Source organism: Clinocottus analis, unplaced genomic scaffold (assembly GCF_023055335.1).
Source record: "Clinocottus analis isolate CAN_PGR_092001 unplaced genomic scaffold, fCliAna1.0.p SCAF_15, whole genome shotgun sequence".
In the NCBI taxonomy this organism is placed as follows: Eukaryota; Metazoa; Chordata; class Actinopteri; order Perciformes; family Cottidae; genus Clinocottus; species Clinocottus analis.
Window position 1 is genome coordinate 4,549,706 of NW_027175876.1, and position 60,948 is coordinate 4,610,653.

General features: G+C 41.2%; 2 protein-coding genes across 3 annotated transcripts in view; one reads left to right on the forward strand and one right to left on the reverse strand.

Annotated features, from left to right (window-relative positions):
• fndc4a (fibronectin type III domain containing 4a) overlaps positions 1-17,727 on the forward strand; it is an 18,434-nt gene extending 707 nt beyond the window's left edge. The window contains exons 2-6 of the mRNA XM_068577110.1: positions 6,401-6,516; positions 7,894-8,098; positions 13,098-13,187; positions 14,995-15,128; positions 16,712-17,727. Coding sequence (XP_068433211.1) covers positions 6,401-6,516; positions 7,894-8,098; positions 13,098-13,187; positions 14,995-15,128; positions 16,712-16,753 — 587 coding nt within the window. The 3' untranslated portion in view covers positions 16,754-17,727. The remainder of the gene's footprint in view (positions 1-6,400; positions 6,517-7,893; positions 8,099-13,097; positions 13,188-14,994; positions 15,129-16,711) is intronic.
• A 3,312-nt stretch (positions 17,728-21,039) lies between these two features.
• On the reverse strand, positions 21,040-59,974 carry si:dkey-71h2.2 (low density lipoprotein receptor adapter protein 1). Of its 2 annotated transcripts, XM_068577417.1 has the most exons (10): positions 59,580-59,974; positions 41,583-41,725; positions 39,421-39,533; positions 32,972-33,086; positions 32,452-32,524; positions 31,758-31,844; positions 29,466-29,593; positions 28,149-28,183; positions 25,186-25,208; positions 21,040-24,905 (listed from the first exon to the last, which is right to left on the reverse strand). In XM_068577417.1, exons 1-10 carry the CDS (start codon positions 59,662-59,664, stop codon positions 24,859-24,861), a joined length of 849 nt encoding a protein of 282 aa, XP_068433518.1. In that variant the 5' UTR covers positions 59,665-59,974; the 3' UTR covers positions 21,040-24,858. The 2 variants fall into 2 exon arrangements, with proteins under 2 accessions (XP_068433518.1, XP_068433517.1); XM_068577416.1 differs by lacking the exon at positions 25,186-25,208.
• Positions 59,975-60,948: the final 974 nt, after the last annotated feature.

The following is a 60,948-nucleotide window of genomic DNA, read 5'->3' on the forward strand; positions in this document are numbered from 1 at the left end:
GTCAAAAAGCTGTTACTGGTTGATAGTCAAACGAGGCTTTTTGTTGGATTTTAACATGCATCTGATGATGCACTTAAACCTTTCGTTTTTTTAAACATCAAACAATACATATAGTATGTTGTTGTTTTTTTTGGTGCTCATCTCACCTAATATCACTCATCTAGTAACACCTGCATACAATGCATTGCAATCATGTTTCGGTTAAAGATGGGCTGTTCATGTCTATTTGATATTACCCTGTATGCTTTACATTTAGATTCATAGCTATACTGCTTGAGTAACCTCGGCAGTTTGCCAAAATCAAACTGGTTTGACTAAAGGGAGAATATTTCATTCTTAAATCATGACACCACTGAATGATGTGAACATATGTAAACCGTCTTGCAAGTGCCCAAAATATATGGGCTATTCACTTTTCTTTTCGATATGATGTACTATCAAAAAGTAATTTGCAGAACCAACGCCGTTTTCAAACATGAGAGAGTGTATGTGTATGTGCTCCCATAATAATTTGTCTTTCTTTCCATTGCCTGCTCAGCTTCAGGCTCAACGTGAATGAAGCTTCCCTATTTCTGTCGCAGAAATGCTTCTGCACCTGTGCATCTCCAGTATCTCTGTCTTTTTTATCAACCTGTCTCTATCACTTCCCCTCGCCTCTCCAGGGAACCAAGTCTTACATGTGATAGCGCCTTGTGAAAATCAGATTGGCCCTTCACTGTGGGTGTCTGCAGCGTCTGCCTGATACACATATCCAGAGCTTTTATCATGTGTTGCGCTGACATGTGAAACGCGAAGGCATCTTTGATCTCAGCGGAGTTCTCTGCATGGGGCTGGCAAGACCGGGAAAAGAATCAAATAATTAACATGACACTCATCAATATAAAATGTGGCTGTTGCGATGAGCTTCAAAGTAACAGGAAATAAATGTGTGTGTGTTCATTACTGCCAGCTTCATGCTACGAGACTATGGGATGCAGCTCTAAACTTAATAGGACGCTTCTTTGGTGGATCAAGAATGCTCGAAAAAGAAATCCCAACAACCAGAGAGAGCACAGGCACACGTGAATTATAATTTATTGGATTCATTTGGATGGCCAGGCTCATATCATTCTTCAAATTGGCAATCTGCTTTTCATAAATCTTGTGACACATTCTTGACAAATAGACGTTCTGCGCCGGGGGCCAATGTTTGCTCATGTTGTCATTATTGTATCTGTCACACAGAAGACACTTTACACACCAAGAGAAAATACAGACTATAGTGTGTGTGTGTGTGGGGGGGGGGGGATGCAGTGCATATAGCCAACAAAATGAATGGTACAAACTATAAATAAATGGTTCATAGATGTGCCCCTGCATGGCCTTTACAGTTTTGGTATGAAGTAAAGCTTGCTGCTGCAAAGCATTGGGGTTTGGCCAGTGATTATATTAACCTCAGAGTGCCACCAGGTCCCATCTTGTCCCGCTGCCGGTTCACAGCCTCTGAGTCAATGAGAAAAAAGACAGAGTGTCCCGAAGGGAAGGGACAGCAGTGCCTCGACTGTCGAGAGGCTCTGAAATGTAAGAACAAGCACCGGCCTTTGCCACAACTGGCTGGACAAGTCCGTCCATCTTTATCCATCCAGAAAGCTGTACTTCATACTGCGGTTGCTGCACTGGATAGATAATAAAGTACAGTAAGATATTTAACTAAAGATCACATGAAGTCACTCCGCCCACACATGAATATTGATGTGAAAGAAAGACAGGACCTCAGAAGCGAAAAGGAGTTAAAAAATGGTCTTAAAAAAAGTTAATATGGGGGCAGGGAGTGCCGCGGGTGTGATAAAACCAGCACGGCATTGCTTAAGAACTCTGCTACGAGACAATTTGCAACACTTGGGCCTGTGAGGAGCTGTGCGACAACCTCCCGGTGTGCAGAGCAGAACATTTAGACTTCCCACGGCGTGGTTTGAAACGCATCCAGATGAAGCCGTTTGAAGATTCACTGGGCAACACATCAAAGTTCACGACACCTGATATGAGTTATTGCCTTTATTTATAAAATGTCACTGAATATATTATCTCTTAATGGACTAAGTAGCATACCTTTTAGAAAAGGATGACATTACAAGCAGCTCTTCAACATGCCGCCAGCTTGGAGGTAATTTAGCCTGAAACATGATCATTACATTCTGCAACGTTGGTAAACTATAGTGTTTTCCATTTTAAACATGTTTGAAGCAATATTAATTATGCACTTTTGTGAGTTTATTGCGCGGTCAATCATGTGGAACACTTATTGTGGAATAATGAGCTGAGCACTCATTTGTGTCATTGGCATTGTTTGTGAAATTACGAAGTAACAGCTTCTTCTCTTTGTCTGGAATATCTGCAGTCACAGGACAAATTGTCACAATTTTAACAGTAAATTAGTTTTTTGAGTAGAGAAACTGTTTGGAAAATCCTTCAAAAGAAAGAATTGTGTCTAATGAGTTGAACATTAGTGTTTCACAGACAAATGTTAAGGCTGTCACCTGCCCATCAGATGCCTTATGCAAGACGGGGAGGTCTCACTTCCCTTGACTTATGACACCAGATCTCTGATTCAACAGAATACAAACAAGACCACCAAGTTGTCTGTGCTGTTCCGTAGTGTATAATTTATAATTCTATTGTGATTTGACACTATTAAATAAGATTGTATGGACTGCAGAAGATTTCTGATAGAGATTGGAGAATAGTTCAGGTAAAGCTGTGCTATATATGTGCCGGTGTGTATGCTTAGCATCCAGATACAAAACAGAAAGTTGAACCTCCCTAAGTGTAAATGTGCATTTGGTCCCACGTGCATTTATTTAATAACCCACATGAGACGCATATAGAAGACACAAAGAGGCAGATTTATTGCTTTCTGCATCGGCCCTGCATTTTCACCGCAACGCTTTTTCTTCAGGCGGAATTAAAGCGACGTCATGTCATCTGTCAAATTTGGCTCCTGGTAAATCTGGCAGGTGATTTTCAATTTTTCTACTCGCATCAAATATTTTTCCGTCTCATCAATGCGTCATCGTTACGCAACGTAACGTTTGATCAAAAGTTGCACAAGTTGTCTTCAACGTATCGTGCGTACTGTAAATCAGGATATATCGAGCAATTGTGCCTCGCAAGCAAATACAGAGGGCAAAATATGAGATACCTCGCTCTAACTGATCAAACTGGGCTCCTTTCCACGTGGCTCGTCAGCCGTTCAGAGATTCAGCAGCACTTTCACTATCTCGCTGTGCGCTCCGGATAGACGCGGAGTGGCTAATGCGCTGGGCTTTGGCTACACGCTATGATTCATCCTGGCAGCGCGCCCACATCCAAAGAGGGTCTTACCATTTGTTTGCACAGACGCACGCCTCGGCTGTTGTGACCTATTGCTGTTTGATCTCAGATTTTACGTGGCGCAGTGTGAAGTGGGGCTTACTCGGGACACGCGGCCGACAACACATATTGAATTAGCCACAATGACACTTATCACTGCAGAAGGGGACATCAAACATGCTAGAGGGGAACATGGGGAAGACGATTGGACTATTGGACTTAAAATCAATACAAATATTTCCATCACGCCATCTGTTTTCTGCTCTTTTCCTTTTGGAGAGCTTCCTTTTTTTATTCTAAAATAGAAAATTGGTAAATACAACAATGCTAGTTTGTATAAATGATAATGTTCAAACATTTGCCTCACCCAAATATACTTGTCCTGCTCAACTGCCTGCAATGGCAACAACCCCATATAAGAAGGAGGCACTTATACATTAGTGATGATTCATAGCCTGCTTTAACTGAACCATCACTTCCTCCATCACCAGTAAATGAGCCGCTGACATGGCTTTATGGCCACTGGCTGCTTGATTTTTGCCCATGCTTGGCTGTCTTTTACCCTCATTACTGAAACAGGCTTCAGGAGAAATGAATGTGTCCTGTCTTAGATCAATGTTGAACCTGATGATAAATAGCCTCGTTATTTTGAGTAATGTGTGTATTGGGTAGTTACAAAAATAAAAAAAAAAGCTTCTTTTTGGCTTTTACAAATGCAATTGTCCATTGTGGCCATTTTGAAATGAGATGTGTAGACAAAAATGTAATCCTAGTGAGTCAAAGCCATATGCAACATCTCAGGGCGGATTTGTTGATTATCTTTTTTAGAATTCAGCAAGTTAATGTCCCAGCATGTTGTGATGTAAACGTACAAATAATAGATTCAATTATAAGATAATTAGCATGATCTTCACATGTTCATGACACACAATATGAAGTCATTTAGGAACAAGGACAGAGAAGCCATTACTGTAAATGGATGTATGACTCATTCCCATAGCTCTCCAAAGATCAAGGACAATGCATATCATATGTGACTGTCCCTCTTAACCTTCTGTACGTCTATGCTAACACATTACGACCAGCTTTCATAAATAACCTTCTCATTAAATGGACAAAATGAGACAGAGGTGACCTCTTAACCTATTGATACCAGTCTTCCCATCAGATAAGCCCTCTTCTCTCCCCACTCTCTCTACAGTAGTGACATTAATTTCCTCTTGTCAGGCTAAGCCATACTCATGGCCTTTTGTTCATCACTCCCATCCACAAACCAATCACTGAGCGTGTCATGAGCAGCAGGAACTGAGCTTCAGGCTTCTGTGTTTGGCCTCGACCTCCTCCCCCTGCGGTTCATAATGCCACGAGGGCCGAGGCAGGGAGACGGATAGCCTCGTCTGACCGGAGGGTCTTAAGATCGTCCTCAATGTCACCTCTTGCACCGAACACAGAGGCCTTCATTGATTGTCTCCGAGATAAAAACAGACACAAGTGCAAGAAGGGTAAGAGAGAGCGAGGGAGAGATAAAAAGGGGAGACATTGGGAGATAAGAACAGAGGGATGTGAGAGGGTCCTGGAGCTAGGAAATGGGAAATCATTTGAAATGGCGCTCAATTTCTTCATTTGGCGTTTCATCTTTCTTTCTCAAGTGCACTTTTTGGATGACATATGGTGTACAGCACATGCCTCTGGCTGTTATCTCAAGATAACTGTGTTATGGGTTATTTCACTCATGTTATACTGGTTGATGAAAGCGATTACACATTGACTGGACAATTGCTTTGTCGTAAAATTGAAGAGAAAGCTGTGACAAGGAATCGTACCACTGATGAGCAGCTGTGATAATGTAGTTACATCTCATTAGGAAAAGCATCTAAGTGTGTATTATGTATTGTGTTCTCTGATGCCATCCCCATATGAAACAATTCTTTTTGTCATTATTTCTCACATGATAGCTTAAGATATTTGCACACACTTGACCGCCTCAACATTGCTTCAGTTACTGTTTGCGCCGACACGTAAAGTCCATTACACCCGCGTTAACAAATTCCCTGGGTATGGCCTCTCGGTCCCCATCTACCCGGCAAATCCCATCTTCTCCGAGCGATTGCTTGGAGACTGATGCCGTACCATGCCCTCTATTAGATCTATCACAATCTGTTTCTCCTGCCCTTTGCTTCTCAGGCTTTTGTCCCATTTTGCAATCAACGCTTCCACCGGCATCCAAATCATGATAGATGGCCGCAAAGTGGCAGGGTGAAGAAATGTGAACCTGTTTGAGCGAGCGGGACGGGAAATAGAGACTGTGGTTACTGTGCGGTCGGGTTGACAGACCAGGCTGTTAGGAGGCGAGGAGGAAAAATGTATACATACTTGGTGTACATGTCTATTGTTACATATGATTTTTTTTTTACTAATTGGGCAGGTTTACAATAACATGCAAGCATGCAGTTTATTTAAACATGTGACTATAACTTACCTGCATTGCTACTGTCGATATACTCTTGTGTAACTGACCTTTCATTAAAATACACGTACATGTTCACTAAGACCGTTGTGATTATGACCGTACGAATGTCTGTTTGTTTAAATGTCAAAGCTAGCCAGATTACGCATCGGCTAAGAAAGTAATAGGAGTGACTCTCCTGCATGATGCAGCTGAGGTGGCAAACCTAACGGTTTATTGGTCTGAGGACGGTGGATCAGAACACATTGGCAGTGGTATCTGGAGATAAAAAGAAATAACAGGACTGTACTTGAAGTGAAATTCACCCTTGAACGCATGAGCCCCTTCAGTTTATTGAACCAAGATTACACAACCGGGCCGGTTTCCCAGAGTTCTGCTGCATTTCCTGTTTCCTAATTCATCTCCAAACATGAGATCCGGAGATTTAATACTTCCCTTGTAATTAAAAAGAGACACCTGCGGTGAGCTCAGAGGGCCAACACAATAGTTGAGACTTTGCAGATGCAGCGTGGACACATATGGATAGTTTAATATCGAGTGGATGGATTAACAGACCTCTCCATTTCTGTTTTTCCGTTCCTTCAGACCGGCCACCAGCTCCCGTCAATGTGTCCGTCATGCACCTGCGGGCTGACTCGGCAACTGTTTCCTGGGAGGTTCCAGAGGGAGATATAATAATTGGTTTCTCTATCTCTCAACAGGTAAGCCATGAACTGGCCCCCCATGTATAACATACATGGGGGGCCATACTATAATGAAAAAAGCATTATGAGTGTAGTTATTATAGACATGGGTCTTAAGCGAAGTGTTTCAGAAAAGGGCATTCGTTTTATTTTTGGCTTTTCCCATTTGTGGTTTGGCATTGAGCCGTCGTCGTGTCTGTTGACATTTTGCTGGCGCGCCATGAAGCCATTATCAAGAAGTGCACCTGGAATCCATTTTCCACCGTGTGACACGGTTGCAATGGCCTGTCGAGCACGTTCAGATAAAATGGGGGTGAATGGCAGAATTTTGAAATAATGAAAAGATAATATATTCACAGACAGAAGTCCATTGAGGGTTTTTGTGTGTTCAGCAAACATGAGTATCATACGTTTGTCCAACACCCTGAGTAAGTACTGTGTGCACACGTTCCCGGGTGAATAAAGATGTATTTTTGTCTGGATGCACATTCTTGGGAAACCCTCAAAGCTTTGCTTAGCGTGCAGAAAGGCTGACTAAATATCGCCTTCAAGCCTGGAGTCAGAATAAAACAAATTGTCAAGAGAAAACAAGGGGTGCAGCGGGACTAGGTGAAGCTGCCAAACGGCTTTGAATTTTTTTAGGGAAACACGGCTTAAAATAGGAAAACCGATGAAGGCTAATCCTGAACGGCTCAATGGCATATGGTGCCAAAATCGTGTTTCTGCTTTATACAACTCAAAACATCATGGAGCCATTTAACTCTGCTATTTACTCAGTAACTGAAGGACTATTTACAACACCTCAACACCTCTTGATATGCAGCAGAATCTCAACACGTTTGGTATGGTGGTTTAAGAATTACATCATTCAATGTTCACGGAGAATAACAAGTTGTTTTGTCAGATCTTTCAGTCAAACAGGGCCATAAAACACAGACTTCTGGCCTAAAGCCACTGCAAGGAGCCCTGCATACAAGCAGGAGGGATCATTTTCACAGCTTTGGGTCTTTATTGCTCCAATAATGTTCTCAGAGGTCGAAGACAAAGTCTGAGGCTGTGAAAGCATGTGGTTCAAGGCACTTGCGGTCTAAATTATTCAAAATATTGACTCCACAGTCAAGACTCCATATGGTGAGACAAAATAGCCAACTGTTAATATGATGAAGTACCCAGCATGTCGTTCTCCACCACCTTGGAAATGTTCTGGTTGGTCTCATATTACCACGGCCCAAAAAAATAGGTTAATTGTTTTTAGCTTTTTGTGTAATGCGATAAAGATGACATTTATACTACGAGACTCTTTACTGAGGAGACGGTCTACCTTGGGGGCACATTGGAGGGCGATCACCCCATAGACTAATGTATTGATTATTACATCCCTCTTCCAATCCCCAGAGGCAGGAAGGACACATGCAGCGATTCATCCGGGAAGTCAACACCACCAGTCGCTCTTGTGTCCTTTGGGACCTTGAGGAGGAGACGGACTACGTCATACAGGTGCAGTCAATCGGCCTCTATGGGGAAAGCCAAGCCAGCAAGAAGGTCCATTTCCGCACCCTCAAGAAGACAGACATCTTCCCCTCCAACAGCTCCAACCAAGGTAAGCTGCTCTGAGACACAGATAATGAAAATCACCTGGGGTGAAGTCTATTCAAAAAAAAAAGTCTCTGTGTGTTCAAGGACAAAAACAAAGCCTGATTTAAAGGGTAAGAGCTCCTGTTTCCTCAAATACTACTACTCTAATAAACGTTCAATGATATTATCCTGTCCTTTAACAACACTAAGCCAACAATGAATCTATCCTGCTGACATTGTTTGTGCACTCAGAGATGCAGTTTATAGCTCTTTGCCATGGTACTCAGCAGGGCTTTGAGCTACATAAGCTCTGCGTGCCACCATGCTAACAGTGACAATTATAACATGCTAATGTTCGGTAGGTAATATTTACTGGCTTCTGCATCCATTTGTTAATTTGCTCTAAACACAAAACAGCTAACGCTGATGGGAATGTCACATGTTAATATAAAAAAAATATTAAGCAAATTACCACGAGAATGGCGCCACGTGTATGAAAAGTCAAGAGGTCACCGAGGCTGTTAGGATTCATACACTGGTGACTATGAATATCAGGAGCCAGATTCCTGGTGATCCATAGCTGGCGATCGTTAGAACTTAAAAATGCAATGTGGAGTTGTTACAGATGAAATGTTCATTTGAATGAAGAAATACATGACCGACTGTAGTGGTGTGGCTCTGTTACGTGTTTTTAATAGTTTATTTAATGATGATGTATATGTAAAGCTACATCAGGCTTTAAATACGCACTTCTTAGTAGGATACAAATAAGTGTGTGTTTTGATGTCTTTCTGGGATTTGTACATATTTAAAAAAAAAGGTCATTTAACTGCCAGATATTGTTTTAGTTTGTTAGTTTTTGGTTTAAAGTCTCGCGTCAAGTGTCAACTAGATGCTATGAAGTTCGTCTGAACGCCGTATAATTGATGGGGTCACAAACTGGTCACCGCAGCATCTGTTTACAGGGTTACATCTCACTGTGTTATGTAAGGCAATGGGTTGCTGTTCATTCTGCAGTGCATGGTGCAGCCTTAGGCCTCTCACCCCCCCCCCCCCCCCCTCACCCCCAGGGCACAGACGGGAGCAGCCAATTACAGATGACTTTCTGCTGTTGCTCAAAAGCCTCTTCTGGCTGTTGAATGCGTTTAAGCACACGGACATTAATAATGAGGTACAGTGAAGGCGCAGGCAAGTAACCTGAAGCCTCCTCTCACGGCGTCTCTCTGAGGGGGCTTTATGTAGGTTTATTTTTTTCTTAGAAACCAATTCATTATTGACGGAGTCTTCAAGCATGGCTGCAGGCAAGCTCCTCCGAATTTATGCAACTCTATATCACTCTGGGTGCCGGATCAGGAATCCGGAGCCACTTTGAGGCACTTTGGATTCAGTGTATATGCTCATGTACTTGAGGAAATATGACCATCACCTATAGAGCATAGGTTCAGTCGCTGTTAATTTCTTACGGCACAGATGAGGAAGGAGTGAGAAAAGGCTCTTTGTTTCGTATCGTCAGCAGTTGGTACGAGTCAGAATTCCTTTGTACATCTTCTCTGCGTCCGCCATGTTGATGGGATGGGACAAATACTTCAACTCTTACAATAATGACAGCTTACGTTTGACATTGGTCTAGAAACAGGCGTGCACACTGTCCATTAGGCTAAGACATACTCTGACATTACACTCTTCTCCTGTTGCTGCACATGAAATACTATGGAAATGTTTCTGTACTTATATTTGAAGTTAAAAACAATGGACTTTAGAAACCTAAATAACCATCAACATCAATTGAAATCCTGATAAATGTTGCACAATGTCATTTTTTAACTTATGGCCATTGCAAAGACTCTTGGAAAGGACTCAATGTGCAACATTGATGAGGAATGGACCAAGTTGTCAGAGAAACAGCCCACAAAATGGATTAGCGTTATTTGTAGGTGTTTGATTGTTTCTACTTACAAAAACAGTGTCAGCTTTCCATAAATCTAAGGACAGCACTGCTGACCTCTAAAGCCTCGGTTTAAAACTCTAATCCCATTTTCTTCCCGCAACTCTTGTCAAGTTTAGTGCTCAACTTCTCTTTTCATGTTTGACAGTGTGCCGTCGTAAATTTGGACTCGGATGCTGTCTGCCAAAGTGACCTAATTAATTATGTAAAATCACCCCACGAGTGCAATCAGTAAAAGAACATAAAGAAGTAACATGCAGTGAGTAGATCACAACAACATACACACACATAACATGTTCTAAAAAGCAGCTGATATACTTTTGGAAATCTACTTTTACTCCATCAATTACAAAGAATAAATTCTCCTTCATCCAGGTTTTGAAAAACGTTTTTTTTTGAAAATATTGATTCACAACCCTTAAAAACAAATTCCTGGTGTTTTATGAAAATGTCATTTGTTTTCCACTTTCTGAAAGGATGTTTTCAAAATGTCCCCCTAAAATAGCAATATATGTATTCATCACCCAACGAAATGCGCCTTAATGTAATATGGAACTTTTGTTTAGGATCTTGCTGTCGGCCATCGTTCCAAAGTCTTTTTAATCTCGTTGGCTGCGGCCTCACGGAGCCGTTTTAGAGCTCCTTTGTCACAGCCAAGTGCCTCCAATTGAAACTAAATTGATTTGCAGTATATCCCAGGTATTCCCAAGAGATAGAGCTATGATACCCATGAATCAATATTGCTTTTATTTTTGCCCACAATGCAATTCTCTTTCATAATGTGATTAAATATTAGTGCCCCAATCTATTTCATATGAAGTATTTCCTGGCAAGACAAATGCCGCATGTTGCTGGGGAATTTGAATTAAAATAGGTTTTTATTTTCCCAGGATCAATATGTCTCACTGTCTACTTCAATTTCATTAGTTCCATGGAAAGCTTTTAATCAGAGTATATATTTGCGTGCCCTTCAAAAGTGAGGCATGTCGTCAGAGGAGCAGTTTATTTAAGATCAATTTCTGTTGTATGTCAGCAGTTTATTAGTATTCCACTAATTCAAGCAATGGCTTTGTATTGCATTTGCAAGCTAAACATATTTTGAAGAACTCAAATACAATTTCATTGAGGCATGATTCCCGCAGAATTAAGGAAACTTCCTCAAATATAAGCGAGTTACAATGTAAGATGAATTACACTGAAAGTGGTTCCCTTTTGCTTACAGACGGAGATCTGTGATGAAAGCTGTACTCATTAGCATGAACCGTGATGACATATCCAGATACGTTATATAAATGACTCCCAAATAAAAGACACGAAGGCGGTAAAAATGCTTCCTGCTGTCACTGAGCAGTCAAAGGGGTTCACACCGAAAGAGAGCGAAGAAGAAAAAACAATGCTTTCAAAGGATGGATGCCTTGAGCAGTCAAATCTAACGAGGTAGGAGGTCCCCTTAGACACAATTACTGTGTGATACATCAAAGAGATGCCGACTGTCTTTGCTGACTCAGAAGCTACACCTAGCCTCCCCCATTAATGGAAAAAAGATACGCGACACGCAAAATATTCTTTTGACTTTGAGCAACACTCACACTTTTCCATCTGTTGTTCATGTCTTATATGCACAGACAACACAACGGCACTGGTTTCAAGTGTAGTTCAAATCACATTGTTAAATTGCTCAGCTTGTGGGACACATAATGCAAGAGGAAATCCCATGTTGCATCTTTATGACATCAGGGCGGCACCCCTGGTGTGTTGTTACAGGGTTTCCACACACAGTTCACAGCCACAAACAACACCGTGGGACTTTGGGAGGAGCAGAAAGAAGGCCAAGTCATTATCTTTAAACAAACTCTGCGATGAACCGACAGCACCACAATCTGCTTCTACTACAGCACAGAATCACACGGCATATTCGAGCGTTGCACCGCAACATAAAATATGTATGACACAGCAGCAGGACATTCTGTTCACTCACTCTGTGGTATGAAATACTGCATGTCAGCGTGCTACACACATGTACATGAGCATTTATTTCCAACATGAAGTAGGTTCATTAGAAAATGGTAAACAAGAACAATACACCCCAAAGAGTAAATGACTTACTCAAACAGCCTTTCACCAGTAGTTTCTCTATGCATACTCTTTTTTTTTCTTCTTCATACATGTAGAATTAGTTTATTTTTCAGTCGGTTAGGTTCTGACAGTGAGAATTAGGAGCAACTCGGAGGAGGTGGCACCCGACCAGAGTCCTGGCCGGGCATTTGAGTCTGACTTTAGAGATCACGATCAATACATTTTCAGTTCCGACCTAAAAATGAACGTTTGTCAAGTGAAATAATTAATGTAAAACAATTTGTTGAAAGTTGTGCGACCCTTGCGCTGCTCGCCTGATGGACGTTGGTTTGCTGATTGGCCTCAATTAGGAATTTCATTTTTACGTATAAATATCAAGGACGTTTCTGTAATTTTAAGCTATTTTCCACTGTACTGTTCTTCTTCCCTCTCTTCACTCACATTCCCATACACACAACTGCCGAGACTTAGGAAAACACAAGAGTATTGACCCCAATCTAATCGTGTGAAGAGAGCTGAGAGTCTGGCATTCGGGGCCAGCTTCTTGACAACTTGATTCACTAAAAGAGGCAATTGGGAAGAGTGGCGCTCTGGAAGAGTTCCATACAGAAGAGATATTAAGAGATAGTTAGTCAATCCACTTAGGATTAATGCTACAGGACTTATTTGTGGTAATGTCCAACACATTTAGGCACATTTCTTGTTAAATGGCATAACAATCATGCGAGAGAAAGGAAGTGTCCACTTTTGCAAGTCATTACCGACAGAATGAGGGTTTAAGATCTGACATTATTAGGAAATCCAATAAAGACATCTGTGACTAATACTTTTGTGAAGGTCAATGTTGAGTTTTTACTGACAGTATGTCGGAGTGATGTTTCAATGGTGCTGGACTGCATGTCAATGCATCTCATATGTTATCTGTTCAATGTAAAAAAGGTTTGGGCAACATGTTCTCATTCATGAGTCTGTGTTGACTGTACCTGTCTGTGCTCTCTCACAGATGACCCCACTGTGCAGGGGCTGGACAAGTCCCGTCACCTACAAACAGGAGAGATGATCATAATCGTGGTGGTCTTGGTCATGTGGGCAGGTAGGTTTGCAGTGTGCTTATTAATGAGTTGTAAAAAAATCTAAGAGAAAAATGGGAAAGAAAACTCATGCATACATAATTACAGTACAATACATACTTAAAGTGCATACAGTACATACATACATACATACATACTATACATACAGTATGTACAGGACACACAATACATACATACATACTGTACATACAATACGTACAGTACATACAATACATACATACATTACACACAATACATACAGTACACACACACACACATTCAATACATACAATACTTACATACACACATACAGTACATTCAATACTTACAGACATACATGCATATATATACATAGAGTACACAATACTTACATACACACAGTACATACAGCACACACATAGTATGATAAACTAAGTTTTGTATTTATTGTCAGCCTCAATGATATAGATTATTGGTGCTCACCTGACTGAGCTTTTGCATTGTATATTATCTTGTAAATACATCGTCACACCAATCAATAAGACGCCAATCATTGCACAGTGATCCAGAACAAAAGCTAAAGGAGCCCCTGTGAAGGGGAAATCTCTGTGTGTCTGGTCCCTTGAAGGCTTTCTTTTCTTTCGTTTCTTTTTGCAACGTTGATGTCAAAACACCATCACGCTTTTCTGAGCATTCTCCGTCCATGCCTGAGCTTCTACTCCTTTGAGAGAAGTGTGCTGCTTAATGAAGTGTTGAGGTACGATGAGAAGTGGCATATCTGACAGGCTGCCAGCAGCGGGGTTTCCCGCCCCCGAGCACCAGAGAGATGTTAAGTAATACTAATGAGAGTAACCAAAGTAACATGGAGGCTGTGACGAGTGGGAGTACATGAATAGAAGCACCTCATGTGGCACATTCATCATGGACTGCTCGTTTGCAGCCAGTCCAGTTTAAAGTCAGCTTATTCCCTGCGAGTTCTAATGATAATAATAATAGTTTCAACTTATATAGTGCTTTTTACGATACACACAGACGCTTATGAGGTGTGAAGCACCTAAAAACTTTCACAATCTACAAAAAATAGTTGTTTACATATTCTTGTGTTTGTTCATTCCTTTTCTTATTTGATTTATTTGTCTCATCTGTGTCCTTTGTTTCTTTTATTTGTGTTACCTTTCACTAAGCTGGGTCTGAAAGAAGTGAAGGAATGAAAAAGTAGAACGCAAATTGCGTCTCATCTGCTATATTGTATGCATAGTGTGTCTGAGTGGCGATGTTCTGTTGGTTTCTAAAATTGCTTCAAATGTTGCAAAGACGTTATAAAACATCCACGAAATTGGCAGAGCAGCCGGTGTTTTTGGCTGAAATTTTGACAAAAGTGTCACATTAAAACAACATTACAATAAACGGCAATGTAAACTTCACAAATTACACAAAGGCCGCTGTAATCAAAGCACCAAACAAACCAGTGGAAATGTGACGATGCCAACCATGAATCTCTCACAATGACATAGAGCTGCAATATTGCACAGTGCTTAAATGATGCCTGAATAAATAATGAAATGAATAACTTTTATTTAGTTTTCATTACAGGAACCCCTTGCAGTTTCTGAAGATATATTATATACATATTGTAGCAAAGCAAACTCCACAAAGAAATACTGTCTTCCAAGCTTTCCGATAAAGACCCTGCCATCAGCCTCCCTAGGGAGCAAAACGCTCTTATCAACACAGCCTCAGTTCGAAGAGGTGGTGACATGTCTGTGAGTGACAGTTGCCGCCACACCACTGAATTCCCATCCTCATTTGTGTGCGTGTGTGTGTGTGTGTGTGTCCCTCATCTCCCCATAGCCGTTATTGCCCTGTTCTGCCGGCAGTATGACATCATCAAGGATAACGACTCCAGCAACAGTAAGGAGAAAGCCAAGCCGTCGTCAGAAAGGAGCACGCCGGAGCACCACAGCGGAGGGCTGCTGAGGAGCAAGGTGAGCGCGACTCCTCTGAATGCAGGCCCACATAAAGGCTCCTTCAAGCAGCTGTATATGTAAGCGCTCTCTGAGTGACAGGGAGCCAGCATGCATGAACGCCTCAACTCTGACATTAAAGCAGCTCCATGGTAATGATGGGTTTCGTTAAAAAAAAAAATTGCGTCTGAGGAATAAATAGCAATTTATCATTTACTTTTTACTGTTAAAATGACTTGTGTTGTGCACATTTCTGCAGAAACTATTTATTCCAGTGAATAACATGTCATCTAATGCCCACCTGCTGTTAAGTGCCCACCTCTTTGGCACTTTACGTGTTAACATTATGACTGTAAATGTGTAGGAAACAGGTACATCTAGTTCTACTGTACCGGCTGGAACCCAAAGAGCTCAACTATGCCATGATTCATGGTGGATTTATCAGGAGATGATGCTTGATCAATAACTAAAATATGGCTCGCTGTATGGAGCAGTAGACTTCTACGAGAAGTTGACACATTCTCACATAAAATGGATTAACAGCAAGCAGCCAGCTGTTCCCCGGATTAAAATGCAAGACATGAATTGGCATTTGATTAAAAAAATGTGATTTGCATGTGGAGAATACGCGTGTATGTTTAATTAGAAAAGAGGTTTTCCTTTAAAGTCAAACCAAATCTTACATCAAACCCAGGACGATAAATGGTTATCGTTTTCATGGGTAATACGTTTACTTTATAGTTTCCTTTTTTTATTCAAAATATAATTCTAATTTCATTCAGGGACATAAGTCAGTTCCAGATATGTAAATGTGTATTACTTTATGGTATATAACTAGTACAGTAAACATTACAATCAACAGTTGAAACGTCACCTTGAGTGTACTTTACTGTGTGCATGAACACAACGCAACCACACTTTATCTTATTTGTTAAGCTTGACCTTTTAGACTGTAAAGCAATTCATTGTATCCATTTCAAAAGGAGAACTACTGTATATCCTACGAAATGCAACCTTCCTCTTCAAATGATATTCCTCTCGGGAACAAAAATACATCTAGAATTCAAAACAGCAACCTAATGGAAAACAGTATATTTACGACAGATGTAATCACAGTAATCTCCAAACCACAGCATGTCCGCCGCTATCCGCTAACCGTTATCTCCTGCAGTCGCGGCTCGGTAATGAGGCCGCCGCTGATCGATAATCAAGGTCATTTGCTTTGCGAGTGTTGACCTCTGGCTGGGATTTAATGTCGACACATGTTGAGTTCAAGTGTAAATTAGCTGAGGAAGTTCTGGGGAGGAGTCCAGGAACTTTCTCGTATCAGTCAACAGTGAACACGGCTCAGCAAAAAGTCCTGAAGGTGTTCAGTCTGCGGCAGAGTGGATGTACGGAGGCCGATTGGGGAAATTATAATGCAAAAAAACAGTTAAGGGGAGTCTCGATTTCAGATTTACACGTCAATATTATCGTGGCAAAAAGAATGCGCGATAATAATATTCCCGCGTTATCTACAGAAAATGTGTAAAAAAGTATGTTTTTAAGGTAGAAGAGAAAGTAAAATAGTAATTCTATTTTTTCATTCATCTTCTCTGTTGCAGTTTCATGCTTCTGTGCCGTCTATCAACATCATCGAAGTTTAAGAAGAAGGAAGCCGAATGCCTTTCTCTCCTCTCCCATCAATGCATTTAACACTTTTCTCGCTGATGAGGAAAACAAGCTGGAAAGAATGCGTCGTGTCTGTGGGTCGTCATCAGTGAGTGAGCTTGGCTGCAGCTGTCTTACATGCATGTACATAGCATTTGTAGGAAAACTCTAAAGTACAGGTACCCACCGATCCACATGAGCCAACACACACACACACACACACACCCTAGTACACGTGCACACACACTACAGTAGCTAACAGAAACCTATTCCTGCAGGTTGATAGAACATAAACTAATGTTAACCCATGGTGCAGTTAACTTCCCATTGATGACTTTGCCAGGTGCTTGGTATGTTATTGCAATACAAAACACGCAATCATCTCTGGGAGGCCGATCGTCATGACTTTACATTCACAGTGTATTTTTGATATCGGCGTGTGACATGACCACGTTCACCTGTCGAAGGCGACTCCGCTTGAAATAAACAAAAACAGTTTTATTTTTCCGAATAGTGTTAATATATTACCTCATCACAAATGATATGACTCCCGTGGGCAGATTGGTATTAATAAGGGAAGAAAGCAAATTTGAACGACATGTCTTGTTTTTTTTTCTAATAATATTAAAGTACCATTTTCTGGATGACATTGTATTTTTTCATAGTTCATAAAAAACCAACATGTCTGTACATGAATCATTCATTTAATAAAGTTGCATGCAGGTCCTTTGCCTGTAGAATAGCAATAGATGTGCATTCTAAGTTAGAAATAAACACGACTGCAGTCCCGTGAACTTCATACTCGGCCTGCTTTTAGAACAGGGCATTGTCTTTTATCATCCTGCGTTTAATATCAGATCTTGCACATTTCCTGACAATTGTATTTCTTGAAGTGTAAAATAAACCTTCTTTAGAATTACCCATAATGAAGTTGCAGCTGTAATGTAATGGAGTGTCCGTGTATGTCTCATTTCCACTGCGCACAAAAAAGCACTTTCACACACAAACTGTCACAAAGATGCATTCGTTGCATTAAATGCCGGCCTGAGACACACAGTACAAGAGAATTGCATTTTGTGAACAAAAAGCTGGCCAAGTAGAGTCACAAAAAAATGCTGGTAACACTTCAAAGTGGTCCCAATATAATTTGGTAATCATATGGGGGTTAAAATTATCATCACTCCTTTCGTTCTGAGGAAAAAAGATGCATACAGTGGCTAAAAGTGACACATTAAGTCCGGTGTTACCTTAAATAACTTTTGTTTAGTGTAGACACATATACTGTACTTATCTATATGTTTACGCCCCTCTATATTTATTATAATACAACTAAAAATACAAAGATTTAAATTTGTTGCACAGCTGCCAGTCATCAAGCAGTTATCTCACCAAGAATCGCTCCACTTATCCACGATGAAGCAAACTTTACAAGACAGGGCTGTGTGCTGCATTACAAAGTCAAATAAGCCATTTCACATTTAACCTGGCCTTTAAACGAGCACGTTGCTAATCAAAAATGCAATTATGCGTGCCTAAGAATACGGCTCATCCTAAAATAGAAAGTGAATGCAGACTCCTGGGGATTAATAGGTAACGCTGTACAACATCTTTTTTTCCCCCAGGTTTCACTTTACTGCTGCAGACTTGTTTCTATTAGTTGTTCAGGTGATTTATGGGCTGTTGTTATGGCTGAGATAAGCTTTGGTTCGGAAGAATTCAGAGAAGTAAGTGCTGCATCTCCAAATAAATGGATTTATGAATATAGGGTTTGCATTGGAGTCCATACTTTCATTATTGTACTAGTCCCAAGTGTCCATGTGCAGCAATATGAGCAGCTTCCTCTGTTCTCCACTTGATTTCATCTGGAGCAGAAATGTAATAACAAGAAGTTAACATTAACCTTATAATACATTTTCTCAACCAAAACAAACTGTTAATGGATAGTGAGTTTTAAAGGTAAAAGGTTTGTTTAGGTTGAAAACTGCTAAAACGTTCATGTACATCGCACTTTTACACTGAAAATACATCATACAAATAGCAGAAACTGGACGGATGCGTCACTGCTATGCAATAAATAAGCTGCTGATATCTTTGTAATGGGAAAACCTGAAACAATATGGAATTATTTCATCTCAGATTAAATAGTTCAGACTTGAATTCATCTGACCTCCACAAGCCAGTCTCAATAGACTCTTAATATAAACGGTTCAACCATTGCCAACACAACATTAAGTCATTGAAGCAGAGGGGAACACGTCATCAGCGCTGACTGAGCCTTTTTAAAATAGGAGAAAAATTAAGAATTAGCAATTAATTACAGTTATGAATACAAAATGAGCTGTTCATTCTCCGACCCTAAGACACGGACAAATTCAATTAGTTCAAAGATTGCCCCAAAGTTAAACAAAAAATCCTAAGATAGAATCAAATAAATGATGAATCAGTTGTATTGTGAGAGTAGTTATGAATAATCGTGTAACACGGTCACAGGTAGTTTAAAGTCACTGCTCATGAGGCCAAACAGTGACAGATGTCACAGATAAAAACGAGTAGTCATCCTATACATTATTCTTCATCATTACTGCAGTATTAAGTAAATTACACAACAATTTGTCCATGAAGACCGGATTTGACTGGTCACGTTAGAGTCTGATGACATGACACGAGTATTGTGTTTGCAGTGAGCTCAGATCTGCAAAATATCAACAAAAAGAGCTGGAAGGAAGGAAGCAGACGGACTCATCATTGACTCGCCATCTCCTCACATGTCTGTGTACCGAACACAACAAAGCAACAACAACAAAAAAATGTGAATCGCGAACAGAAGCAGCAAACAAGCCGCAGCGATGCTGTGGTTGCCAATGAAGAAACACCAAGTGGCTTCTCAGTCTCCAGTGAGTTGTGTGAAAATATCAAAGTGTCCTTTTTCTTCAGCTTTTCTTTGGTGCTCACTGCAGACTGAAGTCCCTCCGCAGAGCCTTTGTGCAAACCACAAGACATGAGGGTGCTCACATTGAGCTTTCAGTCAGCCTTTATAATGTACGCTTAAACACATTGTTATTTCATTCGTCATTTGTACCACACGTGATCCCACGGATACAGATTGCAGGCTGATGCTTTTCAAACCCGTCTGTTGGTGCAGCGGAGCCGGGCGATGAGATTGAAGGCACGCCATGATGCAGCTGCCGTGTCTTTATTAAACACTAATATTTGCCTTCCTCTCCAAACACTCATCAGACTAAACAAACACTCTAAGAGCACTGCCGTCTCACAGGACACGCACACAAGTTTGAGTTGGGAAGAAAAGCCCTCATCTGAAGCAGATGTAAATTCTGATTCTGATTCTTAAATCCCAGATTATGACGAGTGAAGCCAATGCAGACGTCTCAAACTTGTATTTTCGACCAGCAAGGAGGACTCCTCTAGTTGCAAAAAAGAAGGAGTCTATACGAGGAAAATGACTTGATTTAATACGTCAGTATACACCATATTCAGACCTTAAACATGAGTTTATGGTCTGAATCGCTATGTGCATTCACTACATTTTGGTCCCATTTAAAGTAAAATAGACCATCCACCTGGGTATCATTTAGGGAGGGGTTACTGTGATTGACAGGTCGCTGCCACTACCAGAGCCATATGATGCGTCTCTCTCTCTCTACACAACTCCTCCGCAGTCCAAATATGGTACATTTCCATTCACTGGCTGCACATATTTGTACTTGATATTTCATTTGCTGTGTTCATATGAAAGTTGTTGTTTTTTTTTTTCTGATTGAGAGAACAGAAGAGATATTGTTGCTTTGCAGCTGCTCTGCATTATTTGAGTTTTCAATCAGGAGCAGTGGGCGAAATGAAAACCCATCGATGCGATCGTGTCAGTCAGACGGCCAAACAAGAGGCTGCCTTTGCTCTGCATCGATCACAGAGCGCTGTGGAGTGTTTGGGAGAAAAACAATATGGATTCAAACTCTATTTTTAAACTAAAATGTTCGGGATTGATCAGCGATCACGATAAAGAGAGCGCTCGTCTGGTTTGATTGGTTCTTTTTCGAGCTGAGTAGTTGAAACTCCTTATTGATCAAATTGGAGAGCAATTCTGGAATCAACTTGATTCGCAACAAAACAATCATATTGTCCGACATTGCTGAAGGACAAACTACTTTGTCAAATATATAGATGCTTTTTGACAAAAGACCAGCTTCTGTAAATGGTATTCTAGGGTCAAAAAATCACAGTTGAGTGTAGTTAAATATTTGTACAAAGTATTTTATTATGCATAAGTATGTAACAAACCATGACAGTTTCTTTTTTCTTTTTTTTTCTTCCACAGTTTAGGACAACTGCTCGTGGTTTATAGACAAATCGCTGTTATCATAATAACACAACACTATTGAAAACCCACTAATTGCATAGATAGAGATTAAGCACCTTCTTTGAAAAGTAAACCAACACTGTAAACATCAGTGGTTATGTTTGGGCAAGGATAACTTTTCGGAAATGTCTGAAAGCCTCAAATGTGTTCTGGCCTCAAGCCTCCAGTCTGATTTGTATTCAGTGCACTCCGTACTCAAATTGGCACGTTATACCTCCAAGAGCAGGTCGGTCTGTCACCCCCACACCCTCCCGCATGGGAAACAACATCCATTCAAGACTTGCTGGGTATCAGTGGGCTGTGCACAGAATACAGGATACATGAAAGAAAACTATTTAGTCCAGCAGATCAATTCACCCCATGATACGACGTATACAGGGATTGATCGATTCTACATTATATCCCGGAGGGGTTTGGCCGCACTTATAATCACGTCACACTGATATTTTTCCATGAAAATCAATTAAAAAAGGGCAAAGTCTGGGTGAAGACTGTATCCGAGAGTAATATCTAACATTATAGGTCTCTGCGTTGGGTAACTATGTGTGTGGTGGAGCTGTGCATGACCAACTCTTGTTGTTGTCCTTTTTTGTAAATGGTTCAAAACTCTGTTTGTTGTCGTTATTGAAAACCATTATTGAGCCCGAGAGCTCTTGGACAACAACAGCTGATCTCCAAATATCACTCAATAGCGCTGAATCAGCTGATACTGAAGCACCCACACACACACACACATCAGACAATGATGGAGCTGAAAGGATGAGAACTTTTTTGCAAAAATCATTTCTATACGTGAGGAAAGGTGCGCGAGGTAAGGCCAAAATGACGACCTTGCATTTTAAGCGCGCACTCTGCTAAATAGTCGATACTGAAAAGGAAAAAAAAAAAAAGGCTCGACGGCTCTTCCATCGACGGGTTGGAGGTTGTTTTTTTTTGACAACCAAAACAGTAACGAGCTCACTTCCAAAGATGCAATGGAGGCGCTATTTCAGCCAGTCGGGAACGAAACAACGCAATTAAGCTTCATGGCGTAACCTGATAAAGCTGTCCAATTATTCTGCAGCGGGTGTCATGACAACGACCACCGAGCCCCCCCCTCCCCCTCCTCCTCCCGCTACCGCCGCCTCAGTCATGATGCCATGAATACAGAGAGAGGGACCACTTCAGACCGACTGGGGAAAAGTATAATATCCTCCTGACAGCCAACGTCATCCGAGAGTCATCTAAAAATAATTCGCTGAGTCTCAGCAGAGCAAAAATTCATATATATATATATTAAGATTGTGGGATGAAGGAGGTGTTTTGTGGCTCCGACTGCAGTTAAGAGAGGAAAATGTAGCAAGAGATTACTCAATTGAGAACAGGATTTTGACTAATTGAATACTGTACATGGGTTACTGAAGGCTATATTGAAAAAATAAAGAAATTCCTGCAGTGATAAAAACCACATACGATTATATTTGTACAAATGATCTAACCTAATGCAAAAACATACAGGCATCTACACATTCACATCTCAACAAGTGTGATAATTATTAAAAACAACCTTTGTGAAGCCCTGAATCTATTCACCCTACTTCTTCTATAATGATACCATATGCATACATTACACCGCTTGACATTGAAAAAATACAGAATAAGGAAATATGTGTCTTTACTCTAATAATGTCCTCTTAACCTTACATCATCGCTAATTTTTTTGAACAGTTACATCATCTTTATGTACAGTGGCAGCTGACTGATTGAAGAGACGGCTAAATGTAGTCACTATATTTTGGTTACAGAAGCCATATTCATATGGACAGTGTTGAAAATATTCTTTCCAGGAATGTCAACCTGTGTCTGAGGGAGAAAGGTCTGCTGTGGTGCGGCGTTTTCTGTACATCGCAAACACATTCTATTGACATTCTTAACATAAAGCAAGCCAGCAAGCACATAGGAATACAACAGCATATCCGTTTTGATCACTGATAATCCATATTTCTCACCATAGTATCCTTGTCTTTGTGTGTGTTGATGGATTCCACATTATTAAAAACCACATTGAGCTGCATTTACCTTAAAAGGGGGAGAAGCACTCCATTGATTTTACACACCAAGTTCAGATTTGTACTATTCAAAGACTGTGAAAACAGTTTTATTATGTCTTAGCTCTAAAATCTGGGGGGAATAACCCTGATGATGTCATAGTGACGCGATCAGGAGCCTCTTCATGTTAACTCACAGCCGGTCTTACAATCTAGGAGCGTGAAGCTCAGCATACGTGGCTGTTTACCAGAACAGGAAGAGTCTCATAAAAGACGCTACCGAACTGCATCATGAAATACATCACAGGGATCCAGTGTTTTTGACCCACAAAGGGAGAACAGGTGAGAATATTGGCCCCTGCAGCTTAAATTGTGATCATTCTTTTTATAAATTGGTCTCAACATTATGGAAGTGCAATACTAAATCACTGGGGTAACCCCCTTTAAATGCCAAACCTTTAGTAGTTTGTCAAGTGCATCGCTACTGACCCTCAGCTCCAGTTTACTGCATGCACTGCCCAGACTGAAAGAGTCCGACACTCTTTTATCTCATAGCCTTCGTCAGCAGATAAAATTGCTCTGTTGTCACTGTGATTGATTAGTTTGTTATCGCACAACCCAATAGATCAATTATTTTTTATGTATTTCTGTTTGATGCCACCCCACACACACACACCACCACCTGATCCATACGACCACCGCTAAAGCATCTTGGTGACAACTGAGCAAATACATCTGCTGAAGAAAGCCAAGATATTTGGTTTAAAGTCTTGGATGCACGAAGGAAAGCAGAAGTCCCTTCAGCTCGAAAAAAAAAACTAAACTGTGTTTGATTTGATGGTAATTAAATATATACAGCGTATCACATTCTGTAAATGTCACATGCCTTTTATGTCAAAGGTGGATTCTGGCCTTTTTCTCTAAGACACATTGATGTTCCAAACAATAAAAAGATGACATATGGTGTCAAATGACTTCATCACAATGCCGTTTCATTATTCAAAGAACGTAATGGATGAATGCAGAACGCATTAAACATCACGACTGAAGATGTGTGCCAGCTTTGCTGATGATCTGGAACAATGGACTCTGGCAGCTGTGACTTTGTGAAGCAAACAAGGAGATCAGAGCTTTGACATTTTCACAAAGAGATGACACATACTTTTACGGACACACAACTCTAAACTACTTGATGCCGGGAATGTCTTTGAGAATATCTTCATCCAATTTCAACTTATCCAAGTGTCATTGAAAGTGTTTGTTTTTTTTACAAGTTAAGATTAAAAGACGGAGACTCCGTCTTCGGAACCTCCTGTGGAACTAGAAATATGTAATTTGTGCATGTCTTGAAGTGCCGTGTTGTACATTGTGTGTCTTTGATCCGACGGTTTGTGAGAGCAGGAATATGGCGGAAGATGGCTGTTTACACTGAGCGGCGTGATGACTGGCAGGCATGGCAGTTTATAATATCGGGGCATCCATTCTGTCTCCACCGCAGCATCCACGGATTCGGGGTTGTGCACCGGGAAACGTGGTACGTTTTGCTGTCGGCTCGAGTGATGTATACGCCGTTTTTGTGTTTTGAATCCCTTCTGTTTTCTGTGGCGCTCCGGGTTGGGCAGCTATATTTCGGCGGGGTGTTATTCAAACTCTTTGTTGCGGACAGACAACAGTTTCTCGCAGAAGACCTCCCGGGGACTCAGAGCTGCATCGTCAGAGACGGGTTCGGAGCAGGACTCGGCCAGTCTGACAGAGACAGAAAGAGAGGAAGAGAGAAGAGTAACATTGCTACAGCGGTCAGAGGCAGGACATATGGATTCATCCAAGGGGTTCCCACATGCTAAGCTTAGAAACTGAGAGAAGAAGACAGGATAGATCGTGAAATGACTGTAAATGAGGGGGCACACCTACAGAGAGCCATCGGTGCCAGATAGAGGGAGGATATACACCCATGGAATTAAAATCCGCCATTTTTCTATTAAAACAATGCCAAGCATGCGAATAGCATGCCAGTCACATCACTTACCGGTGTCCTCTACTTCCATGTTGCTGCGTGCCAGAGTGAAGAAGAAGGAAATCATGACGATAATGTTATACTGGGTTGTGTTCAAGTAGCTACACATTTAATTCAACATTAATAACTCATCACATTTAGATGAGGTTAAATAATTCAACTTTAATAATTAAATTGCTTCATTCCCAAGCTGCAAATTAGGGTCGACTCCAAGGTCGCCATTGAATGAAGAAACCTCAAATAGAAATGAGAGCATTTAAATGAATCTATTTGAAAGGAAGTTGATGTCAATAGTTGAACACTTGAAAAGCTATTTACTATTCTTATCATCCGATGTTTTTACAGAGGCTTTTAACCCTGACCTGTGCTGATGCAGTCAATTAAAATGAATGGTTTGGCAAGTTAGAGGAATGATAGCGCTGCAAGTGACCCCAGAGGATGTGCTTCTACATACAAATAAAGTGGAATAAAGGTTTCAAGGAATTCACCAACTGGCCCCCCATCCCATTCCTAAACACGACATTAACGCAAGAGGCCTGGTTGTTTAGGCTTTTCTGTACAGGAGAGGTAGCAGGAAAAAAAACAACCTAAAAAAGGATAAAAAAGCCCTCCCTTCAACTTTTCTATTTAAAGGTTATATGTTATAAGCTACTCAAAGTTTTTAAAGGGACAGAGCAGTTGAGAACCAATGACAAGGTCTTGAATCTATCGATAAGTAAAACACAACCCTCCTCTTCTGACCTAAAGCCGCTCCCAAAGTCCCATTTCACACCGAGAAAGGTGCGACAGCCACGACAAGTGAATGTGACCCTGAGTCTTCCACACCTCAGGGCACATCTTATCCACCGGTCGCGCACCGCCTCAGCAGAGCCCGACATCCTTGTTGACCTCTGCAGGGGAGGTCAGCTCCAACATTCCCGCAATCATTCAGCATTTCCTGTAGGATGTTGACTCTAAATCCAAGTGTCACACCTTCCTCCAGGCCACACTTGAGGTCAGCATTTCCTCACCCCTGCTCAGAACAGCCTCAGGGTTGACTCGCCTTCCTCTTCCGAGCCCCCTTCACACTTCTGTCTGGTTTCTACTTCTCATTTAACCATTTGCTTGAAACAAAGCGTTGCACGCTCCAACACAATACATGTCTAATAGCCAAAGGCAACACCACTTAATGAGTTGCGGTCTCGCACACGCGCATATCAGCTGGTAATACGAGGAAATGAGAAGCCACGCGGAGAGTACCGACACTCACTGCACTGCTCGGTCTATATTTCTAACAGTTTGTTGTGCATGGAGGCACATTATCAAAGAGTCTGTCAGAGGGACCACGTGCATGAGGTTGTAAGCGGTGATATAAATCATGTTCTGTGTCATTGTAAGCAGGATTTTTATGACATAAAGGTTCCGCTGTGGGGCTCACATTTCACATTTTAGTCTTTCTGCAGATTGCAGAGAGACAACAGTAACTAAAGTAATTTCCAAATAGAATTAGGAGGCGGCGACACCCGTCAAATCTTGTCCCACCTCCATCTCTCTGCGCTCTCTGCTTGGTGCCTTCATTAAGGCAGATTGGTGGATTTCTGTCTTTTGTAAGTGCAGCAGCATTACACCGATGTAGCGGCACTGAATGGTAATCAGCATAGTGAACAGGGAAAGGCGCTGCCAAAACTGCCGAAGAGGAAGAAAATAACCGTCTGTGTTCGTCTGGACTGCAGCAAAGCAGGAACCGGCCTTATAAACAGGGAAGTCTATCGCTGACTGACGGAGTGATGAAATTACACCATCGGTCACTTTTAAAATGAATATGGGCTTCAGCGTCTTTGCCACCGCAGCACATTCCACAATCAATCCACACATGGAAAGCCAGTGAGGTCGTTATTAGTCTCTTATTCCAATGTTTTAGTTTAGTTTAGTATTTACAGCGGGTGTTGATGCGTCTCTGAACGCCATTTTACACTGAGACCAACGCCAGCGTGCATCTGTTTACACCAGTGAAAAGTAGAGAAATTAATTATTTTTTTTATTATTTATTTTATGATATATCTACTTTTTCCCATTTTATAGAATACATAAATACACATACGGCTAATTTAGGACACTTACTACAGAATTCTATATGTCATTGAAAATATAATTTTCTTTTAATCAAAATTGAAGCATTAAAAAAAAAGAATTGGAAAAAAAAGAAGAAAGATTTAGCCAGTAGCAAGATTTTATCAGTCTTTGTGGCCAAATTCTCAGTCTCCAACACAACTCAACCATGACCTGTGACATGCTACTTCAGTACACTTTATGATCAAGTATAACTGGAACCACTACAGAAACTTGCAGATGAACATAATTATAGTATTCAGCCCATGACTATTCAGGGTCCAGGAAGGTTTACGCATTCATGTGTGCACATAATCAGGAGGGTACCACCTCCGCCTCATCAAGAGACAGGAAAAACCCCGCAACCGTTCTGCCTTTACTAAATCTCTCAGAGCTGTCATCATTCGTCAACACCTCACCGGTCAATGATGACTTGAACAAATACGTTTTAGGACACCAAATTAAGTTACCACACAATTATGATGTGCATCCTTTCTACATCTGCTCATTGACATGGATGTAATGGCATCAATGTAACACAGTTACTTGAGTAAAGGAGACTATTGCATATCCCTGTCTGCATCTGTGACTTTTAATAAATATCTGTGTCAATCAATCTGTCATTTCAAGTTTTTCTTATTTAAAAGAGTCCCTGACAGCTGACCATCACTCTTAGTGCAACTGTCAAAATGGCTCGACAGCATTCAAATGGTGATCTACTGCTTTTCTGTTTGGACCTACAATCCACAGAACATTAGTTTCATAAATTTGGGTTTCAAGGGGGTCACATGTATACAAGTATTTTGTGTGCGAAAACAATCCCATCTATTTGTCTAAATGAAAGAATAAATGTCCAGTGTTCAGCAGTAGTCATATGCAAAGGTTACCTTGAGAACGCATCATCGAGGCCATCGTCCACGTCCTGTCGGGACATGAAGAATATGAATCAATACACACATGAATTACTTTTAATTACGATCCTGCGGCTCCTGTGGATCTTCACTGAGTCATCAGTTTGTCCTAATGTATTTTACCCAAGTGATATACAAATTAATTTATGAGCCAAATAGTCAAATACTTCACAAGGCAGGTTTTTGTTTCAATCACTGACTGAAATATTGCATGACTCATATAATATGAGTCTGGAAACATATGGATAAGGATGCTCTACATTCTCTGCACAAGGTTTGGGAATGCAAGTGATCCAGCCAATTTTTAGTTATTGACATACAAATACATTCATCATGAAATACATATTACTTCTGTCCAATTTACACTGAAAAAATACACAATTGCACCTAATGTAAGGATTATGAACAATACAATACAACATAACGAGAGGAACAAAGCTCAAGTTAGGTGAGCTGATGAAATTAAAGAATAATGTATATAAGTAGGAGAAGTCTTATAAATGGAGAATATGCAACAAAGAATACAGATGGATTTGTGAAATCAGCTCATAAGAGAGATATTCTAATGAACATGGTGCCACCTAGTGTTAAGAATCTGTAAGTGAACACCAGGATGGCGACTGATGGTGAGTCTCTGGAGGATAAACATTAAAAACTTTGACAACCGCATGGAACTCCAATGATGATTAATGTCATGAATAATTAATAATTCTAGTTATTTTCCCCATAAAACACAATAAAAAGGGAGTAAAATTGTTGTTTTATAAAGAATGCTCAAAAATCATGATGTGATAAAAGGTATATTTGGCAATATTTTGTTGGCCCATGGACACACTGCTTTCCACAACTCGTTACTTTTAAATTCATACAACAAGCCAACACAAGGACTATTTTAAATATCTGAAATTTAAAATCTAACGTAATAAAGGGTTTTAAATACTTTGTATAGTCTTGCATAACAAACATGTTTTAAACAGTTGATGGTTGAAATACAAGCAGAGAAAGCAAATAAAGATGTGATTTACAAAACAAAAAAATAGAAGAGACACAGCAATCTGACGGCCTCATGTTGCATACAACGTATTGTTATACTACGGAGTGAGGTGTACAGATTGAAACTTTTGGGGAAAATACACTAGTCTAGGATCGCTACCCTGAGTTGCTGTCTCGCGATTCGGTACCAGGAGAGAAGAAGTTGGACAGCTGCATCTCTATCTGTCACTTGAGCATACAACCACTTTAAGCATTATTTTTGGCCCAATCGGCAGCTTGGACGCAGACGGCGTGACGTACCCAGGAGTCGTGTTTGATCGGTCGCCTTCGCGTGGGGTTACTGCGAGGAGAGGGCGAGCTGAGCGAAGCAGAGAAGAAGGGCCTCCGGAGCTTCTCCTCCAACCCAACCGGCTTGCGTGCCTCTGGATCTGAGGGAGGTTGGCAGGTGTGGACGAGAGGTTCGACAGGGACACGGGAGGTGAGACAGACAAGCGGGAAAAGGACGGCACGCGTACAGACACCCGACAGAGAAGAGAGGAGGGAGTTTCCTCTTCCTTTTCTGTCTCTTTAAATCTCCCCAGTCCGCAGCACAGAAGTGAAACATCAACTCCCGCCTGTGGCATTCACAGCTTTCTCTGCAACAGGCAGATTTTTAATTAACCGCCAAAACTTTTAGACGGCTCTCGGTGTCGAGTTACTCCCAAAGTCCTTGAGGCTTTCACGACACAGTTTCTCACTGTCCCCGGGCCACTGCAGCTGGAAGAAGAGCCCATTTTAATTGAAAGAAGCTGGGAGAGCCAGCCGCTTATCTAACAACAAACTGAAGGGATGATTAAGTCTCATTTAGCAGAGCCTTTGACCCCCTGAGGAGTGGAAAACATTTTGACCTATAAATGTCACGGCTATGGGATAGTACTTAAAAACTCCAGTCCCTCGAATGACTAAATAAGTGGTGTATAATTAGGAGATTTGTTCTCAGTGAGAAGTGATTGGCAGCAGTTAACCGTTAGCATACCGTCTTCCCGAGGTTGTAGAGGGCTCAGTTTTAGAGGATGCTTGATGTATGTGGAACTGAAAAACCAACCGAGAAGCTTGGTAAACAACACTCCGAAGTTGGGCTACATTTTGGCGAGGGAAAAACTGATAAGTCGAATTTTCCAAAAATGTCGCCATGACCCTAGGGGTGAATTGAAATAGATTCTATGGGTACCCACGAGTCCCTTCTTTATAGGAATGCCAACTTTATGCTAATCCAATACAGTTTGGGGCATGCAGCAGAATGTTTTGAGTATAAGAGATTAAGTGTGTGTGTGTGTGTGTGTGTGTGTGTGTGGAAGGGTTCACTACAAAATTACAAGGCTCATTGTTGTGTCCCAACTTGCACCAGAAAGATCATTTCCGAATTAATTATGCCAGAGTCTACTAAGCATGTACGTACTCATGTTCACTGGAAACTGTTTGGGAGGATTATGAAAAGCCTGAAGTCTGAAAGAATGTGTTCTTTCCTCATCTAAATCTGCATCAACTTACTGTCTCATTTTAGTGACTGCAATATAATACAGTTGGAGTTTTTACCAAACTAAAATCAGGCCATAGTGATGTCGGTGACAGGCTTGTACAGCAGGTGGAAATAACACAATCTTTATCCCCATCGTCCTAGAAATACAACACCTGAATTATTCCAGGCCAGTTGCAAGTGTAACATTAACTCCTGCAGCAGCAAAAACATGCCAAGAAGTGTGTTAAATATTCATAACTGAATGAACAACAATCATAAAAGCTAAAAGTTGATTCAAAACCAGTGTGACGTGTGAGCGCATGTAGAATAGAAAACAAAGCAGAATGACTGACAGCTTTTGAAAAGATAAACATGTGAAGTTGTTATTGAGCCTGAAACTGAACGGATGGGAGATGTCCATCACTCCAGGCAGCACACCTCCCAGTGAGCTCAGTGTGGATAATTAGCTCTTAGCAATCTGGTCGGAGCCAAGTGTTTCTTGTGAGAGATGCGTTGCATGTATATACCGCCGTCATCTAATGTGTTTACACATCTGGGAAATATAATGTCTGGCATAAATTAAGGAAATAGCTCGAGGAAACTCAAGAGTAAACGCTCATGTCTGTGTGATAAATCAAAAACTATAGCCATCACATTGTGTTAATTGTGTGTATCAGACAAGCCTCCATGAAGAAATGGGCGAAAGGCAGATTTTACATTGTGACCAAAAGGTGGAATTACAACTTCCAGGTCTGTAATGTGATGTGAATTTAGTCATAAAGGTTGTAAAATGCACTTGATAAATGTATCTGAATTTTACATTCGGAAGTCAAACTCTTTGCTTTTTGCGACACCGATGAACTTTCGTCGTTATGAACCGGGTAGTAAAGTGTATTGTGGAAGTGTGTTTTACAAAAAAAAAAAGGCAAAATGAACTTTTGGCTGAGATTGATCTTGTCTTGCAGTATTCATCAGAAAGACATTCTGCGGTGTCCAGTTCAATTGTTCAGCCTTTTACAAGTAAATACAACATTCAATATTTGCAGTTGAGCTTGTTGTGCAGAAGAAGCATTGATAAACTCAAATGAACTCACCTGCAGGAACGCACTGAGCGTCCGTCGTCTGCGTTTGCCCTTTGCTTGCTGCACAAGAACAGCAGGTCCTGGCTTTTTTGTTTTTGTCTGCAGGTAGAGAGAGAGAAAAACCTGTCAAAACTAAACCTGAAGAAAACTATGGGATGTTTGAATTGAATTGTCGGAGTTTGAACTTTCGGTTGGTAGCAATTAAAGTTTAGTGGCGATTGCACATGCCAGAAGTCCAGCAGTGTGACATTTAAAAAGCTCAGAGGAGATTGTGGAGGTCAGAAAAGTGCAGCAGCGACGACGTACCCAGAAGTTAACGTCGCACTGTTTCCCTCGATGAACATACTTTTGGATTGTTCTGTAAAATAATCTCTGTGGGACTTAAAGTTCATGATACTCACTCATTTTGATAAAGCTAATGATAATCCTGACTTTTTTGAAGCGTGAATACAATCGCCAAAAATCTACAGAAGCCAAAAAAAAAAGCCTTCAAAATTCAACAGAGGGATATTTACTGACGTATATATTTCAAAATCTCTTTAGCTTGTGTCCTCCACAGACCTTCTAACCACAGTTGATGCGGATACATTTCTGGGTTTAAGGACTCATACCTGCTGCACATTTCCCTCAGTTCTTTGTACAGCCTCTCCTTACTCATACTGTTTTCAACCGTCTCAGTGCGCTTCTTCCTGTTCAGTGAACTTACCTTCCTGAGCGATCTCCCACAGATCGAGGGCTACTTTAAAGGCCTGGGCTACCGTTAGTGTCACAGCCTGAGCCTGAAGAGGAAAGAAAAGAGGAAGAACGACATTTACGATGAAATATTCCCCGTGGAAATATAAAAACCTATGAAATAGTTGTGATGCTATTTGGTGCTGAAGGAAATGTTTTGCTTTGGCATCTATAGGCTGATTATTTAGCGACTGTGAAAATACGTTGAACATAAAAATCTGTAAGCTATTTATATTTCGAACCTCAGCAATATCTCCCAATACAGACTGATGAGCTGGGAGGTGTCCTGCCACAAGATGGAGCCATACACCATCTACATTAGAGCCACTCCCGTCCTCAGGTGAATTATACACATACACTCAGTTCTCAAACAATCTGACCTTAAAACCTGCTGAAGTCCAAGAGCGTGTATTCCATATTGGACATCAAGCTAAATCCAGACACACACACACACACAGGTACACACAACAAAATGACAAGCGATGCACACTTACAATCTTCTTCTTTTGGCAGAGAAATGCATGGCACTCCAGGGTCTCGTTGAACGGACTCTGAGAGATATACGCGAAGACCTTATCCTGAGTTTTATCTGCTGTGCAGTACGAGATTCTGGGAGAGGAGAGACAGAACCCAAAAATCAGTGTTCCCATTTGCCAACGCTGCCAATTATCCTGACATTGGTGCATTTATGACGATACAGGAGTAATGAGACCAGATAGGGGATACATGAATAAACTGTTGTATTGGCAAGTTTGAAGCTTTTGGCCTCACACATGTCTGCGTGAAAGAGTTTATTCTCATTGTCATCTACCAAAGATATTCCTTGTGGATCCCATTTCGGTTCATTTTGAAAAAAAAGAAAAAATAAAGACGTTTATTGAAGAAAGAGGTAAACATAAAACGGTAAAGTATGGTTAACATATTGCACTAGCTTGTCATTTGCACATGCCTTCATCATTCATTTATCAGTTGTAAAAAGAAATTGTGACTTCACTGAAAAATGTCATTACAAACAGAGTTGTGGGTTTTAAACCTTCTATATTCAGTTTCCTGTAAACATATACAAGCTTAGACAAAGAGGAGAATATACAGGCAAACTGCTGTGTGTTCTATAAGACCCTGCTAAGGGAGAGAACCAAGGACATTTGCGACGCCTGTACAAATATTAGTTTATGAACTTCTTTTCTCTCATTTATAAACCTGAGTTTGAATCCCAGACACGCGTGCAGAACAAAGGACATCATGTAGTGTAGACGCTGCAAGCCTGCAGTCACAATCAAACCTCATTCCTCAAAGTAAGCTACAGGTCATGCACACACGCCAATTAGGGCCACAGCATTGCTTTTTCTCTCTCTCAACCTTTTCCATATTCATAAGCAAAACCAATAATAGCAGGATGACAGCGTTGGTTTTCAAATATTATGCTGATTAAGTCCCACGGCTGGGAGAATGAGCAGCGGTGACGTCCGTCATGGATGCTTGGAGCGCTTCAATACTTCAGATTTTCACATTAATTGTGAAACATAAGTGTTTTATGCAAGAACAAAATTGACTGAAAAGCCAATACAATATTGTGTAAAGTGTCCATGCAAGGCTCAGAAGTTAATTGAGCCCACATTACTTTAGTGAAGCATTCTGCTAATGAAGCTGTACATATTTTGTGTGGAGGCGTTACGCCTGCAAGCCAGTAAAGAGATGTTTTAATTTGTATTCACTGTATTCAGTCATTTCGTGTAAACTATTCTTCAGATTGTGGTCGTATTTGCGTCTTAAGAAGATCAACCAATCTAGAAAGGCATGTGGAACTGCAGAAAATCAGAATCTAAAAAACATTTTTGAGGTAATAACCTCTGAATATATTGCAACTTCTGTTGAGATATCTGAATTTAGACTTGTCAAGTAAAGTCTTGGATTACAAATCTCTCTCTGCTGTGACTGCATTGCGCTTGAGACCTCATTCCCAACAGTCCCACTGAATCTCTTCTGATCTTATATCTGGTTTTCGAGAAATCCAATTGCCTGAAAATCTAGTGGCGGCCACGGCCAGTTATTTTCAACAGTAATCTAAAACCAATCTTGACAAAGTCCACCGAGCCATTTGGCTCCCATACGACAGCTCGTATAGACCGATGGATTTGTTTTCGTCAGATTTTATGCAGGCTATTAGAGGCCGAATCGATGGAGAGTCATCTCCTGTGTCTATCTGGGGTTGTTAGCTAAACCAGCAGTGTGTGTCATGTGTGTTGCTTTGAATAGATGAATGAATCAGTAATGCGCTTGACTTTTGTGATTCGAATAAAATATAAAAAATACATCATAATTGTAATATATGTCTACAAGTCGAAGTTGCTGTTTTTTCCTCAATAAAACACAATTCATTCATTCTCAATTTTATTTATAGATACTCCGGGGTCACTCAATGCGTGTCCTCATCATCGGTATGGAGGATGCCCTACAACTGCAGTCAGTCCGGTGTCGTTTTCTATGCAATCTGCCGTCTTTACAGTAACTTGTAACGCGCAAACAAAAAGGGATCTGCAGCTAGCCGCTGTTTGTTTTGTTGCACCGCTTCAAAGGACAGCACTAAAAATAAAAGTAATTTATTCGGTCAAACAACAAGCATGAAATCACCAGCACTCGGATCTCCCTCTCAGATTGTTTGCTGGCTTGCTCCACTGATGCGTGACCCACATTGCAATGCCCATGACACCCAGCTCAGTATTTCCCCATCTCATCCGTCCTCTGACATATATTTGGGCCTTAATTGCAGATAAGTGAGTGTGGGGCGGGGGCAGAAAAGTTGAAAGTGTTGCCCTATTTAAGTTTTTGGTTTCCAGACTTCTCCATACAAAATTTAATTATCATCTTATTGACACATTATCTACTTTCTGCCGGCGAGAATATCCGCCGCAATCTGATTTCACTCATTTCTTGGAGCTTTTATTGTTTCAGCCTCAACAAATTTGCATCTTGTTGTCTGCTCACTGTTTGAATTTGTTGTTCAATAATAATAATAATAATAACTGAATACATTATTGATAATACAGTAATACATTATACACTGCACAATGGTTCATACTGATGCTTTGTCTGCAGTGCTACAGTAGCAGCATTATGACAATCTATTGTTATGAAATCAATAACTGAGACAATAGTAAAGCAGTGTTATTGTCATTTAGGAAATCAGTGTTTTAACAGACAATATAGAACTGAAGAAAATATTGTGGGAAAAGAACCTTGCATAGTTGTTTTTTTGTTTCATTATATTCATTATATTATCTTTTTATAACTATATCCAAGTTAAATTCAAAAAACCTCCTGTGAATGCTCCACGAAGTTGAAATAAAGGTTCTAAATCATCACGGACGGTCCGATGAGGACTGAAGCCTGAAGATACAAAGTCCGCCAAAGCCTGGAACTCACCATTCCTCTCTCTCATCGTTTACTCCGGTAGACAATCAGTTCTGAGACAGAGTTTTGTCCACAACATGTTAAGATGTTCAGCAGGAAACATACGCACGATGAGCAAATAGGTCAGTGCGCATCCAGGGCCGGATTCCCAAATAAGTAGCAGCAAGAATCTGTAATTTGAGGAATTGAGGCGCGTACAAAACTACACAATGATGGTGAACATCTCATCAATCGCAACCATTTCACAATGTTTGTAGTTCTCATGCAGTGTGGCAAACAAAGAACGATGCTCATTATAATACACCATCCATGTGCAAACAACGTGACTCTCGAAACATTGAAATCTCATTGGAGTGAATAAACATTTAAGATGTCATTCTTTTGTCAAAGATCCGAGAGCCCGTTTCATTTAGAGTCACTTCCAGTGTGATGACACAAAGGTCTCTTCAAAATCTGTGTGCATGAATGAACTTTTCACGTATGATAATAAATAAAAAAAATACATTTAATTAATGCCACCAATGTGCCACACAATGGATCGTATTCACAGCAACAAGCCTTCAGCTTAAAACAACAGGAAAGAAAATAATTGACAGCATCACAGAGTTTCCACTAAGCTTGAGCAGCAGAAGCTGAGCTGTCAGTCTGCATCATATCTCCAAAGGGGCTCCGTGGACCGCAAGCCTTTGATCTCCTCACTGTGTAGACTAGCACCGGTGTTTGTGAGGCAGGGAGGGAATATCAATGGAAATATTTTAATATTTACAGTACAAAGCGTGAATGGAACTTCAAACATCAAAGCTGCGAATCCTCTACGTACACCGAATAAAGCAGGTTCGCCATTTAACACAACAATGGAGTACTTTTGTTCAACTTTAGAACCGGACATAATGAAACGCAGCATTTTGCTTTCTTTTGCCGAAGGGAAGCGGGCAGCAACACTTTTTTCTTCTTCTTTTTTTTTTTTTTAATTAAACAAAAAAGAAAATAGCCAAATATATTCATGAATGGGAGGGAAAAGATAGAGCATTGTTCGTGGGAACCGACGGATACTTCTCACAAATCTAATGGCGTGTCAGAGCAGCGTGCATCATTAACAGGTGGAGCGTTGGTTATGCTTTCTGACCTGTGCGGTTCTGCTCATTGATATGCTGGTCGGCCTCTGAGAGATCCTGTCAGAATATGAATCAGTAACAGCCGTGCAGAGGGAAGCTGAACACCTGACAGCGTTCTGCTCATTGGAAATCGCAAGTTGTACCGTCTGTATGTTGTTGTCTTCTTATTTAGAAATTTAAGAAACACCACACGCAATGATAACAAGATTGTTCAGGTTTTTAAATAGATTTGTTCTTTATTTATGATTCAAAGGTTTTCTGACTTAAAAAGAATAGTTTTGCGGAGTTCGGCCATCCTAATGGACGGTTACTTAAAATAGTGTTTTACTTGTTACAGCTGAACAAAATGTGAAACTGTATTGATTATTGTCGGGAAAAAAAACTCCAGTGACCTCTGTAAAATATTGCCTTATAATATATATAGATTACCCTACTTGGTAATGAGAAAAAAAACACAGCTTTACTGTTGTAGAATATCATCAAACCTTGTGTGTGGTTCATTCCTTGACATAATCCCCACCAGCAGTTAGACCTGCGGCAGCACTACAAGGCGGACTTCCTCATGTTAGAAGATCAAGCTCATGATAATATAATCTGAGTGGCTGATACTGCAAATTAGATGCACTGTAAAAATGGGCTGCCAGGAACGGCAGACTTGTCAAGGCTGCTGATTTCAATATCAGTTTTTAAAAAAAAAACTTAAATGCCACTGATACGGGATTAGATTCATCGTTTGTGTCAGTGCGCTTTTGTGTGTGTGTGGGTGCCGTGTGTGTTTGTGTGGGTGGATGGGGTGGGTGGGTCATGGCTGCGAGGATCTTATTTCCAATGCGATGGCATGATGCCTCCCTGTCTGTTTTCCATTCCTCACTAAGCTTCGCCTGCGGGGAAGCAGCCCGGCCTCCAGTAAGTGTGAATACACAATTAACTCGACAAAACACACACAGTTACATACACACGAGCTGTGTGAGGTGCACACTCAAATGTTCAAACGTCCATTTATGGACACATGCACACAGCGCTTTTGTATTTACCTCTTTTCTTCCTGACTTGTTATGCACAACAAACACACATTTGATCCATGCTCTTACATCGACACGTTCATTCACCCTTGACTTGCTGTCTTGGCCAATAAGTGGATTATGTGCAACTAAAATAAGACATAGGAAATAAGGGAGGGGGGGGGGAGTTATGGGAGTTCAGGAATGGGGGCTGTAAGGAGGTGGGGGCGGGGTCTCATGAGGGAGATTATCAACCCTCAGTCAACCCCAGCTCTGCATGTGGCCCTTCTCTCCCGTATCATTACTCGAGAGCGTTGGCAAAGACTGGCAGCGCGCGAGTGTCAAAGTGGGCAATTAGTCGCGGGGTATTCCTGCGTTCAGAGGTCTGTTTATGTTAATGTGTGCAGAAAAGAAAGATTTCTTTTCAGACATTATAGAAATGAAAGGGGGGGGGGGAGGAGTGAAGGGGGAGATAAGGAGAGAAGAGGAGGAGATCAAAGACGAGGCTGATTCCCCTGGCCTGTGGTCTGTTACAGCTGATAAGGTGGATCAGGAACAGATGCAGGCCGACACACACACACACACACACACACACACACACACACACACACACACACACACACACTTCTGTAAGCACAATACAACCATATGATATTTAGACCGTAATCCTCAATGACACACGGACCAGTCAATATTACAGGATGCTATCCAGAGAGAGGAAGCCAGCCAGCAAATCACACACACACACACGACCACACGACTACGTACACACAACCACACACACGGTTCACTGATTCGGGAGACTGAAAGAGGTTAGCTTTCATTGACAGAGAGAGACAGTATCAGACGACCCCCACCTGCCCTCCCATTATTGCTTTCCCGGTGAATTGATCAAACATGAGACTGAGCAGAAAAATACTGCCTGCTTTAATCCTGCAGAAGGAGTCCACGCAACGGACTGAGAGCAAAGTGACCTAGATAGAGGATATCAGTTTCTTCTCGTATCAGATGAAGCCACGTCTTTGTTTTTAGGACTCAACTTGAGGGATTATGAGCATCGTTCTGCTTAAATGATGATCCAAAAATCAATATGGAATAGGAATACTTTAGTTTATGAACCATCCATTTAATGAACCAATGTTATATTATTATTAAATAATGCACGGCCATCCCTATAAAGTCTGACACATTCTCTCACACTTCTACACAATGTTTTGTATGATGTTTCCAATAGCCCAAAATGAGGTGTAAAAGCCCACACTTACTACATTACATAAGAGCTCTGTAGAAAAGTACATGGCTTTACCTAATGATGATCTAAAAATACTTTTATAAAAAGGGAATTTGAACAAATCTTGAACAGGTCAGCCGTGCACTGAGCAGGCTTCTCTTTGAATTTAGTATGTATGTATTTACCTGTATATGGAGACGTTTTCTATGAGGTCTGCAGTCTCTGTGTCGGTCATGATGATGCCCTTCGGTGAGACCGTCAATGTGACTTTCCGAAACTTCTTAGCACCGGCCCTGGCCTGTGAACATGAAATATACAAAACACATTCACATCAAATGGAGAAAACATCTTGCCACAGAGCTACCCTGTCACTCTGACATAAATACAAGATGATCTTACTTCTGATGCAACACCAAAAACCCTCAAATGCTTCAGTGGCTGTCGAGTGAAATTAGGCAGCCTGCGTTAAGACGTCCCAGAAATGTGGGGAATTTATAAAAAAAGGTGGCAGAGCTTGGGGGAGGAAAAGCGGCAATGTGTTGCCCAGAATGAAGGCTCCACATTGCAACTCGAGGTCGGGCTGGCAGGCTCTCGCTCCCCCTGCCGCTCCGCTCCATCTGGAGTTTCAGAAAATACGGCCAAAGTGCTGAGCTCGCGGTCTGTGAGAGCGCGTTTCGACAATGACAATGACCTCCTTAACATGCAATTAGCCCAGCAAATGAAAGCAGTTTAGCTTCACGTCCAAATGATATCAGTTTAAGAATCAGTAGAGCGACTGTGAAGGGAAACACAAGGGGAAGAAGAAAGTTATTTCATTGTTATACTGCACATTTCTACATTCGCCCTGCAGAGGAACCCTTTCATTTCAGAAGGTGAAATGAAGGCCAACGGGGGAAAAGAAGTAGAGGTTGAAAGGAAGGGGGATCTTTGCTTAAACCGAAACAAGGACTTCTGAAGGACAGCAGGATCTGTACCGTGGCTAGCTGTGGGAGCCGAGATGCCCTGGAGATATTTACAAGGAGGAAGCACATTCTGCTTAAAACCACAGCACTTACAATAGGGAAAACGTACAATAGAGAGAAAGTGAACGCGGCGGCAGCTCCTTCATGTAGGAAGTGCTAACAACCACGTTTTCTTTGGTCATGTTACTCGTGTTTTCCCACAAGGCAAAAAAAAAAACAATCTGTCAGCTTGAGATACGCCAAGTTCAGCCGTTCTCTGTATACGTTTGGTCCCCTCAATCTTGTCTTATCATGCCCGAGTGAAGCATGTAGCAAATGGAAAAGTCACAAATGTATTCAGCAATCCAATTCAGGTTGATTGGTTTCCAAGGGAACAGACAGAGACAACCGAGTTGCTTTTTCCTGTCCTGGTATAAATCAATTGAATCTTAATCTGGCCATTAGGTCCGGTTCAGTCTCTAATTGAGAAGTGGGGGGTTTATGATGAGGCTGCCCGCCAGGCTTTTCTTTCTGTGGAGAAAACCTTCCAGCAGATGAGACGTTCTTATTGTTGGCAGCGCTCAGGAAAAAAGGTGTGCGTGTGTGTGTGAGCATGTAAGAGAAATGGGAAGAGGGAATACATCTGTGTTCACAAAAACATGCGGTTAGTTTTTAGGTTAGTCGGGTTAAAATGCAACAGTTTGTTCATAGTTTCCCAAACAGTACTGTGGAAACAGACAGGATTCGGAATTGATGGAGAAAACCGTGTTCAGAAATGTGGCTCAGTGTTGCTAAGTAGACATCATATCGCTGATTTGACTGCTGCACATGTGCAACCACTGATAATCCTGGATTAGCAGCTATGTGGCTGACCTTGATATAAATATGACTCGACTATAGCGACATGACAAGAGAATTACAGAAAGTCAAAAAAGGTGAAAACACCGACATTAAAAGTCATTCTGCTGGTCAATTTTATATTTAAGATTCAATATTTTCTTGTTTGTCCAAGTTATCATATCTGACCATACTGACCACAGATTGTCCTGCATCATCAGAATAAAACGCATGAAAGTCTACATTTAACAAGTATTTCATTCAGATAATATGTATTTCCGTTTGAGGCTGTAATTTCACAAAACCCCTAGAGAGTGTCTATAAAAAGCCTCGGCGTAATTGAAATCTTCAGAATGTCACTCCTGAAAGTTCACGTTGATATTGAAGACCCCGACATTGCCTACAGATTAGTATGCAACACTGTCTGCCGACATCAGAATCAGCCGTATCATGTGTACTGTATTATGTACTGAGTGTATGTAGTATAGTGTGCAAGATGCTCATGCAATATATCAATAGAACTTCCATTTTAAGGTTGTATGAGGACTTGAAGGAGACCAGTGACTCACCGTGGCAACAATTCTGCGAATGGCAGCCGAGGCCATCTCCTCTCCTTTGGGCTGGCCCACCAGAGTCATGCCCAGGTACTTCACATTGAACACCATCCCCTCCAGCAGAGTCTCCTTGGTGTCCGTCCAGTTCTCTGGCAGCTCTGGTTGGACAAAAAAAAACCACAAAGGACATAGGAAATCACGAAAATGCCCCGGTCTGGCTGAACAAGGATATATGAATAAAATACATTTCTAGTGAAATGCGCTTTACGAAATATCTGATCCAGAGAGCTGCAGAACAATTATCAGCTCAAACAGTTGGATGGATGCTAATGATAGCTGAACATATCACATAATCCACTTTGTCGTGCGACTCCGTGCATGGGATTCATATCAAGAAGTTATTTTAAAAAGGGGATTTACATGTTAGGAAAGATCACTTTGAAATAAGCTACATTTCAAAGTCAGAGCTCTGTAATATGTTTTCCAATAGACTTGTAGAAGTAGAAAACCATGTGTGCATTGGAAGATAAAAATCCAATAATTGAGTATAAACACATGGCGTATGGTGTACTTTGTCTATGAAACCATCCATACGTGATCCTGGTATTCCACACCATGCTTACATGTTCTGAATTTGATCACCTCCTATTCAACTGGCATCTGTTATCGTTCTCTTCTCGGAAACGGGCCCAACAAACCGAGTGTCATCTGCGCGAGACAGAATGGCTGCAATGTCTTGCTGTTGCCGTGACTTTCCAACAGGTAGCACAAAGCTGTCCTCGAGGCCGGGAGGCCCACGCAGAGAGCTGGAAATATCTCCCAAAGACACCTGGACACCCCACAGCGGAGCATCAGGAGACGGACAACTTACAAAACTAGACAGCCGACCACATTCTGTGATAGACCCAACGGGGCGATAAGTGAAACATGATCCACATTTTAAAGTCTTTTAACAGGAATGTCGCAGCGATAAAGACTTCCACACATCGCATGGGCGACCATCTGATAAATAGTCACATAGAACCCATGCTACGTCCCTTCTCCACAGGTGTTTCTGCTCAAACACACACAGAAATGATTGTGAAATTTAAAAAGAGAGAGAAAGAAAGATAAAAGAGACACAAACACAATGGCTGCCTAACAGTCTACTGGCACCAGATTCTCCAAATGGGCCGAGCCATCTGTCACTGGCAGGCCCCATGCAGCTGTGAAGGCGATAAGCAGAGAACACCATCCTCTAACAACGCTTCCAACAGCTCTGAATTATTAACTAATCTTCAATCATACTATGGGGGCTGCTTTAAAAAACTAGAGAGCACATTTCATGTGTTTAAATGGTATCGCTTTGACGGTGGGCAGCGTGTTTGGTTGATGACGACCCGTTTTGGATGAGAGGTGTGTGATGATGACGACGATGATGATTAAAAGTTTTGACTGTAATACTTAAAACAATTCATGGTTCGGTGCCTGGAGGTTCGCACCATTTCATGTGCTATGGATCCATCAGGGAGAAATTCATCCTTTTGTTTCCCCTCTCCACAGGAGCTCACTGGTCAGGGTCAGCTACTGAACACAGTGGGTTTCAGTTACAGCTCTGTGATTTCCGCAATGCGGAAAACGCAAAACAGAATCGTGGAAACTGATGATTAAGATGGAATCAGCTGGGAAACACGGCATATCGTATAATTTGATGTTTTTGCAGCTTCCTAAGAAAAGCCCCCGGATGAGAAGCAAATTGGCGGTCGCCTCGGTGCTCGCTGTTCAAGGACGCGAGTCGAGAGTCTCGCCGATGCATCACCTAGCGGGCTAAATATCTGACTTGTTGGGAGCTGCAGCCAATGAGAGCGCGAGCCACATGCTGGGGAGGGTGGGAGACAATATTTATGGGAAATCATTTTACTGTTGATCATTTAAAATGATTATTTAATGCTTTAAACAGTGCCAAATAAATATAATTCAATGCACTTCTACAGTATGGAATCTTTCAGTTTGACAGGTAGATATAAAAGAACACAATGGAGGTAAAATATCAAAAATAAACATGAAACACCTTGGCATCACAGGCAAGGTTTTAACCTTTCCAGATCCATAAATACAAGAGCAAAAGTGTACCAAATGGATCAAACAGTATGTATATGTGATTAACATAAGCTGCAAACACTAACAAGCTAGCAGCAGTTGGAACATCCGCCGTGTGGATTAACAACAGCAGTTTTCTCCTGAAAAAAAAAAGTTCAATGAAAGCAACCGCTGTGTTACGTGTCAGGCTGGTGCAAGGCCGCTGTGTGTGTGTGTGTGTGTGTGTGTGTGTGTGTGTGTGTGTGTGTGTGTGTGTGTGTGTGTCCCTCTGTATTTGTTTTGGTAAAGCATTGTTAGAGAAGCATGTGAAGCCATTTTGTTTGTTTTGTTTCCAGAAGTAGTATTGATTTCATTTGTTTGGCACGGCCACACCTGTTGCAGCCCCTCCCACTTTATAGATCACCTTTTTGTTAAATGTCCCTGAGTGACAATACATATTGTATGCATACATTACTCCTACTTTTTATATTTCACATTTTTTGGCTGTCACGTGTTCGAGGGTCAATGCTAGAATGGAAAGCATGGCCGTCTTAACAGTTAACAGTGCCTAAGGATGGTGGAAGAGAACTATCAATTCCAAACAATTAAAAACACACTGAAATATCACTCCTTCAGTATAGTTGGAGTCAAGTCGGCCCAAGCTGTGAGACAGCAACTCTTGGTCAAAAGATTGTATTGCATGGTTGCATCCTTAAAAATGTCACATCACTGCAATGCTGAAGCGCTACAGTCCATGTTGTGTCTTCAGCAGGCTACACACATGAATTATTAAAAGAGCTTCATGTTGATGCTGCAGGGTTTCCAATATATCATCCCCCTAAAAGAGGAGTGCCTAAATTTTTAATAAATCCTGTGTGAGTCTACAGAGGGACCGCTGATAAGAGTGACAGGCGCACAGCAGAGGGAAGCTAATTGGATTTTAACATGTTTCAGAAAATACCGAGGGGGACTGAACACCGAACAATTGAAATTTGAACTTTTATTTTTCTTTGTGCTACATTTGCCATCTGTGCGAGTGAGTGTCTAGATAATCTAATTTTTTTTTTTTTTAAAAAGAGCACAAAATAAGATTAGGGAGGGCGAGGCCACGGCGGTGCACTGATCACGTTTACATCTTTATTGAACTGATGCCTGGCAACACTTTCCCACCCAGGCTGTTGCAGCAAGTGCACTGAATCCATTATGTTCCCACAAAAGCCGCTCAGTTGGGACACGCGCTGAAGGAATCAATGCATTACAATGAAGGCACGGAGCAATTTGATGACATTTTGCTGCACTTGACCTTCAGTGTATTCACATCAAAGTTACCATGCAAGTTATAATGCCATTGCCCGGAGATGTTGAACGCTGTAAAAATATTCATTCATTGGCTACAAGTGTAGCCATTTCATACCAGCTGATCCGACTGCTGCAGCATAATCGGTACCAGAGTGCTCTGTACGCCTTCAGCTACATGCAGCGATCACCAGCTGTCTCTTTAAGCTCCACGCTTAGTAATTGAATTTATGAATTCTGCTGTGGATGAACACACTGACGGTTAATTAAAAACACAAACAGGAGCGCACAGATATGCACACAGGCACGACATGGCAAGTAAGGGCAAATGCACTGAGACACAAGCACACACGCACACACACAAACACACTTTCCTGAGGACGCCATTATTTAACTATAAATCAAATAATCTCTTTCTGTGGGTATGTTCTTTGCATATATCAACATCCACCCATGCGATCCACTTCACACTTGGCGGTACGTGCGGTGTCAAATTCGGACACTCGACATGTTCTATATCAGTGACCGTTGAATAAACAAGTGAACAGTGAGAGCATTCAGCTCAGCATTCGGCGTCGGAGGGGGCGGGTTCATGTCACTGAGGACCAAGAGTCAAGCGTGTTGTGTGCAGCGCGCAAACTGCGGTTTATAGACTGCAGCTCCCCTTTGCTGCTGGATGCTGGATTTACTTTACGCTGCGAGTGAACTCTTCTTCACTCCGCTGGAGTAAACGAGCGAGCGGCAGTTCATGACAACGCTGCAAGCAGCACTTCCGGGAGCCAAGCAATCCGCCCACACCGACTATACGCCCACCCGCTCCCAACCGGCACCCCCCCCACCTGTCAATGGCGCAAGCAGCCATACCTGAAGCTAAACCATCAGCCTGTACCCGAACTCTTAATCAGAGTTAAGAGCACAAACTGTTGGAATAAGTGTGTTCTCCAGGGTCAAAATAACAAAAGCATTTCCTGTTTACGATCTCCCTACAGGTCAGTAAAGTAGGGGATCTTTCTCACAACATCTTGCTTTGAATCCGATGGAATAAGTACAAGACCAATATGTGAGAAAGGAAACATTCAGCTTGCTTTTTAGACCCAAGTGACACCCCCATCCACATTCGCATAATATAATCCCTTTGCCTTACTGTTTTACTCATCCGATAGAACTTTGAATCTAGGACACCACCTTGACAGAGAAAATAGGCCGCACATTCAGGGAAGATGGTGAACCGAGAGGGTGTGTGTGAGTGTGTGTCTGTGTGTGGGAGGGGGGGGTGTAACTGGTTTCCTGATTCTGCCTGGAGGGGGAACCGAATAAAGCTTAGTCCTTCCTTTCAAACTCTCGCTCTTCTCACCATTTCCTTAATTCTATCCCTCTACTCACCTATCTCACCTAGTGCATCTGATTTTTCACTTCCTCTGGCTTCAATTGAACCCACACATTTAAAAAAAAATCCCCCTCTTCACATATTAGAGACTATCTTATCAGGAGGGGCGAGGGAATATTTATTAATATTTCAGATCATCAATCAGAGCTACGAGCCAGTCATCAAACACTTTTTTTTTTTTGTCAACAACAAAGATGGAGTCATGGGATCAAACCGCCAATGTTGCTAAGCAACCGCTGATTTCATCACTAACAGCCCAGCAGCAACATGGAGGTTGCACCTGCACATTACATTACCGATTATCTTGGCTAGGCATCAAAAGAAGTGTACAAAGCACATTAAAGTGCTTTGAACACAAAATGAGGTGGAATTACCTCGCTCAGTACATCAAACTCCCAACTCTGACATTTTATATTACACATCCAATGGGCGCAAAAACGAAACCTCACGCCAAGCTATTCAAAGAATTCTTCAATGTACCTCTATAAAATGTCATAAAATAGTGAAAATTACGACCATTAATATGGTTCAGATTGCACCCAGGAAGTGAAACAGTCGCAGTTTTAAAACACATGGTTAACATTGTGAAGTCAAACAAAACTACTTTGTTAGGTTTAGAGCATGGTTTGGTTGTAATAAGTACACTTATTGCATATACAAGTAAAACAGTTAACTCCTCCTTTACACACAGACTTTGTTGCTCTCATACGTCACTAAAATTCCTCCCCTTCCTTCCTTTTTTATAGCAACTCAGAAACAGTGGACTGCAAATACGAAAAAAAATGTATTAATTTACTTAATGGTGTATTCTTCAACATCACTGGTATCAAACAGGTGGAAATCATATAACCACATTGCTTTTTAGGGGGAGGCAAGAACCCAAAACCTTTGTGTGGTTTGCGCAATGAAAAGCTTTTTTTTTGGTTTGTTTCTTATACAGACGATTTGATAAAAGTCTCATAATATTATGAGTCTTTCCGCTGACAACAGCTGTCGGACGAAGACGAATGTAAGCAAAACCAATAAAATGGATGATTCCAATCCTTAAAGGGTATAAAAAGATTTTATTCGGTTTGTGTGTGTACTTGTAAACACACACAGTGAAGTCATGAAGCTTCTGTCATCAAGCTTTTATTCCATTTTTCACTGACAGGAAATATCACTGGGGTAAAATAATTCAGGTTCATGAATCAAAGAGTTTCCCCGGAGGCCCTTGAATAAATCAGTGCTGGTGTGGATCTTTCCTCATAGTCCCCTTTTCCCCCAAAACACTCTCATTAATTGCTTCACTCCAAACACCCTATCTGTTGTTATTAATAATGATGATGATAAGAGTTAGTGTATGCATGGCTGAGCAAACAGAGCTACTGCAAAGCGGGAGTTGTTCAGGATAGACCGGGAAAATGACGGAAGAAATGTGAATCTGTTGAGTAACTTGCACCATGTCAAACTGAAAATTTAGAGTATGCTTTTAATAGAAACATACATCACCAGTAGCATGAATAGCTGTAGCTATTTCACCAAAGTATGATATAAAAAGGAGACATTAACATCATCTTTACCACTTTCTAAGCTGGTGGTACGTGATTTAAAAGATAGTTTCGGGAGATTCGCGGAAATAATCAAATTTGTTTTCTTGGCAGAAGTTACATGAGACGATTGATAACGCTTTCATAACACGCTGCTAGCTTAACTGAGCAAGACCCAAAGCGGACAGAGGCAGCTAGCTTGGCTCTGTCAAAAGGGAACAAAGTTACCACCAAAGGCATGTTGTTTATATAATCTGTACAAAGTGTGAAAACAACATGTTGTGATTGTATTTAGGGTCTGGACAGAGCTAGGCTAAAGCTGTTTCTGACTTTGCTAACTGGCTGCTAGCTGTAGCTTAATATTTAGCACAAGTTACAAGCTTTTCCTTGAACTACAGCAAAGATTGGAGGTAAAATAAACGGAGCCGTGTCGTTTTTACATGAAAAGAAAATCAGCGTTCAACTGTTAAGTGTGCCCGGAAGCGTGAAAGATGCAATGTGATAAGTAAGTTATTAAACACGATAAAAACCCAATCACAATTTGATGAAAGACTTTCCTAGAATGTCTTTAATGTCTTCCTCAAGGCTTCAACCCTCCCGATGAGGAACTGTCCTCCACCGGATCTGTATATCATTATATAAACCGAATCAAACCGGTGATCTCACACAGCGGAGGCACAGACCTATCTAATTTACCCATAACACCCGTTCCTTTCTCTCCAATTTCAGACCCAGCAGCACCTTAACCCAGAGAAATAGACTTCTAAAATAATAGGACTCACACACTAACTATTTTATTCCTTAAGCTTGTATCAGCCTGTAGACAATTAAGCAACCGGTCACTTGCACTTTAGTGGATTGAATGCATTTTCTTTAAACTTCAGCATTTATCCTGTCTCATTCTGAACATGGTCAAATGGGTTATATTTGATTATGTTGTGATTTTATTGTGTACGTTATGGTATTGGTTTTATGATTTTTATCGTGGACATTTTGTTCTCATGTCTGGAGCACTGAACCGAACCAAAACCAATTTCTCTGTGGAATAATAGAATCGACCTGAATATGAAACCAGTTTATGTTTTCCTGGAAAGCAATCTCCACACATTGAACCAATGAACGCAATCCTCTATCTACACTTATTATACATCTTTATACTTTTTACCATTTTTAATTAACAGAAACTCTGTTACATGTGCATATGACATTAAAAATACCTGGAATCTTCAACTACGCCACCTGCATGGTGACCTTGAGCTACTGCACCTGGTGACTAGTATCCTTTTAGTATCTTGTTTAGTCCTGAGGGGAGTTTTCTATTATTTTACCTCCAGCGCACCACAAGCTACACCTGGAGATGTAAACTGCCTCCCTTTTGACCTAACTTCAAACAAGTATCTTTAGCTGCCTAATTTTGAAAAAACCTTAACCATAAAAGTGCTCCGTCCTCTGTTAAATAAGGGCTTTATTCAGTAAAGCTTGTGAAAAGCTATTTAAAAGCTCATTTGTCTGCGTCAGCATGAGCCAATTAATCAAACAACACTGGCAGAGGAGAGATTGCTCGTTACACAGACTGTTTACAATCTCCTGACAGTTATAGTTTATCATTGACCAAAGGGCACTACACCGATAGGCGACGTGCACCATAAATGTCCATTTAAAAGTACCTTGGATCATTTTTTATGACACGGCTGTTACTGTTTGTCCATGTCCAACATGTAAACTGCTGCTCGCTGGTAAATTAATACTTTTGAGATTTACATATTGACCTTGCCATTTTGTTGCTAGGGCAACACATTTGGTCCAAGTTGACTTCCTGTCAGCAGCTGCAAAAACAAACAGTGCAACAGGAATACAAAGGGGCCCATTTCTAATGTTTATGTTGTCAACGGTCTGGGAATGAAAAGCACCAAGGTACATATTTCTACGGAGCAACCTGTATGCATATTTCATCTGGCAGTTTTTACTTTGACATTTTCAAAACTGTTTCTATGGATATGGAATTTTAGACACTGAACCACTAAGGGAAGAATAATCTCAAATAAATTGTCATTCATGAAAAGAAAAAAGGGTCCTATCGACACCTAAATTCACTACAGTACAATTTCATGACAGAGTAAAATCATGCCAAAATAACCACATTAACAATGCAGATACTGAAGGAAATCTTTCCTCGCGGCAATTTATTCATAAAGCATAATTGCTCAAAACCGTAGAAGGATTGTTTTCATTAGCAATTCAAACAGGGCATGATTCTCTCTTTGCTGATACAGATCTTTTCCCCCTGGAGTCTGCTGGCTCCAATTTCAACATCTTCATCAACTATAAATAGCTCCCTCGACAGACATCTATTCATGGAACAATAGGTTTATATTTAATATTTTGTTTTCTAGTCAAAGGGTGTGAGCTGTGACTTGTAAAAGAAAAAGAAAATCCCAAGGATTCCCATGTCCTGATCTCAAGCTGAGTGTTAGGATAACACCACTTTGCCTGTGCATTCATTAGCTTGCCCATCCATTATCACAGCAAAGCAAAACAAGTCACCTTCAAGAGCTGCTAATCTCATTTGAGGCAGTTTATCCGAGCTCCTTTCACAGATGAGGGCTTCCCAAAGGAATCCCCTCGAATGCGGTAGATCACATCAGACCCTTCCAGCTGAGTGATGGATGCTGGTGACACAGGCAGATACCTCCGGAGTATCAAAGGTGATAAAAAGAGCAATCAATGTGAGTGTTTGAGCTGTACCATGCTGTGTAGGATATGGCCTATTTAAACTAATGTATACATACTTTCTTTATATATATATATATATATATATATATATATATATATATATATATATATATATATATATATATATATATATATATATATATATATAGTATGAATTTGCTTTAAAAAGGTGCATAATTTGAGCTACAGAGCATTTAGATTGGCTCTCACCATTGTGATTGAATAGTTGTTGGGATATTGACAAACTGACCAACAAACTGGCTTTGCCTTCATGATTGTATGTAAATTAGTAAAATGATGTTTTGTTTCTTTGACAGCGACCTGATATTCCATTTTGCCTTTAATGAGCACTGGGCTATACATCGCATCTATTTTTTTAAAACACAAAAAGGTATAAGTGCTTCAGACATTGCCTGTCAGGTCATACCCAGGGCAAAGATTGTCTGTAAATCACCCCATCATTCCCAGTGTACATTAAATCCTTATATGAATGGTATGACCGTATACTAATATAATGTAGCCAACTGCATTATTTAAATGTAAAATATAAAAATGATCAATACAAATAGTTAACTAAGGTCAGAGATTTTCAGTCATTTGCTTTATTATTCACTAAACTCAGCTGATTTGAACGACAGATCGTTCGACAACCAGTACATCAAGATAACTTCTACCGGGCTTTTTGGGCTTTGTTTTAGCCACGATAGCGTGCACACTGTGTTCCAACTCAGGAGTTCGACTCAGGACTACAAAAGGTTGTCATTTTCACTCTGACGGTACAAAGTTATATTTAGGAGTGGGTACACCTCGGCTCTCGGTGCCGAGCTCAGATGGGGACATGATGTGTCAGACATGGTGAAGCGAGTTTGAATTTTTCAGAGGAACAGAACACGAAGATGGGATTTAGCTCTCGAGCAGGTTCAGCCGAAACGCACGCACACGCACACACACACACACACACATACATACATACAGATACATCTACACAGGCATCTGCAATACTTAATCTCTCTCTCTCTCTCTCTCTCTCTCTCTCTCTCTCACACACACACATCCACAGAATGACATTAGAAAACCGGCTCAAAAAGACTCTTGCACCAGAGTGACAGCATATTCCACTTCACAGACAGCTGCCACGGAAATCACACAGAAAGAGGACTCAGGCGTTGGGACTTTACTCTGAACACTGAACAGGAAGCTGAGTGGTGCGCGTGTGTGTGTGTGTGTGTGTGTGTGTGTGTGTGTGTGTGTGTTGCAGCAGCTCTCCCAAGATAGGGTCTCTCAGTTTCCTAGTGTTGCATAATTCACTTTACTTCGGGCCAGGGAACCTTGTTGGTGCTTAAAAAACACTCCTGAGAGACTGCACAGAGCAGAATAATAATAACGATCTGCATATCGGAGTGTAAAACTGTGGTTTGATTACAGGTGTTGGTGTTTATGGAGGTGAGACAAGGAGCCATGAACTTAATCAGTGTTGAGACTGAAGGAGTGAAGGGTGCACTGAGCTGTCAATGTTAAACATGTATAGACTTAGATAGAAGAAAAACAGAAGAGTTACCATATATATATATATATATATATATATATATATATATATATATATATATATATATATATATATATATATATATATTGGTGGTTTTGACAAAATGTTATACTCACCATAACTCAAGGGTCTCGCAAAGAAAATCAATAAAGAATATGATGTGGAGCAGTTTTTAATAACATGAGGCTGATGCTTTAAAATCAATATGTGTGGAGTGCAACAGTAAAGAAAATATACTCACTGCTTCAAATATAACAGGCGCAAGCATGTATCCTGTATTCATGAGCTTTTAAGCTGAAAATGATCCTTCAATAACTCAATTTCAACTAAGAAACAACAAAATCTAAAATCAGCAGTTGTTTTTTCTGCAAGACACATTTTCAGTAACATTTGCACCGACCTTTCCAAGAAAATGAAAAACAGGCTTTAAAGATTTACCCAAACCCCCTGATAATAAAGTCAGCGCAGCACAAACACACGACATCTTGTTAGATCCTTCATACATCCTTATTCCAAAGCGTCCTGTTATCCTTAAACCACAAGGAAGAATTAAGGTGACTCTCCTCGGCACATTGGGGATTTAAGGCATTAATACAGATATGATACGTGTGCATTACAGCTCAGAAGGACTCCCACTAAGCTTTGATTAAACCCAGACAGGACAGAAAAAGAATGAGACATTATTAAATTTCAAAATACCCGAAGCGACCGCAGGATTAAAACACGAGCAGACAAGTTGGACAGGAGGAGCATCGAGTGTGGCGAAGCACTTAATGGAGCACACAACCCGGTGTCAGGTTGAAAAGCCTTGTTCTCACCTGCCCAAATAAACCGGAGCTACATTTGACTTCCTTCTTGACAACACAAACGCCCCTTTTGTAAAGGGAACCAGATTCATAAGAGGATGGGAGCGACACAGTTAACATTTGTTCGAGATAATAAACTCGCACAAAAGCCTACATGCGCGACTGTGAGATCGTACTCTTGCACCGTAGTGTTTTGAGCTAAATAAGTAACCGATGAAATGTTTACCATGTTCATCATCTAAGTTTAGCATGTTACCGTGATAATATTTTCCATTCAGCACTAAAAGCCCAACACAGCTAATAGACAAAGTGAAATGATGACCCGATGTGTGTGTGAGTGAGTGAGTGAGTGAGTGAGTGAGTGAGTGAGTGAGTGAGTGAGAGAGAGGGAGTAGGAAGCAGACAAAGTCTGTGCAGAGCTGTCTTGGAGGTAGCTGTGCTTTTGACAATAATCCAACTAATCACACTGTTGGGGGGATTTAGCTCATGCAGCTCTCTTCCGAGCAAAGTGGAGAGAGTCACAAAGGTCACGCACTCACAAAAATCTTCGCCGCTATTATTCATACAGCTAAATAAAACTGCATTTTACCATCATGTTCGCTGAGTAGTTTGGCCAACTTTCAAATGGAAAATGTCTGTGAAGAACTTTTTGAAGGGAAAAATGTTGATTAAATCAATTTAAGACTAATGAGTTTGATTATGTCAGGATAATTGGGAGCTTTTAGAGTCATGCATTCTCAGGACCTTGAGGAATACAAACTGGGTTTGAATAACTTCAATCTTCAATGATAACCTGTTTAATTGATTTTCCATTTCAAAGCCCGTTCCATATAATCCCATTAGCAGGCCTTCATCATGTGATCTATCCTCAGTCTGTGACTAGTGAGACTGATGAGTGTGCAAAGCATGAATTATGCAGCGTATAGGTGGGAAATCTGCTCAGTTAAATCATCATCCGATACACTGAAGCTCAGCTAAGAGCACATTTGACTTAACTGGTCTGATAAATGACTGAATGTATAGATCCCATAGTGACTGCAAGACAGAATAACTGAGTGTTTCTCTCTTAAGCTGGACCAGCAGGTTATTAAAGCAGCTCAGTTATTATCTTATTACCTTTTTGTCTTCAATGTGGTTGATGTTACATCTTCCACTGCGACGAATATAGCCAAGACTTCCAATTAGTCGCATGGAATATTCTGCAACGCCACTTCAAAATGGAAAGAAGAAGCTACTCTTTGTGAATTCATTCTTGCTTTTTGTTTCTTATTCTCGTCTACTTGTCTGCTCTCGGTACATGTTGTGTGTCTAACTGTAAGCAGGGCATTGCTGAAAAAGGTCATGTACTGTATGTAAAGTTAACCTTTCCTGTAGACATGTGAAATAAATTCAGGACATAGCCAGGGAAAGCATAGCATTCAGGCTATGCAGCAACGAGGACAAAGATGTTTAATAAAATCTGCAACTATTTGGATAATTGCCTCGTCGGTCGTAGAAGTCATTTCCAAAAGTAGAAATAAAAAATAAACACAAAACGTTATCTGTGGTTTCGGATAAAACCTAATTTCATTCAGCAGTATTCTGTTGGTCGGACGAAACGACGCAATAAAACAAGTGACTGCGGTGGCGGGGGCGGGGTTATGCTCAGCTGCAGAGGGGAGTGGGGGAGTGGCTTAGGAAGAGGCCTAATTGGCCTCTCTTCCCTATATTAACCTCGGTAGGGATGGCGCAGCGAGAGAGCAGAGCGGGAGTCTGCCGGAGCGTGCAGGTCACAATATAACGATGCCTTTTAGTGCGCTCGTGTCACTGGTGCTGGAGGGGGAAACTCGAGAAGGTGAAAGGAGCCCATTGCAGTCACTTTGGACGTACTTCTGACGTTATATCAATTAATTGAAACAAAAATAATTGTCAGGTAAATCCATAATGAAAATAATGGTTAGTTGCAGCTCTATTAGCAACACACACACAAATGTATGTAGTGTGGTGGCAGTGCTCGGGGAAACTGAGAAAATGTATATCACTGACAAAAACAGATTTGGGGCAGATAAAAACTAAGGTGTATGTGGGGGTGGGGTATGTTTTCTGTGACTTAGTCCCTATTTAAATTAGTTTCCCTGTCTCCACATTTGGTACTCAAATAAGCATTGATAGCTCTTTAATCTGCATCAGAACACCAATCACCTCACATTAAATTAAAAGCAAAGGCAACCGCTGTAATGTACTCCACATTGGCCACAACATCCATCCCTCTCATGCCTACTGTATTGCTGACATCCCCTGTATCATTATCCTGTACATTCCCACCATTCCCTCCCATTGCTTCTACTCTCTATCTCTCTCTCTTCCTCACTGGTGTGTCTCTAACTCGAGGGTTATGGAGTCTTAACGAGCCATTGAGAGATAATTGCTCCTCGAGGGTCAGCGCTAACTGACACCGCTGACTCCTGCGTGTCTTTCAGTCAAGCCCGTCAGCTCTAATAGAACTGCAGGCTGTACTCGCTGCCGGAGTTTCCAACCAGTCGAAGTTGAGTCCACTTCTTATCAGATCAAGCTCTTCTCTGGACTGCACAGCAATGCAAACTGCGCATTCTGACATTTTTCCTCTCCGCTATAAAACACACTTGAAGTGTGTATTTGAAAACAGTTTTTGTTATTCTTCTCTTTTTGATATTAACACAGCCATGCAGCAGAAGCAAGCTTTGATAGTTACACCACTAAAAGAAATAATCCGAGACAGCCTGACTGGATTCAACTTGGTCCGCCCCACAGCCTCACAATTTTAAACTGATGCAGCTTGTACAGCACGGACATCCTTGGTGCCAAGGGCAAATGTGTGCGTGTGTGTGTGTGTGTGTGTCCTGAGATAGAGAAAGGTCTGCACTGCTGTTACATGATGTGATCTTAAGGGAAGGCTTGTACTCCGGGCACATGCTGTGTCCTCTTCTCTCCTGCCAGTGGCTTTGACCTCAACAGATGACAACGGACGACCACGAGGGGTGATGGGGAAGTGCGCTACGTGTCAGCTTTTTGTTGGCGAAAGAACTGAAGACTGGCTTCATGCATGTCCAGAAATAGATCTTTTATTGTTGGTGAGGTGGATGGGAAATTAAATTATTTAGCATGTTATCCTTTTTACTTGTTAAAAAAAAGCATAAAAAGCCTCTTTATGTGGCTAGTTGGTGAGGTTGGATGGATACAGAAGAAGAGATTTGGGTGTAATAGTTCTCACAGGTGATAATGATTTGTCAGACTTGCACGCTGTCAGCAGAATGTGGTATTTAAGACAGGCAATACGTAATGTTGCTGACCTTACCTTCTATGTATGTTAAAGCAATGGCTTTTGGTCATTTAGACATGTGGCGTTACATAAATAATCATAGCTTTCCACAGAGAGAGACAATGCTTGTATACTATTTTGTCACCTACTGCAGAAGAGAAAAAGCTGTGACTGTGCAGGAAGAAAAGTGTTTTGTTTAAATTACAGGCTTCATCAGCGTTGCATTTCAAAAGTTACTTTCCTGTTCATGCCTTGAATCAAGACCGTTGTGTGCGTGTGTGACAGACACTCATCTCAATATAGTTTCTCAGCAATAGCACCAACGTATTTAACAGCACATCCCGTTGCCTATTTCATGATGTCCGAGAGAACCGACAGCAACAACAATATGTTAAGTTGGGACTTTTGATAGCCACTCAGTCACATGATGTGACGCTGGCTGGCTATTCATGCCGTCGCAGAATGAAAAACTAAATGGGAGGGAGTGCCGATCTAATCATTATTGTGGAGGACAACTCATTTGTTCTTAAGACTCAACAACATAACATTGACTCATTAGCAGTGTTTTCCAATTCATCAACCCACTTTTTGTTTCTTCTTTGTGCATAAGGACTGATAGTTAAGGGATGGTCTCATTAAACTGGCAAACAAGATTTGCATGTATTACCTTGCTGCTGCAGCTTTTAAGTTGACCTCACTACATTGCATTCAGTCTTGTGCTGTAAGTATCGGATGCGTTACTTGGCCCGACAATCATGAAATCGTTATCATGGCTTTAAAACGTAACGCACGCCGACGCTCATTCAGATATTAGACATGAGGCCTAATGGGGTGCGTGTTGGAAAGGGGTTTGGGAGACACATCTGTCAAGGGGACGTTTGACCTTACATTGGTGTCAGCAGAAAGGTCGAGCCGCAACCAAATGAATCACAACGGTATAATTAGCTTGTTCTATGACTTTGGAGGGACGCTTCCCCCTCCTAAAAATACAACACCCGAGTCATCATCATCCTCCTATCTAGTGCTTCTGTCTCAACTCACCTTCACACTACAGTGTCACAATGAAGCACCTACTGTATACTAATGCTTTACCACGTGAACTTTCAACAGAAAGTCAAAAGTCCGTGATGGCAGTTAAAATATATTGTGGTATTAATTTTCTATCATTCGACCAAGCGGGTCCATTATGTCTCTACATCATTGCTCTATAAAATAACTTGGCAAAGCGCAGTTACTGCCAGAATTGTCTATTTTCATTGAATTATTTAACTAAGGTGAACGCTCCTCCCGTCCACAGACACATGCAGGACACAAATAATTCATCTCTTCTTTTTTTTTTCTGCAACTTTAATCACACCTAATTTGCCTGAATGTGCCAAGCAGCTGCAATGTTTCCTCATTTGCATTCCGACAGGCAGCTTTGACGCATCGCCACACGCCGGCATACAGACGCTGTCCTCTCTCCAAATGTCCTGCAAAGTAGCTCGTGGACATCAGCAGTCACCCTGTCTGTCTGTGAGTGCCATGTTCACATTGTTCCAGCCTGATTCCTCTGGTGAATTCATCTCAAGACTCAACCTGGTGCTGAAATACAGCTGGAATGTGCTCCGACAACATCGTTCGGTCTTTTCTTCTGTCACTCTTTCTCTGACAAAAACAACAATAAAAGAAAAGCACAATGCAGAGGCGCCTCCCAATAATGTGACACCGACAATGGCTTTTCAGTATCAGATGTTGATGGTTTGTTTGCCAGCTCTTGTCATCATAAATTCGCCATGGGAATGAGAAATATAGTGGTGTTGGGGGAAATAACAACTCCCATCCACCGATGTTTGTACAAAACCAAGATCAGAAGGTTTAGTCCAATAGCCATCAGCATCCAACATCTTAAACATGTAAGACAACCTCATTAAAGCCCACATCCAATGAGACAACTTTGAAATCCCAAGCTTAACACCAAACATTCAATAATGAATGTACAACATAGAGAGTACAGACACCAAGCACATCTTCCTGGTTGTGAAATTAATCAGCCACATTTAATTAAAGCTGGCATGGGCTGTCGATTATTCACAACGCATGAATCCACGATAAGGAGAAGACGAAGAAGAAGAGGAAAAAAAAGCAACAGCATGCTAGCATTTATGGCAGCGAGAAGCTCACAGGCGTTGTAGCCGCAGGGAGGGAGCATTCAAGACAACACTTCACACATCGGAGAGACAGCAGGGCTGCAGGCCGCTCGCTCTGCGCTCACCAATGGTGTGAAGAGGATTGTTGCTCTGACCCTTCACTCAGAAACCTCGTGCACTTCACACTGTCGTAGCGGAGGTGCAACCCTGGACGTGAACACTTTCTGAATCATTTGGAAACGTATTGTTTTGCTACATGTGAAGGGTTTTGTGTTTGTAAGTGGCACCTGGTGAATGGATTCATTGGTGTGTGTTAGGGAGATAAATAAGCAACCCAACAATGCCCAACAACCCAACAACCAGACAATTGCTGTAGACTCAAGTCCGGATTACATTCCTCAAATGTATTCAGTACAGAGTCTGAAACTCTAATTTATCTATTGTTGTAGTATTCAATTGTACAAATTGCCTGATTATTAGCGTGTATGTTATACACGCTAATAATCAGACAATTTGTACCCTGTATATAGTATATATATGAAACAATAAAATACAATATATAATTGTAGGGCTGCTACAAAAGATCATTTTAATTAGAAAATGTATCTGTAATTTATGTAATTGGTGATTTATTGCATTCTCTATGACATGTGAAAAAAAAAGAGAATATCACAAGTTCTAAAATGATGCGTTCAAATGTCTTGCTTTGTTCGACCAAAAGATCCAAACCCTGGAAATAATCCAAAAAAAAATGTAAAACATAAAGCTACTTTCAAAACAAAAAAAATAGTAAGCAATTTTAGCTCGATTAAACAGAACAACTGATCAAATCAACTTGTGTGTTTGTGGATCGACCACGGCCTCGACTTACTCGACTATTCATCACAGTTCCGGTGTCGGTTCGAACGAGCTGTTTTTAATTCATGCTACAGCTAGCCCCGCGGTGTCTTTCGGGGGGTCGAGGACAGTTGCCAGTGGGACTATATAACCAGAAGGAAGTAAAGCAATTACCACTGAACTACACAACAGTGACCGAGCAGCTTCCCGCACTACAGTACACACAGCGCCGCAAATGACAACAAGACACACAAAAGCTCTCCAGTCCCGGAAACACAACAGTCCATTAGCCAGAGGCACACATTGTCCTTCTCTTTTGGTACATTTTACTGCCCCTTCACAACATTGTACCAAATACAAACATCAGCACACACACACACACACACACACGCGCGCGCGCGCAGCTTGACTCACTTTCGTGCTTGGAAGTTCCCCATGTGTGCCGCGGGACTCCGGGGCTCTTGATAATCGCTCTGCCGGCGGATTTCAGGGCATCCATCCCGAAGGTGTGTCTGATCTCCCGGCAGGTGGATTCCCCAGTCTCCGAGTCCGGACCACGAGGGGGGAAAAGAGGAGGGGGGGGGGGGAGGTACAATACAGCAGGCTGGGAGGGATGCGCCAATGAGGGGAGAGAAAGAAAAGAAGAAGAAGAAGAAGAAAAAAGGCAAAGAGACAGCAGGCTGATAGAAGTTCCCACCCTGAATCGCTCTGGTTGTCTCCCTCCTCACAGAGACTCTGGCGACCAGCTGAGCGCGCGCACCTCCTGCACCGTCTCCAAAGTTAAGGGCGTGTCCCGCCAACCTTCACCAGCTGACGGTCCGAAGTGCTCCAGACTGAAGGCGCGTCCTTGAGAAAAGATAGCCGTGTGATGCTGTTGCAGTGTGACGGACTCATACTAATGAGTTCATGGCTAATGAGCTTACTGTTGCACTTTTTGTTGTTGTCTCAAAAGGAGACTTTCTGAGGTTTATGGATGCGCTGTTATGCATCACACGCCTTGCAACGTGTGTTATTAAGAAACAATGCGCTGTTTTCATTCGCGATAGAACTCTAAATATTGGATTAATTCATGATGGACTGTGTCAAATGTATCCCATTCTTCACCTCTTTAAGGCTGCGTTTCATAAATGTAATTTTCTAAAAACAATGTTTGAATAACACGATTTATTTTGGGCACAAATGATGAACTGGAAAGTATAAAACTATGGTTCTTTTTAGGCAGAGGGGGGCTTGAATATTTGTTTGTATGTTGGCGCCCTCTTTTGACTACAACCAGTTATCACAGCGTGGTTGTCGCCCATCTATAGCATTGTAACTATTTGGGGATGTCAGTAGCACTATGGTAGGTTATTGTTCAACAAAAATAAACTATGAATTGATTCTTGAATCATCTGTTTAAAAAAATGCTAATCATGGGCACCCTGGTAACCTGAGACAATGTTTCCAAGAGATGAATCTGAGTAGTCACAAGATGATTACCAGGAGAGGAAAGCAGGGAAAAAGACACATTTCAGCTGCACAAAATGATTTTAGATTTTCTTTGAATATTCAAATAGCACAAAGTGAATCTAGAATTACAGACCATCCTGCTGTATTCCACTGCCAACCAGTCAAATTGCAGTGTGAAATTGTCCTAATTTGCATATTTCATTATTGAATTACGGCCAACATTTTTTTTTAAAATAAATTCCTATCAGTTCATTCTCAGGTGCAAGTGGCGTTTGTGCTAAATTTAGAAGTAATTCCTTCAACGTGTTCCTGAGACAGTGGCTTTGAACTTTAA

Excerpts from the sequence above, each read along its gene's own strand:
- si:dkey-71h2.2 (XM_068577416.1), bottom strand. The coding sequence starts at position 59,664 with ATGGATGCCCTGAAATCCGCCGGCAGAGCGATTATCAAGAGCCCCGGA. Across the intron at positions 41,726-59,579 it reads GGGAACTTCCAAGCACGAAA|AGCTGCCAGAGAACTGGACG; the intron begins GTGAGTCAAGCT and ends TTGTCCAACCAG. Across the intron at positions 32,525-32,971 it reads TCTGCCAAAAGAAGAAGATT|GCTCAGGCTGTGACACTAAC; the intron begins GTAAGTGTGCAT and ends TTTCCTCTTCAG.